Source organism: Heteronotia binoei, chromosome 17 (assembly GCF_032191835.1).
Source record: "Heteronotia binoei isolate CCM8104 ecotype False Entrance Well chromosome 17, APGP_CSIRO_Hbin_v1, whole genome shotgun sequence".
Lineage (NCBI taxonomy): Eukaryota > Metazoa > Chordata > Lepidosauria > Squamata > Gekkonidae > Heteronotia > Heteronotia binoei.
The window spans coordinates 54,585,493-54,656,320 of record NC_083239.1 but is presented as its reverse complement, the minus strand read 5'-3'; the positions used below and the strand labels follow the sequence as shown (position 1 = coordinate 54,656,320).

The following is a 70,828-nucleotide window of genomic DNA, read 5'->3' as shown; positions in this document are numbered from 1 at the left end:
GGGGGAGGAAGGGAAAGGAGATTGTGAGCCGCTCTGAGACTCTTCGGAGTGGAGGGCGGGATATAAATCCAATATCTTCATCTACCTCACAGGGTGTCTGTTGTGGGGAAGGAAGGGAAAGGAGATTGTGAGCCGCTCTGAGACTCTTTGGAGTGGAGGGCGGGATATAAATCCAATATCTTCATCTACCTCACAGGGTGTCTGTTGTGGGGGGGGAAGGGAAAGGAGATTGTGAGCCGCTCTGAGACTCTTTGGAGTGGAGGGCGGGATATAAATCCAATATCTTCATATACCTCACAGGGTGTCTGTTGTGGGGAAGGAAGGGAAAGGAGATTGTGAGCCGCTCTGAGACTCTTTGGAGTGGAGGGCGGGATATAAATCCAATATCTTCATATACCTCACAGGGTGTCTGTTGTGGGGAAGGAAGGGAAAGGAGATTGTGAGCCGCTCTGAGACTCTTTGGAGTGGAGGGCGGGATATAAATCCAATATCTTCATATACCTCACAGGGTGTCTGTTGTGGGGAAGGAAGGGAAAGGAGATTGTGAGCCGCTCTGAGAATCTTCGGAGTGGAGGGCGGGATATAAATCCAATACCTTCTTCTACCTCACAGGGTGTCTGTTGTGGGGGGGGGGAAGGGAAAGGAGATTGTGAGCCGCTCTGAGACTCTTTGGAGTGGAGGGCGGGATATAAATCCAATATCTTCATATACCTCACAGGGTGTCTGTTGTGGGGAAGGAAGGGAAAGGAGATTGTGAGCCGCTCTGAGAATCTTCGGAGTGGAGGGTGGGATATAAATCCAATACCTTCTTCTACCTCACAGGGTGTCTGTTGTGGGGGAGGAAGGTAAAGGAGATTGTGAGCCGCTCTGAGACTCTTCGGAGTGGAGGGCGGGAATCAAACCCGGTTCTCTCAGATAAGAGTCCATGTACTGAACTGCTACCCCAAACTGGCTCTCAAAAGGGCTGCACCCCTCTGGATGTAGCCAATCCTCCAAGACAGGGCTCTTCTTACAGGGCCTATTGTAAGCTCTTGGAGGATTGGCTACATTGGGGGGTGGGGGGAGTAGCCTAATATGCAAAGGAGTTCCAGCTACAAGAAAAGCCCTGGCCACAAGCAGTGCACGAAGCAGCCATTCCCAGCTGCAGTGATAGTGAGCAAAGGCATTCCTTGCAATCGGGCAGCATGGCGGGAGCACAGCTTCCCTCTTCTGGCAATCTTCAGCTACCAGTCTCTGGCCCAGTTCCTTCCCCAAGGAGGCAGGTCCTTCCGGCTGACTGTGCGTGTCTAACGAGCGTCTGCTCACTGCAGGGTGGCATCGGTGTGGGGCCAGCGCACGAGCGCACAGGGGCAGATGGAGACACGGGCCCAGCGTGACTGCCTCCTCTGACCCGCGACTGCGTTCTTCACTGCCCCACTGCTGGACGCAACATCATCGTGGCACGCTTCGACGGCTGCCGAGGCCTCGGGAAGGGAAACGGATCGTTTCAAGTGCCTTGGAAAGGTGGTGCTGGAAAGAAGGCCTGTGGGGAATTGCGACAGGCCTCTTGGTATTCCAGAAGCCGCTACTGGGCCTGATGATGTCCTGCCAAATCGCTATCAAACAGAGATGGGGGATGTCAGCGGAGGCAAAGAGGAGAAGAGAGTTTCGCAGCCACCGGCTGCTGGGATAGGGTTGCCAAGTCCAATTCAAGAAATATCTGGGGACTTTGGGGGTGGAGTCAGGAGACTTTGGGGGTGGAGCCGGGAGACATTGGGGCGGAGCCAGGAGCAAGAGTGTGACAAGCAGAACTGAACTCCAAGGGAGTTCTGGCCATCACGTTTAAAGGGACAGCACACCTTTTTAAATGTCTTCCTTCCATAGGAAATCATGAAGGATGGGGGCACCTTCTTTCGGGGCTCATAGAATTGGACCCCCTGGTCCAATCTTTTTGAAACTTGGAGGGTTCTTTGAGGAGAGGCACCAGATGCTCTGCCGAAAATTTCAGCTCCCCAATTTCAGCTCCTCAAAAAACAGCTCCCCAAGACCCAGGTACCTGTGTATTGATTCTCCATTATACCCTATGGGGACTGGTCTTCATAGAGCAGGGGTGGCCAAACTGGCTTAATGTAGGAGCTGCATAAAATAAATGTCAGATGTTTGAGAGCCACAAGACAAGGAAGGAAGGAAGGAAGGAAGGAAGGAAGGAAGGAAGGAAGGAAGGAAGGAAGGAAGGAAGGAAGGAAGGAAGGAAGGAAGGAAGGAAGGAAGGAAGATACATAGATGGGGAGGTGGAGGTGGAAAGAAAGCAACTTAACATGCATTCTCCAATGCACTTGAAGAAACAATTTAAAGAGACAAATGCCTTCTCCAAGCTGTCCAACAGGGTGAGGCAGTGGCTTTGAGAGCCACACAATATGCTGAAAAAGCCACATGTGACTGCTGAGTCACCGTTTGGCCACCCCTGCCATAGAGTATAACGGAGTGCCCAGCAGACAACCCTACATAGCCCCACTTGCCAAGTGGGGAACTGAGACTACGAGAAGGACAAAAGGCACCCTCCACCCCGGTCTGTTCAGGATTGTCACGGAAGCTGGGATACTTTTAATCTCAGAATCTGAGCGGGGAAGTCCAAATCTCTCCTGATGCCACAGGTCTCCTCTCTTACCCATCTGTGATGTGTGGATAACACTGCTGGCCTACCCCCCAGGGTTGTTGTTACCTGCCGAACGTTCAAAACTACTCTAGAAACACTGAGCGACTTTCTCCGTTTCTCCCTAATGCGCTGTTTTTGTGTCTATTTGCTCTTATTTGCGACACCAGAAGGCCAGTTCTTTTTAAGAAATAATATTACGCGTTAATAAAAAGACTGTTTATTTTTTTTAATACAAACAAAACGTTTTTTTACTATCTAATTATTCTACGGCGGCTGGATCGAGTTTGGATTTCTGTCTTCCGCTGTTTCTGCGTTCCGTTTTTTCCCCTTTTTCTTTTAAGACGCGTTATGTTATTATATTATTGCGCAAAACAGCCCTAGGAATGTTTTCAAGTGAGAAGTCTGGTGTTTTAAAGTGAATTCAATAAGAACAAAACAAATGTATAAATAAAAAACCGAGAGAGGAGCTAGACAGAGTTGGTGGGGGATGGGGGGGTGATATGGAGAAGGAATGCTTTCCTAGTCTATCTTCTGAGAGAGATGTTTCCCTTTTCCAGAGTAAATTAAGGTTCAAAGAACCCCTTCCTCTCTCCCTCTCCGTTATAATGAAAAGTCGAGGAAGATTTCCTAGCAGGAGAAGGGACCCAGGGGACTGTCTCTCTTGCAGTCCAATTGCACGCTTTCCATTTACCCACTTCTGGTGGAATCTTTGCCTGGAAACCTCAGCTGGCTTTAACGAAGGGGTGGAGATGGAGGCAGACTGGCCCCTTAAATTCCCTGGGAATCTTCCTGTTTGGTTCCTTCCCTAGAGGACCAGCGGCAGTCCCAGCGTAAACTGTCTCTCAACACTGCTACTTGCAGAGAGCCAGTTTGGTGTAGTGGTTCAATGCATGGACTCTTATCTGGGAGAACTGGGTTTGATTCCTCACTCCTCCACGTGCAGCTGCTGGAATGGCCTCGGGTCAGCCAGAGCTCTCTTATCTGGGAGAACCGGGTTTGATTCCCCACTCCTCCACTTGCAGCTGCTGGAATGGCCTTGGGTCAGCCATAGCTCTCTTATCTGGGAGAACCAGGTTTGATTCCTCACTCTTCCATTTGCAGCTGCTGGAATGGCCTTGGGTCAGCCATAGCTCTTGCAGGAGTTGTCCTTGAATGGGCAGCTGCTGTGGGAGCCCTCTCAGCCCTCACCCACCTCACAGGGGGGTGGTCTGTTGTGTGTGGGGGGGAGGAAGGGAAAGGAGATTGTGACCGCTCTGAGATTCAGAGTATAGGAAAGGAAAAGGAAAGGTCCCCTGTGCAAGCACCAGTCATTTCCGACTCTGGGGTGACGTTACTTTCACAATGTTTTCATGGCAGACTTTTTAAGGGGTGGTTTTGCCCTTGGCTTCCTCAGTCATCTATGCTTCCCCCCAGCAAGCTGGGGACTCATTTTACCGACCTCGGAAGGATGGAAGGATGGAATTTTAATGTGGAATTATTATACCATCACTATGCAAAGCTATGTTATATTCATAGCACTAAATTAATCTGTGGTTTTAAATTTTTTTATTGATGTTTTAATGCTTAACTGAGTAATAATTGTAAATTGGGGTATTTTATTTGTTTTATTATTTTGCTACTGTAATGCTGCATTTATGTTATGTGAGCCGCCCTGAGCCTGCTTCAGCGGGGAGGGCGGGGATATAAATTAAAAATAATCATTATTATTATGGAAGGGGCTGAGACAACCTTGAGCCGGCTAGCTGAGAACCCAGCTTCCACCGGGGATCGAATTCAGGTCGTGAGCAGAGCTTAGGACTGCAGTGCTGCGGCTTTAACACTCTGCGCACACGTATAGGGTGGGATATATATCCAATATCATCATTGCTCTGCAAGTTCTCTGCTTGCAGAGTCCGCCCCAAGCAAAGCGGCTGATTTCTTCCAGGAAACTGACCTTGGTAGGCTGGAGAGCAGCTGCATTGCAGGAGGTCTCTAGGCCTCACCTGAGAGCTAGGCTTGCCCAGCTTCCAGGTGGGGCCTGGAGATCTCCCGCTTTGACAATGGTCTCCAGCCTGGCGGAGGTCAGCTCCCCTGGAGAAAATGGCTGCTTTCGAGGGTGGACTCTGAGGCACTGGACCCTGCTGAGACCCCGCCCCTCCTTAAACCCCACCCTCTCCCAGATCCACCTTCAAAGCCTCCAGGTGTTTTCCGCACAGTTGTTTTCCTAGCTTCCAGCCTCCAGGTGTTTTCCTAGCTCTACCTGAGATTGGCCCTATTATCAGGAAGGTAGCAGTCAATGTACAATGGAGGGGCCATGGCTCGGCAGAAGAGCCTCTGCTTGGCATGCAGAAGGTCCCAGGTTCATTCCCCGGCATCTCCAGTTAAAAGGGACCAGGCAGGAGGTGATGGGAAAGACCTCCATGGCTCGATTGCACAGCCTCTGCTCAACATGCAGAAGGTCCCAGGTTCAATCCCAGGCATCTCCAGTTTAAAAAGGACCAGGCAGAGTTGTTGGGAAAGACCTCTCTCTGCCTGAGACCCTGGAGAGCCATAAAGTGGGGCTGTAGCTCAGCAGAAGAGCCTCTGCTTGCCATGGGGAGCCGTGAAGTGGAGCTGTGGCTCAGTGGCAGAGCCTCTGCTTGGCATGCAGAATGTCCTAGGTCCAATCCCCAGCATCTCCAGTTCAAAAGGACCAGGCAGGAGGTGGTGGGAAAGACCTCTGCCTGAGTCCCTGGAGAGCCGTGAAGTGGAGCTGTGGCTCAGTGGCAGAGCCTCTGCTTGGCATGCAGAAGGTCCCAGTTTTCAATCCCCGGCATCTCCAGTTTTGAAAGGACCAGGCCAGGAGGTGATGGGAAAAGACCTCCGCCTGAGTCCCTGGAGAGCCATGAAGTGGGGGCTGTAGCTCAGCAGAAGAGCCTCTGCTTGGCATGCAGAAGGTCCCAGCTTCAATCCCCGGCATCTCCAGTTCAAAAGGGAAAGACAGAGAGCTGTCACCAATGTGAATATACAATAGTGTACTTGATGGACCAATATTCTGATTCAGTGTCAGAAGCTTCATGTGTATTCCTGCTCAGGGAGGGCCTGTGGCTCAGAGGTAGAGCCTCTGCTTGGCATGCAGAAGGTCCTAGGTCCAATCCCCAGCATCTCCAGTTCAAAAGGGCCAGGAAGGAGGAGATGGGAAAGACCTCAGCCTGAGACCCTGGAGAACCATGAAGTGGGGCTGTGGCTCAGTGGTACAGCATCTGTTTGGCATGCAGAAGGTCCCAGGTTCAATCCCCAGCATCTCCAGTAAAAAGGAACCAGGCAGGAGGTGATGGGAAAGACCTCAGCCTGAGACCCTGGGAGAGCCAGGAAGTGGGGCTGTGGCTCAGTGGTGGAGCATCTGCTTGGCATGCAGGAGGTCCCAGGTTTCAATCCCCGACATCTCCAGTAAAAAGGACCAGGCAGGAGGTGATGGGAAAGACCTCAGCCTGAGACCCTGGAGAGCCATGAAGTGGGACTGTAGCTCAGTGGTAGAGCCTCTGTTTGACATGCAGAAGGTCCCTGGTTCAATCCCCGGCATCTCCAGGAAAAGGACCAGGCAGGAGGGGGATGATGGGAAAGACCTTGACCTGAGACCCTGGAGAGCGATGAAGTGGGGCTGTGGCTCAGTGGCAGAGGCTCTGCTTGCATGCAGAAGGTCCCCAGGTTCAATTCCTGACATCTCCAGTTAGAAGGACTAGGCAGGAGGTGATGGGAAAGACCTCAGCCTGAGACCCTGGAGAGCCATGAAGTGGGGCTGTAGCTCAGCGGAAGAGCCTCTGCTTGGCATGCAGAAGGTCCCAGGTTTAACCCCCGGCATCTCCATTTGCGAGACTTTGTGGTGTGGGCGGTGGGCGTGGCCAGCGTTTCTTTATGATTAATTTCACTTTATTTTGAGATTTGCCCACCTGGGATTGGCAACCCCCCCCCCCCCCCTTCCTCCACCTCCTTCGTAGCCTCACACCAGCCTGGAGGAGAGAAGGTAGCAAAGATGCCCTCGGGGAAGCTCTGAGCAGGATGTTGTGGCTTGGTTGTGATCAGGACGCGCTGATTCGGCTTTAGCTGCTTTAAAGAAAAGCAACAGCCACTTTGTGTTGCAGCAGTGAGTGGGGAAGGAAGGGGGAATACACCAGCTGGCCTGCTCCTTGGAAGTCGGCAGTTCCCAGTCCGTGGGTCACAGGGGGGCTGGGGATCTCCCAGAATTCCAACTCACCTCCAGAGACCACAGAGATCTGTCGCTGGAGAACATGGGTGCCATGGAGGGCGGACTTGATGCCATCACCGCTCCACTCCCTCCTCTCCCCAGTCCTGTACAGTGCATGGAATCTAATTTGGGAGAACTGGGTTGGAGTCCCCACTCCGCCTCCACACGCAGCTGCTGGAGTGACCTTGAGTCCGTCGCAGTTCTTGAAAGAGCAGCTCTCTCTAGGGTGTCTGTTGCGGGACGCATGAAGCAGCTTGACACTAAATCAGACCGGTGGTCCATCAAGTACACTATTGTCCACTCAGTGTGGCGACAGCTCTCTGGGGTCAGACGCACATAAACTGACGAGATGGGCATAGATGAAAGCCAGATGCATGTCGGATTTTACGCGGTTGTCCAAACATCAGCATCTGGCAATGGTCGTTGGCTCGTTCGTGCCACGACTGAGATGCGGACTTTTTTGATAGTAAATTAAATCCGGAATAAGAATGCTTCCGACGACTCCCGCGCGTACTTTCTATGTTTGAACGCTCCATTGTAGCCGACTCGTCGCAAGCGCACATCCGCTTCCCTGCGAGAGCCCACTCCAAATGATATCATTGCGCCAGCAATTGTTGACTCAGCCTTCCAACCTTCCGAGGTCGGTAAAATATGTACCCAGCTTGCGGGGGGGGGGGGGGAGTAGAGATGACTGGGGAAGACAATGGCAAATCACCCCCCGTAAAAGGTCTGCCATGAAAACGTTGTGAAAGCAGCGTCACCCCAGAGTCGAAAACGACTGGTGCTTGCACAGGGGACCTTTCCTAAATGGGGGTGGGGGGAGAGGCAGATCGCCCACCTTTGCCATCTCCCCACCGGCGGAGAGACAGCAAAGAGAGCTCCTGGGCTTCCCCTTCCTTTCTGGGTGTTTAAATGGGGGGGGGGGCAGATCGCCCACCTTTTCTGGCACCTTTTTTTTAAAAAAAAGCCAAGCACAATATCTCACATACTGCACTTTCAGGAAATTCGTTGTAAAAAAGCTGCGGGATATAATAGCGACGGCTTAGGGATGGATTTAATGGTGGAGTGTGACTGCGGCCTGTCTTTCCCATCTCCCCCTTCCTGATCCTTTTCAATTGGCGATGCCAGGGATTGAACCTGGAACCTTCTGCATGGCAAGCAGAGGCTCTGCCACTGCGCCGCAGCCCTCCTCCAAAACTCTCCAGGGTCTCAGGCAGAGGTCTTTCCCATCACCTCCTGCCTGGTGCTTTTGAACTGGAGATGCCGGGGGACTGAAACTGGGACCTTCTGCATGGCAAGCAGAGGCTCTGCCACTGCGCCGCAGCCCTCCTCCAAAACTCTCCAGGGTCTCAGGCAGAGGTCTTTCCCATCACCTCCTGCCTGGTGCTTTTGAACTGGAGATGCCGGGGACTGAACCTGGACCTTCTGCATGCCAAGCAGAGGTTCTTCCTGCTGAGCTACAGCCCCACTTCATGGCTCTCCAGGGACTCAGGCTGAGGTCTTTCCCATCCCCTCCTGCTTGGGTCCTTTTGAACTGGAGATGCTGGGGATTGAACCTGGGACCTTCTGCATGCAAACAGAGGCTCTGCCGCTGGGCACAGGCCCCACCCTGAGCATGAACACACATGAAGCAGCTTGGCACTGAATCAGACCATCGGTCCACCGAGTACACTATCGTCTACTCAGCGTAGGCGACAGCTTTCTGTCTTTCCCATCTCCCCCTTCCTGATCCTTTCAACTGGCCATGCGGGGGATCGAACCGGGACCTTCTGCATGCCAAGCGGAGGCTCGGCCACTGTGCCACGGCCCCTCCTTAAGTGCCTGTTAGGCAAGGCCTCCCCCAGATCTGCTTCTGCCAGTGTCCTTGATGCCGCCCGAGCCTCTTTTTCTGCCAGCTCAAGGTTACCATAAGCGATGGCGCCAGGCTTTTCTGGGGAGGGCGGGGGGGGGGGGGTGCTGCTCAGCCTCATCTGCGGGGGATCTTTCTGTTCCTGCCTCCGCATTTCACCTTTCGGAGTGATCCAGGCAGAAGGGGGCTGGGGGAGGAAAGAGGATGCTTCTCTGCTCCAGATAATCACCCAAGTCTCCGCTGGGGGGGTGGGGGGTGGGGGGAGAGAAAATTCTCTTTTGCACCTGACCTGGCTAATTAACTGTATTTAAGGAAGGGGGGGAGGCTGCCCGTGCAGGCCGGGGACTCATCCAGACAGGAAAATGAGCTGTAATAATTTCTAAATTACAGGTTTCGAGGGTCTGTGTCGAAAGAGGATTCTGGGATGTACATATATATCTCCCATCTTGCAAAGATCTCACTGACTCAGCGTTCTACTGGGGAGGAATCCCAGGGGAGCAGGGGGGGCGGGTTGTCTGTAGCGGATCCTGCGAAGAAAAGCCACCAGAGCTAAAAGGAGACCAACCCTGGGCAGCTGGGTGGCTGCGGCAGAGGGGGTGGAGGGGTCACCCCGTAGGCAAAAAGGCGGCCGGCAGGTTTCTGGGTGCTGTAGGCAGGGGGGCTCAGAAACCCAGAGGCTTTGCTGCTTTTGTCCCTTCAGCTTTCCCAGGAAGGTGTTCCAGGTAGAAGTCAGAAGCTGGCATCCACTAACGGGTTGCCAAGTCCAATGCGAGAAAATCTGGGGACGTTGGGGGTGGAGCCAGGAGCAAGGGTCGTGACAAGCATCGTTGAACTCCAAAGGGAGTGCTGGCCGTCACGTTTAGAGGGATCGCAAGCCTTTTAAATGCCTTCCCTCCATAGGAACAATGAAGGGTAGGGTGCCTTCTTTGGGGGCTCATAAAATTGGATCCCCTGATCCCTTCATTTGAAACTTGGAGGGTATTTTGGGGAGCGGCTCTGGATGCTATGCTGAAAAATTTGGTGCCTTTACCTCAAAAAACAGCCCCAATAAAGCCCCAGGTACCCGTGAATCAATCATCCATTATATCCTCTGGGAATTGGTCTCCGTAGGGAATCATGGAGTGCCCAGCAGACATTCCCCCCCCCAGCTTTTTGATGACGTTGAAGCGGGGGGAGGGCCTCCATACCAGGGATCCTGTGCCCCCCAAATGGGGATTGGCAACCTTCAGCTTTTCCCAGGAGGGCGTGCCAGCCAGAAGTCAGAAACCAGCCATCCCCTGGACCGAACCAAACCCCAATGGTAGGGGTCAAACTGGGCTTTGGCTTGCTTGTTTGCATGGAGTAATGGCAGGGTTTGGGGTTTTTTTGTAGCAGGGATTCATTTGCATATTAGGCCACACTCCCTGATGCAGCCAATCCTCCTGGAGCTTATAGTAGGCCCTGTACGAAGAGCCCTGTAAGCTCCTGGAGGATTGGCTACATCTGGGAGGTGTGGTCTAATATGCAAAGGAGTTCCCGCTACAAAAAAAAGATAGGAAAGATCTGGTTTAGTGGTTAAGTGCATGGACTTTATCTGGGAGAACTCGGTTTGATTCCCCACTCCCCACAAGCAGCTGCTGGAATGGCCTCGGGTCAGCCAGAGCTCTCTTATCTGGGAGAACCGGTTTTGATTCCCCACTCTCCAGTTGCACCTACTGGAATGGCCTTGGGTCAGCCAGAGCTCTCTTATCTGGGAGAACCGGGTTTGATTCCCCACTCCCCACAAGCAGCTGCGGAGAGCCCTCTCAGCCCCACCCACCTCACAGGGGTGTCTGTTGTAGGGGAGAAGATAAAGGAGATTGTAAGTCACTTGAGACTCTGATTCAGAGAGAAGGGTGGGGTACAAATCTACAGTCTTCTTCTCCTCCTCCTCCTCCTCTATGTCTCTTTAAAGGGACAGGAGGCCTCCTAACGTCTAGCTGCATCAGCTCAACTGTTGTGGTGACTTTTAAGATTGTCCAAGGAGTGAAAACTCCCAGGTTTGAGCTGTGCCCTTTGTCAGCAAGGCCCAGCATCTTAGCAAGGGAAGGAGCCTTTTTTGGCACTTGGCCCCGTCTTCTTTGCCGGCTCATCTCCTTGCCTAAGGGGTGCAGGGAGTAGCCAGCCCTTCCCTGGTTTTAAATTGGAAGAATTGATCTTTTCAGCCCTGGAGAAGGAGCCACGTAGTCTCGGTCACTGGGAAGCCTCATCCATCTGCTCGGTTTCGCCTTTTGCATCTGCAGCGGAGGGGGGCTCGCAAAATCCCCGAAAGGCCCCATCATGGCTGCCTTGGCTTGCTTTTGCAAAATGTAAAAATAGGATCGCACACTTACGTTCTCATCTTTATTTTTAAGACGGCCCACTCCTGCGAGCAGCTCTCCAAAAAGCCGGTTCCAAATAACACCTCAGAAGGACGATTAAGGCAGCCTAAGACATGAATCTTACAGAACGGAGCCTCTCTCTAGATCCAGAAAGCGGTGGAGGTGAGAGGGAGAGCTCTGGGATCATTTAGTGCTGCCCCTCATCTCCCAAGGCCTTCTCTCGCCCACAAAACTGTTTATGGAATAGGTGTGAGGAGGAGGAAAGGAACAAACAAGGGCAGGGAGAAATGGAGAAAAGAAGGGCTTAGTTTGCAAGAGTGGTTCCTGCAGCTGCCAGGTCTCCAGGTGGGGCCTGGAGAACGCCTGCTATTACAACTGATCTCCAAACGAAAGAGACAGGAGGACTGCTTTAGAAGATGGATTCTAATTTGGGGGTGTCAAACATGCGACCTGGGGGCCGAATCAGGCCCCTGGGCAACTGACTGTCATCTGCTTCCTTCTGCATCACGGCTGGCTTTGCCAGGTTTGCTCAATCGCACAGGAGCTATAGAGCAAAGCCTCCATTTTCTCCATTGCTGAGGCTCCTCTCTTGGGGAGGATGGATAGGGAAGGAAAACTTACTCTGCCTGGCTCTCTCAATCACATAGCAGAGCTACTGATCCAAGAGAGGGTGAGGTTTGCGGAGGGAGGGGCTTCAGCCATTTCCTCTGATCTCTGCCCGGTGGAGATCAGTTGTAAAAGCAGGAGATCTCCAGGCCCACCTGGAGGCTGGCAACCCTGCATGATGTCCCCCCCTCTCCTCCAGTCTTGCCCCACCTCTGAAATCTCCTGGTATTTCCTAACCTCTGTATTCTTGGTGCTGGGGGGGGGGGGCGCAATGTGAGCACTGATGGACCACCTGGGTTTTTTGGCCACTGTGTGACACAGAGTGTTAGACTGGATGTGCCATTGGCCTGATCCAGCATGGCTTCTCATATGTTCTTACGTCTGGGGCAGTGATGCTCTGCCTTCTTGGTGCTTGGGGGGCAACAGTGGGAGGGCTTCTAGTGTCCTGGCCCCATTGATGGACCTCCTGATGGCACCTGGTTTTTTGGCCACTGTGTGACATGGAGTGTTGGACTGGATGGGCCATTGGCCTGATCCAACATGGCTTCTCTTACGTCCTTATGTCTGGGGCAGTGATGTTCTGTATTCTTGGTGTTTGGGGGGCAAAAGTGGGAGGGCTTCTGGTGTCTTGGCCCCACTGATGGACCTCCTGATGGCACCTGGGTTTTTTGGCCATTGTGTGACACAGAGTGTTGGACTGGATGGGCCATTGGCCTGATCCAACATGGCTTCTCTTATATTCTTATGTTAACCCAGAGCTGGTAATCTTCTGCCCCTGTTCCAGTAATATTATTTCCTATAGCCCTAAAACAGAACATGATTTCTCCCCACAAGCCCCCTCTCCTCGCTCGAATCCACCCCCAACATCCCCCCCCTACACACACACCAGGGTACACCTTGCACCTGAGGAGCATAGCTAGACTTCATTCTCCCCCCCTCCCTGCTCTTCTCTCCCCCCCTCCCCCCGCCCCATCTCTTGTTTTTCTTCTTCCTTTCTGACACCATCGGCTGACTCAAAATTGAAATCCATTCAAGCCTGGGATAATTTGCAATAAATCCTCTGATTCCTCCAAGAGGAGGCGTCGGGGGAAGGAGAGATTCTGCATTTTAATTGTTGTGTCAGCCCAGCGGATCTGTCCCCAGAGTCAGTTCAAGGTATTTGGGGCGGGGGTGGGGGGGATCCAAAGACAGGCCCTCCCTCCCCGGATGACACCACAACCCCTCCTTCTCCTCCTGGGAAATTCTCCTGCCTCAGCCTCTGTTTGTAGAGATCTTCCTGGCTGATTTTGCCCAGATGGGCCCGTCCCTGTCTCTGCTGCTCCGAACGGTGCCCCAAATCTTGGGCTGTCTCCAAGGCTGTTCCTGACATTTGTTCAGCACTCAGAGGGGTATAATTTAATTGCGTTGTGCTGAGAATTCTGCTTCTGCTTCTACTTCTTCGCTTCGGTTCTGTTGTTAGATCTCTGGTTGGTTCTACAAGCCTAATCTCTGTCGCGTTGGAACAATCTCTACCTATATGTCATGCCCGAGGAAGCCTTGTTTCGATGTATCTGAAGAAGTGTGCACGTGCATGAAGCTTCTACCCAGAATTAACTGAGTTACTTGTTGGTCTAAAAGTTGGTCTAAACGTAGAGCAAGAAGTCCTTTTCTCCCTTTCTCACAATACAGGAACTCGAGTGGGCATTCAATGAAATTGCTGAGCAGTCGGGTTAAAACGGATAAAAGGAAGTCCTTCTTCAGCCAAAGGGTGATTAACGTGTGGAACTCACTGCCACAGAGGTGTGGTGGCGGCTACAAGCATAGACAGCTTCAAGAGGGGATTGGATAAGCATATGGAGCAGAGGTCCATTAGTGGCTATTATCCAAAGTATATTATTGGAACTGTCTGGGGTGGTTATGCTCTGTATTCTTGGTGCTTGTGTGTGTGTGGGGGGGCAAAGTGGAAGGGCTTCTAGACCCCACTTGTGAACCTCCTGATGGCACTTGGTTTTTTTTGTTTTGTTTTTGGGCCACTGTGTGACACAGAGTGTTGGACTGGATGGGCCACTGGCCTGATCCAACATGCTTCTCCTATGTTATTATATCTGGGGCAGTGATGCTCTGTATTCTTGGTGCTTGGTGGGGGGCACAGTGGGATGGCTTCTAGTGTCTTGGCCCCACTGGTGGACCTTCTGATGGCACTCTGGTTTTTTGGCCACTGTGTGACACAGAGTGTTGGACTAGATGGGGCCATTGACCTGAATCCAACAGGGCTTCTTTTGTGTTCTATGTGACACAGAGTGTTGGACTGGATGGGCCACTGGCCTAATCCAACATGGCCTTCTCTTATGTTCGTATGTGTGTCACAGAGTGTTGGACTGGATGGGCCATTGGCCTGATCCAACATGGCTTCTCTTATGTTTGTATGTGTGACACAGAGTGTTGGACTGGAGGGGCCACTGGCCTGATCAACAGGGCTTCTCTTGTGTTCTTATGTGACACAGAGTGTTGACTGGACTGAGGCTATTGGCCTAATCCAACATGGCTTCTCTTATGTTCGTATGTGTGACACAGAGTGTTGGACTGGATGGGCCATTGCCTGATCCAACATGGCTTCTATTATGTTCGTATGTGTGACACAGAGTGTTGGACTGGATGGGCCATTGCCTGATCCAACATGGCTTCTCTTATGTTCATATGTGTGACACAGAGTGTTGGACTGGATGGGCCCTTGGCCTGATCCAACATGGCTTCTCTTATGTTCGTATGTGTGACACAGAGTGTTGGACTGGAGGGGCCACTGGCCTGATCCAACAGGGCTTCTCTTATGTCTCTCAAAAGTTGTCCCACCTGGATTCCAAAACTTTGTTCTGCTGCTTCAGACAGCAGGGCGACCCCCCTGAACTGATCTCTGTTTTATTGTTCACTGAATGTCCCGTCCGGTCGATTGCCTTGATTCGCTCTCTATGTGAGTCCTGTGTAGGGTAGCCAAGTCCACTTCAAGAAATATCTGAGGACTTGGGGGTGGAGCCAGGAGACTTTGGGGGTGGAGCCAGGAGCAAGGTTATGACCAGCAATCATTGAACTCCAAAGTGAGTTCTGGCCATCACCTTTAAAGGGACAGCACGCCTTTTAAATGCCTTCGCTCCATTGGAAATATACTGAAGGAGAGGGGCATCTTTTGGTGGAGCTCATAGAATTGGACCCCTAGTTCACGGGTGGCCAACTGTGGCTCGGGAGCCACATATGGCTCTTTCACACACATTGTGTGGCTGTCGCAGTCTCTGCCACTCCATTGGAGAATGCATTTGTCTCTTTAAGTCACTTCTTCAAGCCAAGCCAGTTAGCGGCTTGGAGACTGCATTTAAAGTTAATTTCTTTCCACATCTCTCTTCCTCCTCCACCTATTTGCTTCTTCCTTCCTTCCTTCCTTCCTTCCTTCCTTCTTCTTCCTTCCTTCCTTCCTTCCTTCCTTCCTTCCTTCCTTCCTTCCTTCCTTCCTTCCTTCCTTCCTTCCTTCCTTGTCTTGGAGCTCTCAAGCATCTGACATTCATGTCCTGCGGCTCTCAAACATCTGATGTTTCTTCTATGTGGCTCTTACATTAAGCAAGTTTGCCCACCCCTGTCCAATATTTTTGGAACTTGGAGGGTGTTTTGGGGAGAGGCACTGGATTCTGTGCTGAAAATGTGGTGCCTCTACTTCCAAAAACAGCCCCCCACCCAGAGCCCCTGATACCCACAGATCAATTCTCCATTATACCCTATGGTAATCAGCCTCCCTAGGGAATAATGGAGTGCCGAGGAGACATTTCCCTCTCCCCATCCCCCCACACTTTCTGATAACCCTGAAGCAGGGGAGGTCTCCAAACTGGGGGATCCCTGCCCCCACCCGGGAATTGGCAACCCTAGTCCAGTGAGAAAGTAGGACTATAAGTGAGCTAAATTTTAATACAACAGGATAAAAACAGAGGGAGTTGTACTAAGAAGGAGTGTGTGTGCCAGATGCATGGCGGGCGTCTCCCCTTCCTCACTGCATTTCCAGAGCAGATTGCAAGCAGCAAAGGGGAATCAAAGGGCTTTTGGTCTCTCTGTCTTTCTCTCTTGTGCCTGTGTGATTCCAGGTCCTTTTGCACAGACTCCTGGCAGTTCTAGTTTGGTGTAGTGGTGAAGTATGCGAACTCTTATCTGGAGAACTGGGTTTGATTCCCCCTCCTCCACTTGCACCTGCTGGAATGGCCTTGGGTCAGCCATAGCCCTGGCAGAGGTTGTCCTTGAAAAGGCAGCTACTTAGGAGAGCCCTCTCAGCCCCACCCACCTCACAGGGTGTCTGTTGTGGGGGAGAAGATATAGGAGATTGTGAGCTGCTCTGAGTCTTCGTCTTCGTCTTCTCCTCTTTGGATCCAGTGCAGAAGGACCTGGCTTGGGAGCCCGAGCCGTTCAGGTGGGGACAAGCAGAACGCCTTTCCCTCAGCAATACTGTGCCCCCAGTATTAACGTGGCATTCGTGCCTGTCTGGTCCTCCCTCCTGGCTGTTTTGGCCACTGCCTTTTGGGGAGAAAGAAGGAAAGCCAGTGGGAGAGAGGGATGAGTGGGAAAGCCACGGTTGCCAGGGAAACAACTTTGAAGTCTCCCCTCCAACCTGGTGTGTTTGGAAGAACAAGAGAGGGAGAAAGTGAGGTCTTGGAGCAGAAAGACCATAATGGTAGGGGTGCCATCTCTGAGCTGGAAAATTCCTGGAGATTTGGGGCGGGGCTACAGCCTGGGCAGGGGGCCTCAGCAGGGAATACTCTGCAAAGTAGCCATTTTTTGCAGGGGAACTGATCTCTGTAGTCGAGTTGTGACTTTGAGAGATCTCCAGCCCCATCTGGAGGTTGGTGGCGCAGACGTGCCCAAAAGGACCACAGCAAGATCATAGAATCCTAGAATCATAGAGTTGGAAGGACCTCCAGGGCCATCTAGTCCAAGCCCCTGCACAAGGCAGGAAACTCACAAACCCCTCCCCCTAAATTCATAGGATCCTCATTGCTGTCAGATGACCATCTAGCCTCTGTTGAAAAACCTCCAAGGAAGGAGAGCCCACCACCTCCCGAGGAGGAAGCCTGCTCCACTGAGGAACCACTCTAACAGTCAGGAAGTTCTGGTCCACAGAAAACAATTTCACCCCATCCTCCATTGGACAGCCCTTCAAGGACTTGAAGATGGTGGTCCTTGAAAGGGGGGGGGGGCTTCAGGGAGTGTTTGCCTTGCTTACCAAAGTCTGCTCCCCCAGAACTGGGTTGCCACTTTTCCCCCTCAGGCAGGGCTCCTGTGCATATAACACTCTGCACCAGAGACAGCTTTTGGGTGCACAGAGACCCAGCATCGGTGAGGATGAGACCCCTGGAGAATGTTTGGCTTGCTGGTCATGCCCCTGCTGAGAAAGCACAGGCGCCTTGCTGGGGGAACACGGTGGCCACTTGGCTGTGGGAGTCCAGACAGCCAGCCACAACGACTGGGGCGCAAAGGGGGAGGAGATCACTCTGACCCACAAACAGGGCTTAAAGTCCAGCAAAAGAGCTCTCCCTTGCCTCCCAGCCCACCTGTGGGAGGATGGGCTGTTATCACCCTAGGAGTGGCTGTCTGCCCATGTTCAGAGGCTCATGCCTTGCCCCACAGGCTGGGGTCGCCAACCTCAGGCAGCACCTGAAATGTCCCGTAATATTGTCCAGGTGACAGAGGCCAGTTCCCGTGGGGACAATGGCTGCTTTGGAAGGTGGACTCCATGGCATTTTGCCCTGCTGAGGCCTTGCCCCTCCTGAACTCCTGCTCTCCAGGCTCCTCCCCCACCCATTTCCGGGGTTTGGAAGCTGAGGAGCCTCTCTCTGCAGTGGGGGTGGCCAAACCTGCTAAACACAGGAGCCACATAGAATCAATGTCAGGTGTCGGGGAGTCATAAGACGGAAGGAAGGAAGGAAGGAAGGAAGGAAGGAAGGAAGGAAGGAAGGAAGGAAGGAAGGAAAAAAGAAGAAAGGAAGGATAGAAAGAAGGAAGAAGGAAGAAGGAAAAAAGAAGGAAGGAAGGAAGGAAGGAAGAAAAAGGAAGGAAAGGAAAGAAAGGAGGAAGGAAGAAAGGAAGGAAAGAAGGAAGGAAGGAAGGAAGGAAGGAAAAGAAGAAAGGAAGGATAGAAAGAAGGAAGGAAAGAAGGACTGAAGGAAAGAAAGAAAAGAAGGAAGGAAGGAAAGAGGGAAGGAAGAGAAGGAAGGAAGAAAAAAGGAAGGAAGGAAGGATAGAAAGGAAAGAAGAAAGGAAGCTCCGGCGGGGGTAGGGCGGGATACAAATAAAATTTTGTTGTTGTTGTCGTTGTAGAAAGAAGGAAGGAAAGAAAGGAAAGAAGAAAGGAAAAGAAAGAGGGAAGGAAGGAAGAAAGGATGGGAAGGAAGGAAGAAAGGAAGGAAGAAGGAAGGAAGGAAAGGAAGGAAGGAAGGAAGGAAGGAAAAAGAATGAAGGAAGAAAGAAAGAAAGAAAGAAAGAAACGAAAGACAAAGAAAGAAAGAAAGAAAAGAAAGAAAGAAGAAAGAAAGAAAGGAAGGAAAGGAAGGAAGGAAGGAAGGAAGGAAGAAAGGAAGGAAGGAAAGAAAGGAGGAAGGAAGAAAGGAAGGAAGGAAGGAAGGAAGGAAGGAAGGAAGGAAGGAAGGAAGGAAGGAAGGAAGGAAGGAAGGAAGGAAGGAAGGAAGATTGGGAGGGGAGGATGGAGAGGTGGAAAGAAAGCAACTTTAACTTTAAATGCATTCTCCAAGCCGCTGGCTTGGCGAAGTAGTACCTTGATCAGTTCCGCAGGGCCTGCAAGACCACCCTTTTTAAATTAGCTTATGAATAACTGGAAATCCGCCATCAGCATCAACTAGAAGAGTGTCAAGGATAGCGTTATAATATGTTTTAGTTAATTGTTTTAATTCAGGCTTTTAAGGTTAATTTAATGTTTAATTTAATGTTTTCAATGTAACTGTTTTATTGTTGGTGCACCATGGGGCACCGTATTGTTAGCCGCCCTGAGCCTGCTTCGGCAGGGGAGGGCGGGGTACAAATAAAATTTATTATTATTATTATTATTATTCTCCAAGGCAGCCAGCGTGGTGTTGGGGGCTTCAAGAGCCACACAATATGTGTGAAAGAGCCACATGTGGCTGCATCTGGAGCTTCATCTTGTGGAGCCGAACCTGGTGCAAATGGATCCCCTTCTGCAGCCTCAGGGCTCCAACTCAGGCTCCCTCCTGAATTGATGAGCTTCCCCAGCAGCGCCCTCCCCCAAAAGCGAGTCTCATAAAATCATCATCATCATCATAACGGTAATGGTAAGAAAAGCTTGTTAGCATAATGCCTTAATTATCACGTTCCATCCTTAGCATATTAACGAGCCTCTTGCCACAACAAGCTAATTGCCATAATACAGGGAGGGGAGGGGCTCGGCTTTGCCTGCTCATTAGAATAACAATAAGGGACTTGCCACCACAATGAGTTGATGAGAGGGTCTCATTAGCCCCCCCCCCCCCCCCGGCAGCTTCTTTGCATGCCAAAGGGCAGGCTGGTTCTTACCCCCCCCCCCCCAAACCCCCCACATTTTCTTTTCCTAATGACTACAGGGCACATGGCTTTTTGTAGGGGACGTGCAGTTGAGAGCCAGTTTGGTGTAGTGGTTAAGTGTGCAGACTCTTAGCTGGGAGAACTGGGTTTGATTCCCCACTCCTCCACTTGCGCCTGCTGGGATGGCCTTGGTCAGCCAGAGCTCTCTTATCTGGGAGAACCGGGTTTGATTCCCCCCTCCTCCACTTGCACCTGCTGGAATGGCCTTGGGTCAGCCATAGCTCTCGCAGAGTTGTCCTTGAAAGGGCAGCTGCTGTGAGAGCCCTCTCAGACCCACCCCACCTCACAGGGTGTCTGTTGTGGGGGGAGAAGATACAGGAGATTGTAAGTCGCTCTGAGACTCTGATTCAGGAGAAGGGTGGGGTATAACTCTGCAATTCTTCTTCTCTAATATGCCAAGGAGTTCCTGCTACAAAAGAAGCCCTGAGTAATGAAAACGGCTCTTCTCCTTGGCCTTCTGAACCAGATGTCTTGTCCCACTTCTGCAACTAGAGGCAGTATGATCTAGTGGCTAGAATATAAGGCTAGCTCTGGGGGGAGACCCAGATTCAAATCTTCGCTTGATGATGATGACATTGGATTTATATCCCACCCTCCACTCTGAATCTCAGAGTGGCTCACAATCTCCTTTATTTCCCCCCCCCCACAACAGACACCCTGTGAGGTGGGTGGGGCTGAGAGAGCTCTCACAGAAGCTGCCCTTTCAAGGACAACTCCTGAGAAAGCTCTGGCTGACCCAAGGCCATTCAGCAGGTGCAAGTGGAGGAGCGGGGAATCAAACCCACTTCTCCCAGATACGAGTCCACACACTTCACCACTACACCAAACTGGCTCTACTTGCCAACTGGCAATTGCCAAGAAATGCTTTAGGTGACATTGTCCCTTTACTCTTAAGAGAGACAGTGTGTATAGTGGTTAAAAGTGTTGGAACTAATATCTGGGAGACCAAGTGTCAGGCGGGGGTTCATTGAAGCTCGCAAGTAAGCAGACTTGGTATTTTGAAACAAAGTTGCATTTATTGGCTACTTCAGAGTTACTCCAACATGGCAGGCATTGGAACTGATGGAGATCAGTTCGAATCATTGGCATTTAACATTCTACATCAAAGCGATTGTTTCTACCCCTCATTTCCCAAAACAAAAGGTTGCTTTTGCATGTGAGATTTTTCCCAACGCTCCCCCCTTATCTCTTCAGTTGGTGGTTACATTGCCCGGAGGCAAAGTCCTTGTTGTCTCTGAGGAGGAGGTGAGAATCTGGCACATACTGTTTACTTCAAAGAGACCTTGGCAACCTTTGATATTCCTGGGAAGCCACTCTCTACTTCTCCCCCCTCCCTCCTTGCTATCCCAGCCCCTATGTTAGTGAGCGTTTCTAGGCATTGGTTATTATGGTTAGTAACAGCGTTTGGCAATATTGTAAATGAACAGAGCCTGAAACCCAGGTCTGAATCCCCACTTGTGGTGTGGAAGCGCTCTGCGTGACCTTGGGCCAGTCGCAACCTCTCAGCCTACCCACGACAAAAATGCAGGAGGGGAAGTCGGTTTGAGAAAGACAGGGCATGAATTAACTGGATAAATAAGTTTTTTAAAAGTCACTCTCACATTCTAACCTGCCTTTCAGGGTTGTTGTGGAAAGGGCAGGAGAACCGTGTCTGCTCCCTTGTAGGAAGGGCATGGTGGGAAGGCAATAACGCAGGAATATAAGCTGTGTCCCCATTCCCTGGTACTCTTCTACGATGCGTGGATCCTTGAAAACCCGGAGTCAGTTTTTTACCCCTCACAGCTCAAGAGCTTGAAATGCATCTTAGGAACCCAGCGGCTGGCTCCGTCCAGAAGTCAGGCTAATGAACTGGCGAAGCCTCACAGTGAGATGCAAGCGTTCTGCTTGCGGCTGCATTCCTGTTTAAATTGCACCCCTGGAAACAAAAACAGCAACAAAAAATATATATACTTTGAAACATCTGCTGTACTTAACTTTTTATCTGTAGTTTGTTATATTTAATTATCCCCCATAATCACCCGATACATAGGTTTCCGAGGAATATATCGCATGCCGTCTGCAACCGTAGAACGCGGGACGTAAAATATTGTCAACAAATGCATTTAAATAAACGCTCACAAGCACGGCAAGAAGGCGGAGGTGCCTTCTCCCCCTTGACTCCTCCAGCGTCTGGTGCTGTGAGGAAGACTGCCACTAAATATGGAGGCTCCATCTGGCTATTATGGCTAATACCTATGGACGGGGGTGGCCAAACTTCCTTAACATAAGAGCCACACAGGATAAACATCAGATGTTTTAGAGTCGCAAGGCAATAACATCAGATATTTGAGAGCCACAAGAGGAAGGAAGGAAGGAAATGGACGGGAGAGGGAGGGAGAGGTAGAAAGAAAGCAACTTTAAATGCATTCTCCAAGCTGCTGGCCAACGGGTAGTAGGGGCTTCAAGAGCCACGCGATATATGTGAAAACGCCACATGCGGCTGCCGCCACAGTTTGGCCACCCCTGGCTATGGAGGTTGCTCCAAATCATTAGCTTGTCTAACCACTTTCAAAAGGCGAGGGTCATTCTCCCCGTGGTGTATCTGAGACCCAGTTTAGAGTAGTTGTTAAGAGCGCAGACTCTAATCTGGGAGAACCGGGTTTGATTCCCCACTCCTCCACTTGCAGCTGCTAGAGTGATCTTGGGTCAATGCTAACTCTCTCAGAGCTGTTCTCCCAAGAGTAGTTCTCTCAGAGCTCTCAGCCCCACCTGCCTCACAGGGTGTCTGTTGCGGGGAGGGGAAGAGAAGGAGATTGTGAGCAACCCAGAGACTTCAAGGGAAGGGCAGGATATAAATCCAATCATCTCCTCCTCCTCCTTCCTTTCCTGAGGAGACTCTTTTCCGCTCCCCCCATGGTGTGTGAATTAGATGGGCTCCTCCCGATCCAATGATGGGCATAATAATAAGAACATAAGAGAAGCCATGTTGGTTCAGGTCAATGGCCCATCCAGTCCAGTCTATGAAGAAAGGCTGAAACGCTTGGGGCTCTTTAGCTTGGAGAAACGTCGACTGCGGGGTGACATGATAGAGGTTTGCAAGATAATGCATGGGATGGAGAAAGTAGAGAAAGAAGTCCTTTTCTCCCTTTCTCACAATACAAGAACTCGTGGGCATTCGATGAAATTGCTGAGCAGACGGGTTAAAACGGATAAAAGGAAGTACTTCTTCACCCAAAGGGTGATTAACATGTGGAATTCACTGCCACAGGAGGTGGTGGCGCGGCGGCCACAAGCATAGCCACCTTCAAGAGGGGTTTAGATAAAAATATGGAGCAGAGGTCCATCAGTGGCTGTTAGCCACAGTGTGGGTGTGTGTATATATATATATAAAAAATTTTGGCCACTGTGTGACACAGAGTGTTGGACTGGATGGGCCATTGGCCTGATCTAACATGGCTTCTCTTATGTTCTTATGTTTTTCTTATGTCCAATACTCTGTTCCACACAGTGGCCAAAAAAGCCCAGGTGCCAACAGCAGGTCAATCAGTGGAGTCAAGACACTAGAAGCCCTCCTACTGTTGCCCCCCCCCCCCAAGCACCAACTATACAGAGCATCACTGCCCCAGACAGAAAGTTCCAACAATACCCTGTGGCTAGTAGCCAAGGATGGACCTCTGCTCCAGATGTTTCTCCAATCCCCTCTTGAAGCTGGCTATGCTTGCAGCCGCCGCCACCTCCTGTGGCAGTGAATTCCACGTGTTAATCACCCTTTGGGTGAAGAAGGACTTCCTTTTATCCATTCTAACCCGACTGCTCATGCTGTGGGACGCCCTTACATCTGGTAGCAGTGAGTTCCACAAGCTAATTGTGTACATTTAGCCTGGAGAGGAGATGATGGAGAGGTGATCTGATAGCCGTCTTTCAGGATCTGAAGGCTTGTTGTATAGAGGATGGAGTGGAGTCAGGTTGCACCAGAACTGATGGACTGGAACAAAATCAACAGGACTTTTGACTCAATGTTGAGAAGAACTTCCTGACCGTTAGAGCGGTTCCACAGTGGAACAGGCTTCCTCAGGAGGTGGTGGGCTCTTCCTTCCTTGGGGGTTTTCAAGCAGAGGCTCAATGGCCATCTGACAGCAACACAGATCCTGGGAATTCGGCAGATCCTGAGAAGGAGGGCAGGAAGGGCTGCATCACTGCTAAGTTCTCGTAGCCCTTTCTTGTATGCCCAGGGAAATGCATATTTGGGGTTAGGAAGGAATGATCCTCCAGGCCAGGTTGACCAGGGAGCATGCAGGGGGTTTTACCTTCCTCTTGGCATGCAGCAGGGGTCACTGGGGAAGTGGTGGTGGGAGAGCAGTTATGAATTTCCTGCATTGTACAGGAGTTGGGCTAGATGACCCTTGGGGGCTCCCTTCCAGTTCTCTGTTTCCATGTGCTCTTCCTGTCGTGGCCAGTCGGCTGCCCTGCCCACGCACCACAGGGTTGGTTCAGTAACTTCGATAAGTTTTACAAAGCAGGAGTCAAGTTGCACCTTTAAGACCAACCAGTTTTTATTTACAACTTCAGCTTTCGTGTGCTCTTAAGCACACTTCATCAGACGAGGAATCCGGCACAGTTAGCAAAGCCGTACATAGCTAAGCAGAGCCATACATAGCTGGTAGGCAGTGGCCCAGAATGCAACATGGTACAGATTTAAGAACCAATGGCAGTGAAGTAAAATTATCTGGTAGGCAGTGGTTTAGAATGTAAAATCTGTGAATGTCCCACTGGTTTCTTCGGATGTCAATCAGCACTCCACGCCCCTCCCAAGGTGGAAGCAAAGCGTTTTCAATTAACCTTCACGTTTCCTATGTGTGCCAGAGATCTCGCCTCCAGCCTCCCAGAAATCTTCATAACAACCCTAAAAGGTAGCCCGCAGGCTACAATGTCAGAATAGTAAAATTAACAAATTGAGCAAACCTTTGATCTGAGTAGCATGAGCATGCGAAAGCAACAAAACAGCAATATGCAGTAAAATTAACAAACTGAGCAAACCTTTGATCTGAGTAGCATGAGCAGCGAAAGCAACAAAACAGCAGTATGTGGTAAAATTAACAAACTGAGCAAACCTTTGATCTGAGTAGCATGAGCATGCGAAAACAACAAAACAGCAGTATGCGGTAAAATTAACAAACTGAGCAAACCTTTGATCTGAGTAGCATGAGCAGCGAAAGCAACAAAACAGCAGTATGCGGTAAAATTAACAAACTGAGCAAACCTTTGATCTGAGTAGCATGAGCATGCGAAAGCAACAAAACAGCAGTATGCGGTAAAATTAACAAACTGAGCAAGCCTTTGATCTGAGTAGCATGAGCAGTGAAAGCAACAAAACAGCAGTGTGTGGTAAAGTTAACAAACTGAGCAAACCTTTGATCTGAGTAGCATGAGCAGCGAAAGCAACAAAACAGCAGTATGTGGTAAAGTTAACAAACTGAGCAAGCCTTTGATCTGAGTAGCATGAGCAGTGAAAGCAACAAAACAGCAGTATGAGGTAAAATTAACAAACTGAGCAAGCCTTTGATCTGAGTAGCATGAGCAGCGAAAGCAACAAAACAGCAGTGTGTGGTAAAGTTAACAAACTGAGCAAACCTTTGATCTGAGTAGCATGAGCAGCGAAAGCAACAAAACAGCAGTATGTGGTAAAATTAACAAACTGAGCAAGCCTTTGATCTGAGTAGCATGAGCAGCGAAAGCAACAAAACAGCAGTATGCCGTAAAATTAACAAATTGAGCAAACCTTTGATCTGAGTAGCATGAGCAGCGAAAGCAACAAAACAGCAGTATGCGGTAAAATTAACAAACTGAGCAAGCCTTTGATCTGAGTAGCATGAGCAGCGAAAGCAACAAAACATCAGTATGCGGTAAAATTAACAAACTGAGCAAGCCTTTGATCTGAGTAGCATGAGCAGCGAAAGCAACAAAACAGCAGTATGCAGTAAAATTAACAAATTGAGCAAACCTTTGATCTGAGTAGCATGAGCAGCGAAAGCAACAAAACAGCAGTATGTGGTAAAGTTAACAAACTGAGCAAGCCTTTGATCTGAGTAGCATGAGCAGTGAAAGCAACAAAACAGCAGTGTGTGGTAAAGTTAACAAACTGAGCAAACCTTTGATCTGAGTAGCATGAGCAGCGAAAGCAACAAAACAGCAGTATGCAGTAAAATTAACAAATTGAGCAAACCTTTGATCTGAGTAGCATGAGCAGCGAAAGCAACAAAACAGCAGTATGCGGTAAAATTAACAAACTGAGCAAGCCTTTGATCTGAGTAGCATGAGCAGCGAAAGCAACAAAACAGCAGTATGCGGTAAAATTAACAAACTGAGCAAGCCTTTGATCTGAGTAGCATGAGCAGCGAAAGCAACAAAACAGCAGTATGCAGTAAAATTAACAAATTGAGCAAACCTTTGATCTGAGTAGCATGAGCAGCGAAAGCAACAAAACAGCAGTATGTGGTAAAATTAACAAACTGAGCAAACCTTTGATCTGAGTAGCATGAGCATGCAAAAGCAACAAAACAGTAGTATGTCAAAATGTGAGATTGTCTATCAATGACAATGGGAGATGGGTTCAATATATGTAATGGGATAAGCAACCAAAGTCCCTGTCTGAGTGTGTCAATGCAGCTAAAAGAGAAATACATCGGATAGTGATGTTCTTGTCCACCTAATTTACTTTTTAACATGTAAACATCATTCTAGTTTGCCATAGGAAAAAGGAATACAATAAAATATAGTGAAAATGGGTAAAGCATATGTAATGAGATATACAGCCAAAATCCTTATTTTGAGTATGTCAGTACAAATAATTATACTGGTACACAATTCTAAAAGAGAAACACATCGAAATACTGTGGATGCATAGCTATACCCGCTGACAAATCTCACATATTGACATACTGCTGTTTTGTTGCTTTCGTATCGTCATGCTACTTAGATCAAAGGTTTGCTCAATTTGTTAAATTTTATTATTCTATCATTGTACCATTTTACATTCTCAACCCCTGCCTACCAGATAATTTTACTCCACCATTGGTTCTTAAATCTGTACCATGTTGCATTCTTGGCCACTGCCTACCAGCTCTGTATGGCTCTGCTCAGCTCTGTATGGCTTTGCTCACTGTGCTGGATTCCTCGTCTTATGAAGTGTGCATAAGAGCACACGAAAACTTGCGTTCCCAATAAAACTTGGTTGGTCTTAAAGGTGCCACTTGACTCCTGCTTTGTTCAACTGCTTCAGACCAACACAGCTGCCCGCTTGGATCCCTCTCAGCCCCATCCGCCTTACAGGGTGTCTGTTGTGGGGGGAGAAGATAGAGGAGATTGTAAGCCGCTCTGAGTCTCTGATTCAGGGAGAAGGACGGGGTATAAATCTGCAGTCGTCGTCTTCTTCTTTTTCTTCTTCTTCTTCTTCTGAGCCAGTTCTGAGCCAGTTTGGCGTAGTGGTTAAGTGTGTGGACTCTTATCTGGGAGAACCGGGTTTAATTCCCCACTCCTCCACTTGTAGCTACTGGAATGGCCTTGGGTCAGCCATAGCTCTGGCAGAGGTTGTCCCTGAAAAGGCAGCTTCTGTCAGAGCCCTCTCAGCCCCTTCTGCCTCACAGGGTGTCTGTTGTGGGGGGAGAAGATATGGGAGATTGTAAGCCACTCTGAGTCTCTGATTCAGGGAGAAGGGCGGGGTATAAATCTGCAATTCTTCTATTCTTCTAACTAATTCTGGAGGAGAGGATCAGCAAAGAGGGCACGTACCTGTAAGCCCGGCATGTCATTTTACAACCTGTCGAAATGCAAGAGAAATGGATGGGCCTGCTCGTGCCGCATGTGTGTCTGACAGAGAAAGATTCACCGGAGCATCTTGCAGAACAAAGTGACAGGGGAAATCAGACGGTAGGTGACAAGAGGCGGAAAGGGAGGATGATAAATTCAACCCATGCGGAGCCAGCTTCTGGGGAAAGCTGCAGCTAGGGCCGGAGAGCGCTAGCCGCCCTCGTGGAGAGGCCAGGGGCAAAGATCCACCTACTCCGCTCCCAGGGCCAAGGGGATAACGGGAGTTTATTTTATTCATAGAATCCTAGGGTTGAAAGGGACCTCCAGGGTCATCTAGTCCACCCCCCGGCACAATGCAGGGAACTCACAAATGTGTTGCTGTTCAGTTGCACAGTCGCGTCCAGCTTTTTGTGACCTGGTGGACCAAGTCACACGCCAGGCCCGCCTGTCTTCCAGCATCCTCTGCAGTCTGCTCAAATTTGTGTTAGTAACATCAACTCACAAATACGTCCTTCTACATTCACAGGATCTTCGTTGCTGTCGGAAGGCCGCCTAGCCTCTGTCGAAAAACCTCCAAGGAAGGAAAGTCCATTCGTTTTGTTCATTATTCACCTTTCTCCCCCGTGGAGCTCCGAAGTGGCTTAAATGGTTCGCCTCTCCTCCGTTTTGTCCTCGCAGCAACCCCGTGAGGAAGGCTGGGCTGAGAGAGTGCGGGACTGGCCCGGCGTCACCCAGCGAGCTTCCATGGCCCGGGCAGGGGTTCAAACCTGGATCTGCCAGTTCCTAGCCTGACACTCTTGACCATCACACCATATTGGAGGTTGGAAATAATACCATTTCACAGCGGCAGAGATCTGTAGCTTCCCAGGGCTTTGGATACTGAATTCAGACTTTGGAAGCAACATGGCTTGAACTGGAGCCAGCCGTATCTGCTCAGGTCTCTGCCGTCTAGCGCAAAGTGATTTCACGTCTTCCTTCCTCCTACTCCCTGCTATAACTTGGTCTCCATTCCCTCCTCCTCCTAGAGAGCCAGTTTGGTGTAGCGGTGAAGTGTGAGCGGACTCTTATCTGGGAGAACCGGGTTTGATTCTCCACTCCTCCACTTGCAGCTGCTGGAATGGCCTTGGGTCAGCGAGAGCTCTCGCAGAGTTGTCCTTGAAGGGGGGCAGCTTCTGTCAGAGCTCTCTCAGCGCCACCCACCTCACAGGGTGTCTGTTGTAAGGGGGAGAAGATATAGGAGATTGTAAGCCACTCTGAGTCTCTGATTCAAAAAGAAGGAAAGGTCCCCTGTGCAAGCACCAGTCGTTTCCGACTCTGGGGTTACGTTGCTTTCACAACGTTTTCACGGCAGACTTTTTACGGGGTGGTTTGCCATTGCCTTCCCCTGTCTTTTACACTTCCCCCCCAGCAAGCTGGGTACTCATTTGACCGACCTTGGAAGGATGGAAGGCTGAGTCAACCTTGGGCTGGCTACCTGAATCCAGCTTCCGCCAGAATCGAACTCAGGTCGTGAGCAGAGAGCTCAGACCACAGTGCTGCAGTACTGCTGCTTTACCACTCTGCGCCACGGGGCCGCTTCAAAGAGAAGGGCAGGGTATAAATCTGCAGTCTTCTTCTTAGAACCTCCACATTCAAGAGCAGTGAATCTATGAATCGCACTCCCATAGGGGAAGCCACTGGGTAAGTTTCCTGGCAAGACAGTTCAAAGGCTTGTGTTACTACAGGAAAGACAGATCCAGCCCCTTTTGGGCCGGGACAGCTGTATGGGGAACCTGAGGGTGGGTGGTCAATAGAGTCTCTTTGGGGCGTTGGACTCTCTCACAGAAATGGCCAAGCCACAGCTGATGTTTCCCCTTAACCCAACAAGTGAAACACATGGATCTTTCTCATTTGAAGTTCAACATTCATTTGGAAATAAATGCACAGCCCAAATAACTTCAGGCGGGTTGCTGTGCTGGTCGGAAGCAGCTAGGGTGGCCAAGTCCAATTCAAGAAATATCTGGGGACTTTGGGGGTGGAGCCAAGAGACTTTGGGGGTGGAGCCAGGAACAAGGGTGTGACAAGCATGATTGAACTCCAAAGGGAGCTCTGGCCATCACATTTCAAGGGACCGGATACCTTTTAAATGCCTTCCCTCCATTGGAAACAATGAATAGGGGCACCTTCTTTGGGGGCTCATAGAATTGGACCCCCTGGTCCAATCCTTTTGAAACTTGGAGGGTCTTTTGAGGAGAGGCACTGTTGCAAATCTGGTGCCTCTATCTCAAAAAACAGCCCCCAAAACCCCAGATACCCACAGATCAATTCTCCATTATACCCTATGGCAGGGGTGGCCAACGGTAGCTCTCCAGATGTTTTTTGCTTACAACTCCCATCAGCCTCCGCCATTGGCCATGCTGGCTGGGGCTGATGGGAGTTGCAGGCAAAAAACATCTGGAGAACTACTGTTGGCCACCCCTGCCCAATGGGACTTGGTCTCCATAGGGAATAATGGAGTGCCCAGCTGACATTTCTTTTTCTCCCTCCCCCTGGTTTCTGATGATCCTGAGCGGGCAGAGGGCCTCCAACCTCAAAGACCAACCAAGTTTAATTCCATGTAGAAGCCTCACCTGTGGAAGCACACGCTGAAAGATAACCTGCACACAAAAGCGTATACCTTAAATAAGAACATAGGAACATAAGAGAAGCCATGTTGGATCAGGCCAATGGCCCATCCAGTCCAACACTCTGTGTCACACAGTGGTCAGAAAAACCAAGTGCCATCAAGAGGTCCACCAGTGGGGCTAGAAGCCCTTCCACTGTGCCCCCCACCCCAAACACAAGAATACAGAGCATCGCTGCCCCAGACAGAGAGTTCCAACAATTCTCTGTGGCTAATAGCCACTAATGGACCTCTGCTCCAGATGTTTATCCATTCCCTTCTTGAAGCTGGCTATGCTTGTAGTCGCCACCACCTCCTGTGGCAGTGAATTCCACATGTTAATCACCCTTTGGGTGAATAAATAAAACTTCGTTGGTCTTAAAGGCGCCTCTGTAGCCCAAATAACTGACTGGTTCAGCATGTTAATTCAAGAGCCAGTCACGAACACGGGGAACACTCAAAACAGAATTATTTCTGAAGTTCAGACGCAGTTGGAATCCTTCTGGTTTGTCTTGCTGTCTAGCTTTCAATTCCTGGGAAGAAAAAGCAGTACGGGAAGGGAGAGGGGATACACACACACACACACCTGACAGGTAAACTGTCCAACCAGAACAGTTAACCTTCCTGCTGAACAGGATTGCTATTTCCATGCACAGCGTTTTCCTTTCCTGCCCCTCACTGCGCTGTCAGAACAGTGTTAGAAGGCCTTTCTTATTTTCTTGCAACGCCGTTCCTGGGTTGGCACACGCTGCTTTGCCTTTTTGCTTGCTGGGCAGGGGCAAAGGTTCTGTTTGGACACGCAGGAACCCAGGAGAGCCGCTGCCTGTCGGATGAGGCTGCGGTGTGCCAGGCGGACCAGTAGTTCAAGTCGGCGTAATGCGTCTTGAAAGAACCACACTGCTGTCCATTAAACGTCTTCCAAAGGCAGAAGCCGTACTGACTGCTCCGGTCACTGTCCCAGGGCTGGGACACGACCCAGAGAACCATTCTGAGTGGACGTACCTCTGATGCCACAGCAGCACAGGACTGAAAAATAAAACGGCCAGTATTATAGCGCCCCCGCATACATCTATGGTGCAGCCTTTTGGAATCCTGGGTGCAGTTTGTTAAAAGAACAGACTGCCAATCGCTCTTGCTGAGTCCTCCAAGACTGCAAACACCACAGAGCAAATTAGACAGCTAGGACAATATCAGCACTTCTTTCTGTCTGCTGGGCTTTCACTCACCCTCTCTAATTGGTAGAATGTAATCTCAGGGATTATCACGCGAGTATCAGAAAAACGTCTACTTCTGCTTCATTGACTGTGCAAAAGTCTTTGATTGTGTGGATCACAAAAAACTGTGGCAAGTCCTTAAAGAGATGGGAGTAACAGACCACCTCAGGTCTCCTGAGAAACCTGTATAAGGGTCAAGAAGAAACTGTCAGAACGGGATATGGAACAACTGATTGGTTTAGAATAGGAAAAGGAGTTCGACAAGGATGTATATTGTCACCCTGCTTATTTAATTTATATGCAGAGCACATCATGCGGAATGCTGGCCTAGAAGAAGCACAAGCCGGAATTAAGATTGCCGGGAAAAACATCAACAACTTCAGATATGCAGATGACACCACTCTAATGGCAGAAAGTGAAGAGGACCTAAAGAACCGCTTGTTGAGGGTGAAAGAAGAGAGCACAAAAGTAGGCTTGAAACTCAACATCAAAAAAACTTAGATCATGGCATCCAGCCCCATTACACCTTGGCAAACAGAAGGGAAAAACATAGAAGTAGTGACAGATTTCACATTTCTGGGATCCAAGATCACTGCAGATGGTGACTGAAGCCATGAAATTAAAAGACGTTTGCTCCTTGGGAGGTCAGCTATGGTCAGTATAATAAAAAGTAGAGACATCACCCTGCCAACAAAAGTCCATATAGTCAAAGCGATGGTATTCCCAGTAGTCATGTATGGCTGTGAGAGCTGGACCATAAGGAAGGCCAAGCACAGAAGAATAGATGCTTTTAAGATGTGGTGCTGGAGAAGACTCTGGAGAGTCCCTTGGACTGCAAGAAGATCCAATCAGTCATTCCTAAGGGAAATCAACCCAGACTGTTCCCTGGAAGGTCAGATGCTGAAGCTGGAGCTCAAATCCTTTGGCCACCCAATGAGAAGGGAGCCCTCCCTGGAGAAGACCCTGATGCTGGGAAAGACAGAAGGCCAAAGAAGAAGGGGACGGCAGAAGATGAGATGGCTGGACAGCGTTACTGATGTAACAAGCACAAATTTGAGCAGATTTCGGAGGATGGTGGAAGACAGGAGGGCCTGGCGTGACTTTGTCCATTGGGTCACAAAGAGTTGGACTCGACTGCATGACTGAACAACAAAAACGTCAGCAATGCTTTCCCACTAGGGTTGCCAAGTCCAATTCAAGAAATATCTGGGGACTTTGGGGGTGGAGCCAGGAGACGTTGGGGGTGGAGCCAGAAGGCTTTGGGGGTGGAGCCAGGAGCAAGGTTGTGACAAGCATGATTGAACTTCAAAGGGAGTTCTGGCCATCACATTTCAAGGGACCGCCCACCTGTTAAATGCCTTCCCGCCACTAGAAATAAGAAAGGCTAGGGGCACCTTCTTTGGGGGCTCATAGAACTGGAACCCCTGGTCCAATCTTTTTGAAACTTGGAGGGTGTTTTGAAGAGAGGCACCGGATGCTATGCTGAAAATGTGATGCTGCTATCTCAAAATACAGCCACCCCAGAGCCCCAGATACCCGCAGATCAATTCACCATTATACCCCATGGGAAACAGTCCCCATAGGGAATAATGGAGTGCCCAGCAGACATTTCCCTCCCCTCTGGCTTTCTGATGACCCTGAAGCGGGGGGAGGGCCTCCAAACCAGGGGATCCCCTGCCCCCGGATTGGTAGCCCTATTTCCCACCCTCTACATTGGACAAATAGGCCAGTCACTTCAACAAAGACTCAATGGACATAAAGCCTGATATAAGAAATCACAACAATTTAAAAAAAAAAAACACACACACACACAACAGGGAAACATTTTAACTTTCCAGGACATTCAGTTGCTGACCTAAGAGTAGCAGTTCTCTTACAAAGGAATTTCAAAGAAAGATTACTGAGACAGCTAAGAACATAAGAGAAGCCATGTTGGATCAGGCCAGTGGCCCATCCAGTCCAACACTCTGGGTCACAGAAGTACATAAGAGAAGCCATGTTGGATCAGGCCAGTGGCCCATCCAGTCCAACACTCTGGGTCACACAGTAACCCCCAAATTGCTGAATCGCAACTAATAATGAAGCTCAAGATAGCACATTCACCTGGACTGAATCAAGACTTTGGTTTTCCTGTCTTATTACCCATGAAGAAGAAGAAGACTGCAGATTTCTACCCCGCCCTTCTCTCTGAATCAGAGACTCAGAGCAGCTTACAATTTCCTATATCTTCTCCCCCCACAACAGGCACCCTGTGAGGTGGGTGGGGCTGAGAGAACTCTCACAGCAGCTGCCCTTTCAAGGACAACTCCCGTGAGAGTGATGGCTGTCCCAAGGCCATTCCAGCAGCTGCGAGTGGAGGAGTGGGGAATCAAGCCCGGCTCTCCCGGATAAGAGTCCGCGCACTTCACCATTACGCCAAACATGCTGATTTCTCCATGCCTAACAGGGCTTTTTTTTGAGCAGGAATGCACCAGTTTTGGCTGGCCTGGCACGAGGGGGTGTGGCCTAATATGCAAACGAGCCCTGCTGCTATCCCTCTGCAAAGCACACCTAATCCAATCACGACTGCCGTTGTCATTTTGGCACCTGAAATCAGTCCACTCTGCAAGATATGAGGACAGACGGACTCTCACATCCTAGCTGTATCTGAAGAAGCTGCTTCCGTGCTACAAATTGTGTGATTCTTGAAGGTGCTGCTAGACTCTTGCTCTGATCTCTCGATTGGGCACTGCTACTTGGGCAGCTCGAGGCCTGCACAACGACCGACCGCGGCCCCCTCATTCCAAACCCACCCCTGGAGAGCATCCACAGCTGTCCCTCAGCAGGCAACTGGGCAGCGAGGGCAAATCCAGCGAGGGGTCGTTTTGTAGAAAAATAGGTGGTGGAGCTCATTAGCACAACTCGTTAGCATATGCTGCCCCCACCCCCAGCCAAAAGCAAACTGATGCAAGAAAGGAGAGCCCCGGGCAAGCGAGGCCTGCTCGGGCTGGCTAGAGATCCAGCCAGCCCAAGCAGGCCTCGCTCACCTGGGGCTCTCCTGCCCCCCCCCCGCCAGTCAAAGTGGCAGCAAACCACCCCCAACTAAAATCACATCAGAAGTGGGAAAAGGGTGGTGCGAGCTTCTCCAGGGGTTCATGAGGGCTGCTGGGGGTGTGGCAAAGCCCCTGGTGGCTGGCTGGCTGCCTGCTCTCCTAATACAGGGATTGTTATGCAGCTGCACCTGCTATTCAATGGACAAGGTAGGTGGGGGGGAGGAGGAGGAACCCTCATAAAGGTTCAGGAGCTGCACTCCTGTGAGCTCCTGCTGAATCCGAGGCCTGAGGATTCCCCTTGCGCGACAGTTCCCCTACCCAAAAGGGCCAGATGTGCAAGGTGAGGTGAGCCCCGCCTGATGTTCTACGCCAGACACGCGCAGCGGGAGTTGAGCTGGGAAGCGTTGACTGACGGTTTCCACAGACGAGGCTGGCTAGCTCAGCTCTCCAGGGAGCGGCTCTGATTTCAGCACTCAGCTGTCTCCACCTGGCCTGGCCTTGGAGTTTGAAGGAATAATGCAGCTGATTGGGGGTGGGGGGGGGGTGGAGAGCGGCGATAGCCAAGAGGCCTCTCTGGACGTGGCATCTTTCCCGGAGACGCACTACAGTACAACCCACCCCACCCAAAGAAGAAACCCGGGCCACCATCTCGAAGGAGCAGAGGGTGCGGTTCCCAAAATGTGCCTCATACTGATTCTGGGGTTGTCAAGTCCACTTTAAGAAATATCTGAGGACTTTGGAGGTTTGGCCAGTAAATTCTAAGAGGTTTTGGATTCAGGAGAGGTGCAGTACTGGCCTGGTTAAAATCACGCACGTAAGTCTTCTGAGCTGCAATTGCTGCATAAAGAAGGGCTTGCTCGACATTAAAATTAATTATAAAGAAAATAAGAGCTAATGGCTATCTAAAGAACAGCTCGCTGAATATATTCATAGAGGGCTACTGGCCAGCAAACTCCAGAAGGCTTGAGCATCTGGTTAGATGAACCAGTTCGAACTGGCTCTAGCTCCTATATAAAACATACACACTTAAGTGTCTTGGAGTGAATGAGGGAAAAGACGTGGTAAGAAGAATATGAAGATTGGTTGGTACTAGTGGCTGTTAAACCTGAAAAAAACATAAAAAGGCATTACACTTGAGGAAGTCTACTGATGAAATGGGCCTATATCCGGGCGCTCACAGACTTTTTTTTTGCAATATGGGAATGTCAATATTGGACCTCTGTTACAACGTGAAGTATGCAAAATTTATAATATGAAGTACTAAAATACACGAATGGATATTTAAATTGGACCTTCATTACAACATGGACTGTGCCAAATTTTAAATGTGGAGCATTAAAATATATGAAGATTTTTAAATGGTTATAATAAATTTCGTTATTTATCACAGTCGTCGTTTAACTTCCCTTGTTTGTCCCGTCTGGGGATTGGCAACCCCAACTGATTCTGGGGCTGAACCTCTTCTGCAGTGTTGTGGGAGGCAAAGAAACCGAGACCTGGAAGGGATACCCAAGGCTCATCTAGTCCACCCCCCCCTGCACAGCACAGGGAATTCGCCGTTCCCTCTCTCTTGGTGAAGGCCCCTCAGCAACCTCAGGATTACCGTTTTGGGCGGGGAGGAGGGTCTTGGATCCAAGGCTGAGGAAGGTGGGCTACGAAGGCCCTGCTTGCATTCATGAAGATCATCCCCAGGTGCCCCCGCTCCACCAGCAGCAGATGCCCTGACCATGCTGGTTTTTAAAACAAAATGCACTGATGCAGTCTAGAGACAGTGTGGGGTAGTGCTTAGGGTATCAGACTAGGAAATGGGAGACCCAGGTTTGAATTCTGGGATTTCCAGGTCTCGCCCGGAGGCTGGGATCCCTGCTCTGTAGCCACTGTCTGGAATTACTCAGAATTCTTCCAAGTCCCCCCCCCCCCCTCCCGTCACCTTCCTTGGTGGAACAGAAGGCTGGGCTATGGGAAAGGCAGGCCAGACCCCTTCTACCAAATGATTTTTCTCAGTGTTGTGGGCAGCCAGAGGAGTGTCTAAAACAGGGGTGTTGGACACATTTATTATTTAGGGCCAGACTGAACATAAATGAGACCTTGTCGGGCCCGGCCATGTCGAGCTGGGCTACATGTGTATCTATTTAAGATTCTTCTCAGGGGAAGACCTCAGCTTCTCTGCCCTCTTCTTGGTCATCCAGAGGAACTGGTTGGCCCCTGTGTGAGACAGGAGGCTGGACTAGCTGGACCCTCACTGGTTTGATCCAGCAGGGCTCTTCTGATGTCCTTCTCAGGGGAAGGCCTCAGCCTCTCTGCCCTGCTGTTGGCCCTCCAGAGGAGCAGGCTGGCCACTGTGTGAGACAGGAGGCTGGACCAGATGGACCTTCACTGGTCTGATCCAGCAGGGCTCTTCTGATGCTCTTCTCAGGGGAAGGCCTCAGCCTCTCTGCCCTGTTGTTGGCCCTCCAGAGGAACTGGCTGGCCACCAGGTGAGACAGGAGGCTGGACTAGATGGACCCTCCCTGGTCTGACCCAGCTAGGGTTGCCAAGTCCAATTTAAGAAATATCTGGGGACTTTGGGGGTGGAGCCAGGAGACATTGGGGTGGAGCCAAGATAATGGCTATGATAAGCATAATTGAACTCCAAAGGGAGTTCTGGCCATCACATTTAAAGGGACGGCACATCTTTTCAATTCCTTCCTTCCATAGGAAATAATGAAGGATAGGGGCACCTTCTTTTGGGGCTCACAGAATTGGACCCCCTGGTCCAATCTTTTTGAAACTTGGGGGTTATTTTGGGGAGAGGCACTAGATGCTATACTGAAAATTTGGTGCCTCTACCCCGAACAACAGCCCCCCCCCGAGCCCCAGATACCCGTGGATCAATTCTCCATGATTTTCTAAGGGAATAAATCTCCATAGGGAATAACAGAGTTCCCAGCAGACATTTCCCTCCCCTCCCCCCGCTTTCTGACGACCCTGAAGCGGGGGGAGGGTCTCCAAATGGGGGGATCCCCTGCCCCCTCCTGGGGATTGGCAACCCTAGACCCAGCTGGGCTCTTCTGATGCTCTTCTCAGGGAAAGGCCTCGGCCTCTCTGCCCTTGGCCCTCCAGAGAAACTGGTTGGCCACTGTGTGAGACAGAAGGCTGGACTAGCTGGACTCTCACTGGTCTGATCCACCAGGGCTCTTCTGATGTTCTTCCAAGGAAAGGCCTCAGCCTCTCTGCCCTATTGCTGGCTCTCCAGAGGAACTGGCTGGCCAGTGAGACAGAAGGCTGGAATAGATGGACCCTCCCTGGTCTGATCGATCAGGGCTTATATGTTATGTTAGAGAGCCAGTTTGGTGTAGTGCTTAAGTGCGCGGACTCTTATCTGGGAGCACCGGGTTTGTTTCCCCACTCCTCCACTTGCAGCTGCTGGAATGGCCTTGGGTCAGCCATAGCTCTGGCAGAGGTTGTCCTTGAAAGGGCAGCTGCTGAGAGACCTCTCTGAGCCCCACCCACCTCACAGGGTGTCTGTTGTGGGGGAGGAAGATAAAGGAGATTGTGAGCCACTCTGAGATTTAGAGTCTAGGGCGGGATATAAATCCAATATCATCTTCTTATTATTATTGAGGGATATGGGAGCATAGAAAAGGAGACTTACTTGGTCCCATAGTGCTTCCCATCTCTGCAAATCCGTTTTCATGCCAATGGATACAGGATGGATGCCTCTGTGGGTGAGCTAAGGGCGGAAAGGGGTAGGATCCCAAAAACGCGCATCATCCGCGGTGAAGCTGCTTGGCAGGAGACTCAGGACTGACAAAAGGAAAAGCTTCACAAAAGAATGAAAGGTTCATTGGGGACCCTTCTTCTGGCCCCCAGCTGGGCTGAGAGCAGCCCAAATTTCCAAGGATGCAGAGTTTGGCCACCTGCCTGCCGTCTGGTCGCACTGATAAGGGGAAAAGGCATTTGGAGGGACTTGCAGCCGGCCAGGGAAATGGGGGTAATTAACAGCCCATCTGATGAATAAATGCCAGCTATGCAGATGCTGTGTGTGTGTAAATACGCTAAGGTTGCCAGCCTCCAGGTGGGGCCTGGAGATCTGGCAGAGATCAGCTCCCCTGGAGAAAATGGCCGCTTTAAAGGGTGGACGCTAGGGCCTTGGACTCTGCTGAAGCCCCTCCTTTGCCCAAACCCCGTCCTCTCCCTGACCCACCCCCAAAGTCTCCAGATATTTTCCAACACAGACCTGGCACAACCCTATCTTTAACGGGGAAGGGGGGGAGTGCAGGAAAGGTACTTTTCTCCCTTTCTCACAATACGAGAACTCGTAGGCATTCAATGAAATTGCTGAGCAATTGGGTTAGAGCCGATAAAAGGAAGTCCTTCTTCACCCAAAGGGTGACTAACACATGGAATTCACTGCCACAGGAGGTGGCAGAGGCTATAAGAATAGCCAGCTTCAAGAGGGGATTGGATAAATGTATGGAGCAGAGGTCCCTCAGTGGCTATGAGCCACAGTGTATTGTTGGAACTCTTTGTCTGGGGAAGGGATGCTCTGTATTCTTGGTGCTTGTGGGGGCAACAGTGGGAGAGCTTCTCGTGTCCTGGCCCCACTGATGGACCTCCTGATGGCACCTGGCATTTTGGCCACTGTGTGACACAGAGTGTTGGACTGAATGGGCCATTGGCCTGATCCAACACGGCTTCTCTTATGTCTGGGGCAGTGATGCTCTGTATACTTGGCGGCAGAGGGGGCACAGTGGGAGGGCTTCTAGTGTCCTGGCCCCACTGATGGACCTCCTGATGGCACCTGGCATTTTGGCCACTGTGTGACACAGAGTGTTGGACTGGATGGGCCATTGGCCTGATCCAACAGGGCTTCTCTTATGTCTGGGGCAGTGATGCTCTGTATTCTTGGTGCTTGGGGGGGGGCACAGTGGGAGGGCTTCTAGTGTCCTGGTCCCACTGATGTACCTCCTAATGGCACCTGGGTTTTCTGGCCACTGTGTGACACAGAGTGTTGGACTGGATGGGCCATTGGCCTGATCCAACATGGCTTCTCTTATGTTCTTATGATGGAACTCTCTGTCTGGGGCAGGAATGCTCTGTATTCTTGGTGCTTGGGGGGGCAGTGGGAGGGCTTCTAGTGTCCTGGCCTCACTGATGGACCTCCTGATGGCACCTGGGTTTTTTGGCCACTGTGTGACACAGAGTGTTGGACTGGATGGGCCATTGGCCTGATCCAACATGGCTTCTCTTCTGTTCTTATGATGGAACTCTCTGTCTGGGGCAGGAATGCTCTGTATTCTTGGTGCTTGGGGGGGGCAGTGGGAGGGCTTCTAGTGTCCTGGCCCCACTGATGGACCTCCTGATGGCACCTGGGTTTTCTGGCCACTGTGTGACACAGAGTGTTGGACTGGATGGGCCATTGGCCTGATCCAACATGGCTTCTCTTATGTTCTTATGATGGAACTCTCTGTCTGGGGCAGGAATGCTCTGTATTCTTGGTGCTTGGGGGGGCAGTGGGAGGGCTTCTAGTGTCCTGGCCCCACTGATGGACCTCCTGATGGCACCTGGGTTTTTTGGCCACTGTGTGACACAGAGTGTTGGACTGGATGGGCCATTGGCCTGATCCAACATGGCTTCTCTTCTGTTCTTATGTAAAGATGTCTTGAATGGGTTTGTGTATTGGGGAGAAAGAAGAACTGCACCCCCGCCCCCCCTCACCCAGAGAAAGAACTCAGATGAGGACATGGTTCCCATTTCACAGATAGCAAACTGAGGGTCGAAGAAGATGGCTTCTCAACACCCACATGGAAGTGAACAAAGACTAAAGTTTTTCCCACCCTCCTATGACTCATTCACATTCCCTTCCTGCTGTTGAAAACGCCCTCACCACAGCCAGTCTCATCTGTCCTGTCCCCCAAGTCTAGCTTTGGTTGTCCTTCATTCTCTTCTTTTTGAAACCTCAAGCTTCTAATCCTCCTTGTTTCCACGCCTCCTGTCTTTAAATGTGTCTTCTTGTTCTTGTCGTCTTGTCATTTCCCGTTCTCCCAGAGATCTCAAAAGGGCAGTATCAACCGCCGTCCATTGGATTGCTAGAGATGCCAATCAGTTGCTATGATTCTATTTTTAAACAGAGGCTGGATGGCCACCTGACAGCAATGAAGATCCTGTGAATTTAGGGGGAGGTGTTTGTGAGTTTCCTGCATTGTGCAGGGGGTTGGACTACATGACCCTAGAGGTCCCTTCCAACTCTATGATTCTAGGTGGTATCTGGAGATCTCCTGGAATTACAACTGATATCCAAGCAACAGAGAAAACGACTGCTATGGAAGGCGGATTCTATGGCTTTACCCCCAAAACTCCAACCTCCTCAGGGTCCACACACCCAAGTCTCCCGATTTCCAGAGCTGGAACTGTCAACCCTATAGCTCATCCAGTACCAGAAAGACTTCAACCCTAGGAGGACATTGCTTAGAAGAAGTCAAGATTCTGTGCCTAGGAAAGAGAGGGAGAGGGCAATCCCCAATCCAAAGCATTTTTCGATCCTTGCGTGTTTCATCCTAGAGTTGGGTCTAGTTGTACTTACCAAGAACTGTCCCCCTGCCCCCCCCCCCCCCTCTAATCACCACTTGGGCTTCACTGGGTACAGAGAGGAAAAGATCCGCATGAGACAGCATTGCCGGCTATGTGCTTCCTGATTGGTTGGGACTGAAGCATCTGTATACCCAGGGATTTTTGTTTTTTTAGCAGGAACGTTGTTGTTCAGTCGCGCAGTCAAGTCCGACTCTTTGAGACCCCATGAACAAAGTCATGCCAGGCCCTCCTGTCTTCCACCATCCTCCGAAGTCTGCTCAAATTTGTGTTTGTTACATCAGTAACGCTGTCCAGCCGTCTCATCTTTTGCCGTCCCCTTCTTCTTTTGTCTTCTGCCTTTCCCAGCATCAGGATCTTCTCCAGGGAGTGCTCCCTTCTCATTTGGTGGCCAAAGGATTTGAGCTTCAGCTTCAGCATCTGACCTTCCAGGGAACAGTCTGGGTTGAGCTCTCTTAGGACTGACTGATTTGATCTTCTTGCAGTCCAAGGGACTCTCAAGATTCTTCTCCAGCACTATAACTCGAAAGCATCTATTCTTCTGTGCTTGGCCTTCCTTATGGTCCAGCTCTCACAGCCATACGTTACTACTGGGAATACCATTGCTTTGACTATGCGGACTTTTGTTGGCAGGGTGATGTCTGCTTTTTATTCTACTGCCCAGGTTCGCCATAGCTATCCTCCTAAGGATCAAATGTCTTTTAATTTCATGGCTACAGTCACCATCTGCAGTGATCTTGGATCCCAGAAATGTGAAGTCTGTCACTACTTCCATGTCTTCCCCTTCTATTTGCCAAGGTGTGATGGGACACCTTTGCATAATAGGCCACACCCCTCTTATGGAGCCAATCCTCCTGGAGCTTACAGTAGGCCCTGCACTAAGGGCCCTGTCTTGCAGGATTGGCTTCATAAGAGGGATGTGGCCTATTATGCAAAGGAGTTCCTGCTACAAGAAAAAGTTCTGCATATAGCAACATTTTTCGCATACAACCTCTGTGGGACCTGGGGATCCCCTGGAATTACATCTCCAGCCTACAGGGCTCAGTTCTCCTGGAGAAAATGGATGCTTTGAAAGGTGGACTCTCTGGCATTGTGCCCCTTTGAGCTCTCTGTCCCCCCCAGGCTCCACCCCCAAAGCTCCAGGAGATCTCCAACCTGGATCTGGCAACCTCACCCCACCATCCCCTATTTGTGGGCGGGGGGGGGGCGGGACTTGGTAGGGTTGTACCATAGAGCTTCCCCTCCCAAATGGATAGAGCATCTGGGGAAGCCATAGAGTTTTCCCGGAAACGTGTAGAGCAGCCTGCATGGGCGCTGCCATTTTGATGACGTCACTTCCTGGTGACGTCATCATGCCAACTATGTAGGGGGAGGTTCCCCCTTCCGGCCCAATGTGGATTGGTGGGTTGGAAACATTACAAAAAAGGGTTTGCTCATGAACATTCGGTGTAGTCCTAATTGGAAACTCCTTTGGGCAGAGACCCTGTTAATGTAGCATCTAGTACACCTCAGACATTAAGTGACGAAGGGAAGCCGGCAGTTGGTAAAGCAGTTGGAATTAAAGGGCTTCTCAATTGCAAAATGATTGTGCAAAAGAGTTGGAACTTTTAATTGCTTTAATCTGCCATTTTTTAAATCCTGCATTGTGCAGGGGGTTGGACTAGATGACCCTAGAGGTCCCTTCCAACTCTATAATTCTAGGATTGATTATTTGATTCTATGATAATGTAAATGTTAGTTGATTCATCACCAAGAAGCCATTTTTTACGAGGACCTCTGTGTTTGGAGGGCTACTTTGATTCTGGTATGTTACTGTAAAAGGGAATAAAGCAATTTCAGGAATCAGTTTTCCTTTCAACATGGAGTGGAATTTTTTTTCGCTGTTCAAATTGTAAGCTATCTCCGTTCCCTTCAACATCTCCCCACCCCACCCCTTTTTTTTTTAAAAAAAAAATAAGAACACCTCTGTTGAGGTTCTGCTAACATGCAAATTGATTTGAATCAATCAGTCACTTAAAAGGTGGATGATTAATCCATGCAAAGCGGCTTGATTGATTGACAGCCTTAATGAATACTAATCAAATTAACATCACTTCGCCTTTTGAAGGGTCCGTCCGACAGCACTCTGAATGCCTGCCACTTTTGAAAGCCCAGCTGAAACCAGCAATGGAATGTATAAATCTTGATAAATAAATCAATTGAAATAAAATGAAATAATGGAGCCCCCAGATACAACGCAGGCACAGAATGGAGGGGGGGGGGGTTCCGCTGAGGAAGTGATGTTCTGCATTCTTGGTGAACATAAGAGAAGCCATGTTAGATCAGGCCAATATATACACACACACACATACACACACACACACACACACTGTGGCTAATAGCCACTGATGGACCTCTGCTCCATATTTTTATCTAACCCCCTCTTGAAGGTGGCTATGCTTGTGGCCGCCACCACCTCCTGTGGCAGTGAATTCCACATGTTAATCACCCTTTGGGTGAAGAAGTACTTCCTTTTATCAGTTTTAACCTGTCTGCTCAGCAATTTCATCGAATGCCCAAGAGTTCTTGTATTGTGAGAAAGGGAGAAAAGTACTCTACTTTCTACTTCTCTACTTTCTCTACTTTGGGGGGTGGGCAACAGTGTGAGGACTTCTAGTGTCCTGGCCCACTGGTGGATTTCCTGATGGTGTCTGGGTTTTTTTGATCACTGTGTGACACAGAATGAGAGACTGGATGGGCCATTGGCCTGATCCAGCATGGCTTCTCTTACATCCTTATGTCTGGAGCAGGGATGCTCTGTATTCTTGGTGCTTGGGGGGGGGGCAGTGGGAGGGCTTCTAGTGTCCTGGCCCCACTGGTGGATCTCCTGATGGCACTTGGGTTTTTGGCCACTGTATGGCACAGAGTGTTGGACTGGATGGGCCATTGGCCTGATCCAACATGGCTTCTTTTATGTTCTTATGTCTGGGGCAGTGATGTTCTGTATTCTTGATGTTTGGGGGGGGGCACAGTGGGAGGGCTTCTAGTGTCTTGGCCCTACTGATGGACCTCCTGATGGCACCTGGGTTTTTTGGCCACTGTGCGGCACAGAGTGTTGGGCTGGATGCGCCATTGGGCTGATCCAACATGGCTTCTCTTACATTCTTATGTGTGGGGCAGTGATGCTCTGTATTCTTGGTGCTTTTTTGGGGGGGGGGCACGGTGGGTGGGCTTCTGGGGTCCTGGCCCCATGATGGACCTCCTGATGGCACCTGGTGTTTTTGGTCACTGTGTGGCGCAGAGTGTTGGACTGGATGGGCCATTGGGCTGATCCGACATGGCTTCTCTTATGTTCTTATGCTTCTAGTTGCTTCTCTCCAAGTTCGATAATTCCACTCCAGGGCTTCCTGAATTCCACCCTCCTCCCATTTTAGCTCTGCTACCCGGTACCACCCATTAGGAAAAACATCAGCCAGATCCAACTGTAGTTCACACACAAAAGATTTAATCACCTCCTGAAAGCGGGCCGTACCCTGTTATGGAAGAGGAGGGAGTGGGCTGGGCTGGACTCGGAGAGGAAGGGATGGGACCGAGGGTGGGGTGGGTGTAGGTGGGTGGGTGTTAATGTGTGGGCACGGCAGGCACAGGTTTTTAATGTAAAAACTTGTGGTCAACACTCAAACATTGGGAGGGGGGAACTGACCTTTTATAAAGTCATGATTTGTGTAGGAAACAGGCATGGAATCGTATGTATGGGTTTTTAGGGCCAGGTTTTTCTTTTGGGGGGGCGCAGGGGGGGGTTGGGCAGGGGGAGGGTACAAAGGAGTGGAGAAGGACACAGTTGTTGCAGCCTGGCTGGTTTGCGGGGGCGGGTGGGGGGACAGAACTAGGGGGGGGAGGTGAGTCTATTCCAAAGGATTCGAGGACTGGATTGGGGGAGGGGCAGCGATGTGAAGGGCAGGGCAGCAGAAATGGGGAGGGGGTCTTAGATTTCCGTGGGTGGGAAAACAGGATCAGGGACAAGCAGCGCAAGGGGAAGTTAAGGGGGGGGTGTCCATGGGGGTGGGGGTCAAATGACTTCTCCAACTCCAATAATGAACACACCGAACACAGAAATTTTTATCTAGACCAGCCAGATACAATAAATAGAGTAACTGAACCGTCTCGCTGGGTCCCAGGATGGGGGTGTAGGATGGGACCCCCCCCCCTTTGGTCCCATCACCCCAACTCCGACCGGGCATTTTTTGTTTTGTTTCTTTGCTCGGTTCTCTCCTGAAATAACTCCGCACGCGTCTCCTTTTTTTTATTGGAACAGTTATTAATGCATAAAGAGGAAAAGAAAAAAAGGATCTTTGTTTAATTTCGTGTCATCTGTGCATATGTGTCTCTTCCTTGGCCTCCCCGCCCTCGAGCCCCCACCCCAAGCAGCACAACCCCAGCACCTCTTGGCACTGCGTTGCCACCGCAACCACTTCCGTCCTCCCTTCTCCCCCCCCCTCCCACTGGAACCCCAGTTGCTTCTTTCTTTCCAAAAAAAGTCCCAGTTCTGTCCTGTCCCTCTCGGTCTCTCATTTTGTGTGGCTTGCCTAAGGCACCGCTGCAGAAAATCCTGGAAACAAGCGGTATTTTGGAAAGAGATCAGGGGACCTGCCGGATCCACCCCCGTCCTCTCAAGCAAGTTGGCTTGCTCCCCCTACCCCCACATTCTTGCCATCCTTCTAGCCCCCCCCCTCTTTGTTCTGCCCCAAACTGGTTGTGCATCCGGCAGTTCGGTTGCCGTCCCGTCCCACCCTCCCTTCCTCCCTCCCTCCCAGCCCCACATTTCACACTGTGCTTTCCAGCATCCATTCCGTGCTGCTAAAAATGACGCGCCTCTGACTGAGGGGACACTCTTCTGAGTTCAACTGGGAGGTGGACAAGTGTCTTTTTGTCCGCGCTCGACGGGGATAGCTGTGACTCTGGAAGAGAGAGTAATCCCCGTCGAAGGAGTGACGGTGGTGGTGAGTCCTGGACAGCTCGCGGGGGAAGACCCCCGGGCCGCTGCCGCTCAACTTGGCACGGAGCTGGGCCCCCGCGCCAGTGTCCTTGAGGAGGCACAAGGAAACCGAAGAACCGCTCATGCTGTTTTCTGTTTGTCCTTCCTCGGAAGTCAAGATGGCCACCGTCTGTAGGTCAGAAGCCTTCTTGGTGGCTCTCTTCTCCAGTTCCGCCAAGGCAACGTCTTGACTGTTACCGGCATCTTCCTTGATCTCTCCGGCAAGCACGGTTGTCTCCTTGGAGCTGACCTCTTGGAGGATTTCATATTTGTCCTCCCCGGCCTTGGAGGCTGAAAGGGGCAAAGGGGTGGCGGCGGCGGGCTGGTTCCCGTTGGTCTGCGAGTAGACGTTGCTGACTTTGGCTTTCTTGTGCTCGTCCTGGCCGCTGTAGACCTTGTAGCGGATCATGAGGATGATGATGAAGACCAGCACGGAGGCCACGATGATGCCCCCGATGATGATGATCATGGTCCCCCCCAGGAACTGGGTGTGGAGGGAGTGGCACTGGGTGCTCTCCCCCTCGGTGGTGAACTGGACGCAGCCCACCACCCGGGTGGCCGTGAGAGACGTCACCCCGTCGTCATAAACGGCCAGGACGCACAGATCGTAGTCTCTACCTGCCGCGAGGTCGTTGACCAGAAAAGTCTTGCTTGACGAGGGTATCATCCTAGCAAACGAGACACACATGAACATGCATGAAGCTGCCTGATATGTATGCAGTAGATACAACGAAGGGGAGTTGTGCACTAATGGCGGGCTGGTTCCCGTTGGTAACCCAGCAAAGCCCTAAGGCAAACAACCCACAAAAAAGCTGCACAGTGTTGCATGCACTTATTGACACATGATGTCATTATCACAAACACTTGAAATTTATTGACATGGCGACTCACTAGCTACCTTCAATTGAGCACCGTATATGGAGCCTAAGCTTCCAATGTTTCGAAAAGCTCAATGAAGACGTATAAAGTCCTTCAGCTTCTCCACGTGGAGTGTGTGTTGTTTCCACAAAGTCCACAAGAAGTCCCGAGTCCGGCTTTGGACGTACCAGCGCAACGGTACACCGGTAGGTATCTGTTTCTCAAAAGCTTCGTCAGGCGCATACATACTACAGGGACTGATAAACCAGATATCTCGATCGTACAACTTGCAAAGAGTCAGTCATCAATGGCTGGCATTCCTTGATGCTCAGATACCTACCGGTGTACTGTTGCGCTGGTGCGTCCAAAGCAGGACTCAGGACTTCTTGTGGACTTCGTGGAAACAACACACACTCCACTTGAAGAAGCTGAAGAACTTTATACATTGGAAGCATATACGGTGCTCAATTGAAGGTGGCTAGTGAGTCGTCATATGTCAATACATTTCTAGTTTTTGTAATAATGATATCATGTGTCAATAAGTGCATGTGCAGCTTTTTTGTGGGTTGATATGAATTCAGACCATCAGTCCTTCGTAGAGGTGGAATTCTAGCGGGAGCTTCTTTGCATATTAGGCCACACACCCCTGATGTAGCCAATCCTCCAAGAGCTTACAAAAAAAAAGCCTTGTAAGCTCTTGGAGGATTGGTTGCATCAGGAGGGTGTGGCCTAATATGCAAAGAAGCTCCCGCTAGAATTCCACCCCAGTTCTTTGAGGTCAGTATTATCTACTCAGACTGGCAGCCGCTCTCCAGGTCTTAGGCAGAGGCCTTCCACATCACCTGCTGCCTGGTCCCATTAACTGGAGATGCTGGGAATTGAACCTGGGACCTTCTGTGTGCAAAGCAGATATGCTGCCACTGAGCCACAGTCCCTCCTCTTAAAGCTTACATTTGACTTATACTGAATCAGACCCTCAGTCCACCAGGGGCAGTATTGTCTGCTCGGACTGGCAGCCGCTCTCCAGGGTCTCAGGCTGAGGTCTTTCACATCACCCACTACCTGGTCTTTTTCAACTGGAGATGGTGGGGATTGAACCTGGGACCTTCTGCCTGCCAAGCAGAGGCTCTACCACTGAGCCATGGCCCCTCCCCAATTAAACTGCAATTAAATTTGGTTGTTGGTTTGAAACCCATGGTAGGTCACTGGGCTTCTTGCCTTCTTGCAGGCAGGGTGGGGTCATGGGCGAACAAGAGGTCTTACTGTCGTATGCAAACAGCCGACCAGGATGAATTAAATTCTCTAAGAATTAATCTGTTCATTTAGCCTCAGTGATCTCCAGAATCCATCCGATAAGGGGTATCTTGCAACCTTTAATTTCTGATAGTACAGATGAAATTAATTCCGAGTTCTATTCTTTGAACTAAGGACTGGCTAGCCAGACAGAAAAACCTTCACAGACTTTTCTTTTATTAAAAAAAAGAAAGAAATAATCCTCTTTATGAGGCAAGACATTAGGAAATGCAAGCAAGACAAGATTAACCCTTTATTAGCTGCAGAAACAAGGGTCAGATCAGAACTCCTAACTTTTCTCAACCATATCAACATAAGTAAAATTTAAAACAAATCAGCTTACAGGTTATTGTCTTATGTCACGTTTAGGGTTTTTTCTATAAAACCAAGTCACTCTCTCACACAGAGAGAAATCTCACCTAACCTCTCCCGAGAGTTCCACCCGGAGAAAACTGGTTTGCTTATCACATCGCTGCATTTTTAATAGAAAAACAACACCCTTCTCTTATGCTAAATCTCTCCTTACTTAAACATGTGATTATCATCTAGATAAATGATCGGTTCTTATCTATTGATGAGATAATCAAACGGGGGGAATCTAAGAGTACATCTGATAAGCGTTCAGTATCTTTTCTACAGCAAGATGAGACTGCCAGTCATAATCTCTAGGCAAAGGCAGTAAAGCTAATATTTCTGTAACTGTTGTAATTCGTAGTCATAATTGGAGTTCATCAAGAGTTGAATCTGACATGAGATCACACTACAGGAAAATGATCATATAATCAAAATATTGCTGCAATGGAATGGATTTCATGCAGGGAGTCTTTTTTGGCAAAGAACATTTCCCCTGGAAGCAAAAGTTGGCACTGAGCAGTAGGGGTGTTCAAAAAAGAGAAGGTCAAATCCAGATTTGGAATTATTCAAGGGCAAGATATTCAGGAGGGCCGAATATCCCTGAATACCTCATTCAGCTATTCCCGAATATATGGGAGATATTCAGCTATTCCCAGATATACAGCCCCATTATACCCTATGGGCCATTGAAGTCAATGGCAAAACAGGGCATAATAAATTACGGCTGAAGGGGAGGAGGTTCGAGGTAGAGGTCCCCAAATAGTAGGGTAGCTGCAGGAACCTCTCCCCAACAGAATTCCAAAGTTTCAAAAACATTGGACCACGGGGTCCAATTCTAGGGGCACCCAAGGGAGGGTGCCCCCATCTCACCATTATTCCCTATGGGCTATTGGAGTCACTTGCAAAAGAGGATATAATGACTGGCAGTTGGGGAGCAGAGGGTTTGAGGAAGAGGCCCCAAAATTACAGGTCAGCTGCAGGGACATCTGCCCCACAGAACTCCCAAGTTTCAAAAAGATTGGACCAGGGGATCCAATTCTAGGGGCACCCAAATTTGGCCCTTTTCCCCTATGGTGGGAAAAATGCAACCAGTCACTTCCCCCACTTTAATTAGCGCGGGAAAAGTGGCTGTGAGGGCAAGGGGTTTGAGGGAGAGGCACCAAATTTGCAGGGCTGCTTCAGGTGCCTCTCCCCCACAGAACTCCAAAGTTCCAACAGGATTGGAACAAGGGGCTCAGGTCTAGGGGCACCCAAAATTGGCCCTTTCCCCCAAATGGTGGGAAAAGCCATTAGTCACTGTCTGTTCTCTAAGTGGAGAAAATGACTCTGGTGAGGAGGGGGGGTTGAGGGAGAAGCACCAAATTGGGGGGGGGGGCTGCTTTGGGTGCCTCTCCCCACTAGAATCCCCATGCTCCAGAAAGATTGAATCACAGGTTCCTATTCTAGGGGCACTCAAAGAGGGTCATTGTTCCCTATGGTGGGAAAAACTACCGCAGGCAGATTCTTCTAGAGAAGTCCCGAAAGTGAAAAGTCAACTGTGATGAGGGTGCTTGCTTGCAAGGAGCATAACAGAGCTATGTGCCCAGCAGAACAAAGGCCACTGTGGCAGAGGCAGTGCAATACATAGGACCTTAGTTCGAATTAGAAAATCTCTTTGATTCACAAACTGGGGTGGGGGCTTTATGCAGGGACTGCAGCACAGAACCAGTGCATTGAATGCTCTAGTGCCAAGCAGCATAGATGGGGCATGCACAGCCCTACAGAACAAACACCTGCGGGCAATCCTTTAATGCTGACCCAGCCTCATGACAGCTATAGAACTTTCCCAGCAGAACAAGGTCAATCCTTTAAGGTCAGCCCTCTACCTCAAATCCCTCCCCTACAGCTGCAATTCATTATACCCTATTTTGCCATTGACTTAAATGGCCCATAGGGTATAATGGGGCTGTATATTTGGGAATAGCCGAATCCGGCATTCAGGAATATTCGGCCCTCCTGAATATCTTGCCCCCAAATAATTCCGAATCCAGATTTTACTGGATTTTTTTTGCACATCAGTAATGCACACCCCTACTGACCACGTCAAAGAGCTGGTTAGTTGTTTGCATCTTTCTTTGGATGTGGTAATTACCAGTCATTGCCGCTTGGGGGCAGCTCTGTAAGAAATCTGCCCCATGGGAAAGAGGCGAGAAGGGACCCTAAACCCAAATAATAAAAACATAAGAGAAGCCATGTTGGATCAGGCCAATGGCCCATCCAGTCCAACACACTGTATCACACAGTGGCCAAAAAAAGCCAGGTGCCATCAGAAAGTCCATCTATAGGGCCAGGACACTAGAAGCCCTCCCACTGTGCCCCCTCCAAGTACCAAGAATACAGAGTATCACTTGCCCCAGACAGAGAGTTCCAATCCTGTCTCTCCGTGATACTGGGGTGAAGTGCAATTCTCAGTCAGAGCCAAGGTGGAGCCCCTTAACCCGTTTAATGCCGCAAGTCATCCCTGGGTATGCACAGAGGGATGATGGAGAAAAGAGTGCTGCTGAGCAAAGCAAAAAGGTCACTCCGAGCATGTGCAGAGTGCCCCTTCTCTCCCTCATTGAGCAAACGATCCCGGTCTCTTCCAAATGCTCGTGGTCACCTAGATGGCAAGCTGGACTCCCTTGAGCAGAATTCTCAACATGTTTTGTGCTCCCCAAAAGCAACATCGGGGCTGTTGGGGCCCCACTGCCCCAGACACAGTACTGGGAAAGAGGAGATTTAATTTTATCCTTGAGGGGAGATGAAGGGGCATCATAAAGGAATCTCAGTTAATTTCCCGCGATTAGAAAAGATTATCTTACACACTTATCTCCTATTTTGACGTATTTATTGCTTCAACCTTTGTTCCTCCTTAATTGGATTCCTACAGCAGATGACCCTGTGCGCTTGGCCTGTTGTTCCTGTTTGGTTTCGAAACGTCTTCATCATGTTATATGCTAATTTGCTGTTCAGCGCTGTCTATAAATTTGGATGTTTTTCTTCCATTTCATTTGAGCTGAAAAAGTGTTTCTTGCACACAAACTCCTTGAGTAAAACTTTGTGAGTCTAAAGGCCATCACTGGGCTCCTACTTTATTCTACTGCTTTGGACCAACACAGCTGCCCACCTGGATCTAGTTTTATCCTCTGCGCTGTTTCCCAGATTAAAATCCCCTCCCCCGGCTGCTTTTAGAACCAGTTTGGTGTAGCAGGCCATGTGGCAGATTAGGATCCTGAGTGACCCGTGTCTGGATCCTCATTTCTACTACGGAAGCTCACTAGGGTTGCCAAGTCCAATTCAAGAAATATCTGGGGACTTTGGGGTTGGAGCCAGGAGACTTTGGGGGCGGAGCCAGGAACAAGGGTGTGACAAGCATCATTGAACTCCAAGAGAGTTCTGGCCATCACATTTAAAGGGACAGCACATCTTTTAAAATGTCTTCCTTCCATAGGAAATAATGAAGGATAGGGGCACTTTCTTTTGGGGCTCATAGAATTGGACCCCCTGGTCCAATCGTTTTGAAACTTGGGGGGTACTTTGGGGAGAGACACTATATACTATACAGAAAATTTGGTGCCTCTACTTCAAAATACAGCCCCCCCCCAGAGCCCCCAAAACCTCTGGATCAATTCCCCATTATACCCTATGATCTGCACATAGGGAATAATTAAGTGCTCAGCAGACGTCCGTCCCCCCCCTTTCTGGCAGCTCTGAAGGGAGGGATTGGCCTCTCTACTCACGAGTTGCAGCCAATTTCTTCCAAGTAACACAGACACCCCATCCCAAGAGGAAGCCTTTCCAATTGGAGACTGGAGCCTCCGGAGGGGGAAAGTCACATGGTGGCTTTGGGGGCGGGGCTTTTCCCCGCCGGCCAGCTGACTTGGGGTGGGAAGGAGCCTGGGAAAGCAGAAGAACCCCCGCTGGGACCTGGGGATTGGCAAGCCTACAACTGGGGGGGGGGGCGATAAATATAAATAAATGCATATACTAAATGCATAGTATAAATAAATGCACAGTCAATGCAATGGATGCATAAGGGGAAACGACAGCTTCCTTTCTCATTGTAATGATCAGGGCTTGAATTCAGCAGGAGTTCACAGGAGAACCTCCAGCCAGCGTCTGCATGCAGTGGGGAGTTCTCTCCCTGCTGCACACAGATCCTGGGGCATATGCAAATGAGATATGCTACTGAGCTCCTGCACCTTTTTTCCTACAAAACAACCCCTGGCAATGATCGTTTTCCTAAAGGTAAAAAGGCAGTCCCCTGTGCAAGCACCAGTCGTTTTTGACGCTGGGGTGACATTGCTTTCACAACGTTTTCACGGCAGACTTTTTACGGGGTGGTTTGCCACTGCCTTCCCCAGCCATCTACACTTTCCCGCCCCCCCCCCCCAACAATCTGGGTACTCCTTTTACCGACCTCGGAAGGATGGAAGGCTGAGTCAACCTTGAGCCGGCTACCTGAACCGGGCTTCCTCCGGGATCGAACTCAGGTCGTGAGCAGAGAGCTCGGACTGCAGCACTGCAGCTTTACCACTCTGTGCCACTGGGCTTCCATTATTTTCCTACAGGGTCTTAAAGCATGCTGGGTGGGGATTATTGACCAGTCTCTCTTCTCCTCCCCATCTTCTCCTTCTCCCTCCAAGGCCAAACATTCCCATCCAAGGATTCCAAAGTGATGCTCTGCTTGGCCCCCACTAAAGAAATACGGTGCAAGGCCACAATTCCTGGCTGGGGTGGGGGGAGCCCAAGGCCTGTCTTTACTACCGGCATTCTCAACACCCAGGCCAAGTGTGTGTGTTTTAGTCACAACATTTATACCCTCCGTTTCCCCCCAAAGTGGCTGACGTCCTTCCCCTCTTCTCCATTCTGTCCTAGTCACACCAACCCTGTGAGGTAGGTGAGGCTGAAGGAGGGTGATGGTCCCTAAGGGACCCAGCAATCTTCCATGGCAGAGCAGGTATTTGAACCTGGGGCTCGCACATACTAGCCCAGGGTGCCCAGACTTGCTTAACGTAAGAGCCACACAAAATAAATGTCAGACGTTTTAGAGTCATTAGACAAGGAAGGAAGGGAGGGAGGGAGGAAGGAAGGAAGGAAAATAGATGGGGTGAGGGAAAAGGAAAGGAGAGGTAGAAAGAAAGCAACTTTAACTTTAAATGCCTTCTCCAAACCAGCTGATGGAGTGGTGGGGGCGTCAGGAGCCACACAAAATGTGTGAAAGAGCCACACGTGGCTCCTGAGCCATAATTTGGCCACCCCTGTACTAGCCCATTAGGAGAGGAAAGGTCCCCTGCGCAAGCACCAGTCGTTTCCGACTCTGGGGTGACGCTGCTTTCACAACGTTTTCCTGGCAGACTTTTTACAGGGTGGTTTGCCATTGCCTTCCCCACTCATCTACACTTTCCCCCCAGCAAGCTGGGGACTCATTTGACTGACCTCAGAAGGATGGAAGGCTGAGTCAACCTCGAGCTGGCTACCTGAAAACCCAGCTTCCACCGGGGATCGAACTCAGGTCATGAGCAGAGCTTAGGATTGCAGTATGGCTGCTTTAACACTCTACACCATGGGGCTCTTATTAGCCCAATAACCACTACCCAATTGTTGCTTCTGATTTTTTTAAAAAATTAGAAGTATTTTGTGTATTTGTGTGTGTGTGCTTGCGTGCCTGGAAGCCACTGTGATGTCTGGTGACCCCTAGTAGGGCTAGGACATTTTCCAAAATGGTGGCTTCTTATTGCTTGCCTCTACATCCCAGCCCTGGTATTCCTTGGAGGTCTCCCATCAGAGTAATTGCCAGGGTTGGCCCTGTTTAGCTTCTGAGATCTGAGGAGATTGGGCTTGCCTGGGCTATCCAGTTCATGGCGTTGCGCATGATGTTTTGGGATGGGCGTCTTCTGGCCACCAGGGTGACCAAAGGCAGCCTGATCGGGGGACAGTAACTGGCATTGCCACACGCTCTGCTCCTGGATGGGGCTTCTTCAAGCCCTCTCCCCAAAGAGCGAAAGCGCAGGGGGCTTTTGTGCATAGATTTATTTGGGTCGCTTTGAATCCTGCAGAACTAAAATAAAGAGAAAACAGCCCAATGGCTTCCAGTCAACACAAGTCGTCCGTGAAACAACGTCACCATCGGCAGCGTAGCGTCCAATAAAACATCATGACAGAGCACAGAAATATTACGTTAGGTGTAACAACTAAAAGTAGGGTTGCCAATCCCCAGGTGGGGGCAGGGGATCCCCCGGTTTGGAGGCCCTCCCCCCGCTTCAGGGTCATCAGGAAGCGGGAGGGGGGAGGGAAATGTCTGCCGGGAGATGTATTCCCATAGGAAATTATGGAGAATGGATCTGCGGGTATCTGGGGCTCGGGGGGGGGGGCTGTTGTTTGAGGTAGAGGCATCTGGTGCCTCTCTCCAAAATACCCTCCAAGTTTCAAAAAGATTGGACCAGGGGGTCCAATTCTATGTGCCCCAAAAGAAGGTGCCCCTATCCTTCATTATTTCCTATGGAAGGAAGGCATTTAAAAAGGTGTGTGGTCGCTTTAACTGTTATGCCCAGAACTCACTTTGGAGTTCAATTATGCTTGTCGCAACCTTGTTCCTGGCTCCACCCCCAATGTCTGCTGGCTCCACCCCCAATGTCTGCTGGCTCCACCCCCAATGTCTCCACCCCCAAAGTCCCCAGATATTTCTTGAATTGGACTTGGCAACCCTAACTAAAAGGCAAATAATCACCTGGGGAGTCAACAAGCAAATATGCTAAATGAGGTGGGGAGGGGGAGGATTTGAGGCTAGAATGTGGTTGAGCCGAAAAGTCTCCCCCCCCCCCCCCCGGGGTTGATGCTAGGTCTGTAGGGTTGCCAAGTCCAATTCAAGAAATATCTGGGGACTTTGGGGGTGGAGCCAGGAGACTTTGGGGCTGGAGCCAGGAGACAATGGGGGCAGAGCCAGGAGCAAGGGTGTGATAAGCAGAACGGAGTTCTGGCCATCACATTTAAAGGGACAGCACACCTTTTAAAATGCCTTCCTTCCATAGAAAATAATGAAAGATAGCGGCACCTTCTTTTGGGGCTTGTAGAATTGGACCCCCTGGTCCAATCCTTTTGAAACTTGGGGGGTATTTTGGGGAGAGGCACTAGATGCTATACTGAAAATTTGGCACCTCTACCTAAAAAAACAGCCCCCCCAGAGCCCCTGATACCCGCAGATCAATTCCCCATCATTCCCTATGGGAATTGTTCATGGAGGTGCATAATGGCTGTGGGGGTGGGGCTTCCCCCGCCGGCCAGCTGGCTGGGGGAGGGGGGAAGCCTGTAAAACCGGGGGATCCCCCGCTGGGACCTGGGGATTGGGAAGCCTATAGGTCTGGTTGGTGGCCGGTGAACAGCGGTGGGGAAAGGTGTCCAATATAATCTTCTAGAGAGCCAGTTTGGTGTCGTGGTGAAGTGTGCGGACTCTTATCTGGGAGAACTGGATTTGATTCCCCACTCCTCCACTCACAGCTGCTGGAAAGGCCTTGGGTCAGCCATGGCTCTTGTAGGGAATTATTAGGAAGGGAATTATTAGGAATGCTGGGAATTATTAGGAAGGGAACTGAAAACAAATCAGCCAGTATCATAATGCCCCTGTATAAATCCATGGTGCGGTCTCATTTGGAGTACTGTGTGCAATTCTGGTCACCGCACCTCAAAAAGGATATTATAGCATTGGAAAAAGTCCAGAAAAGGGCAACTGGAATGATTAAAGGGCTGGAACACTTTCCCTATAAAGAAAGTTTAAAACGCTTGGGGCTCTTTAGCTTGGAGAAAGTCGACTGCGGGGTGACATGATAGAGATTTACAAGATTATGCATGGGATGGAGAAAGCAGAGAAGTCCTTTTCTCCCTTTCTCACAATACAAGAACTCGTGGGCATTCAATGAAATTGCTGAGCAGTCAGGTTAAAACGGATAAAAGGAAGTACTTCTTCAGCCAAAGGGTGATTAACATGTGGAACTCATTGCCACAGGAGGTGGTGGCGGCTACAAGCATAGCCAGCTTCAAGAGGGGGTTAAATAAAAATATGGAGCAGAGGTCTATCAGTGGCTATTAGCCACAGTGTGCATGTGTGTGTGTGTGTATATTGGCCACTGTGTGACACTGAATATTGGATTGGATGGGCCATTGGACTGATCCAACATGGCTTCTCTTATATTCTTATGAGCTGTCCTTGAAAGGGCAGCTGTTGTAAGAGCTCTCTCATCCCCGTCTACCTCACAGAGTGTCTGTTGTGGGGGGGGAGAAGATATAGGAGACTGTGACCACTCTGAGACTCTGAGATTCAGCGTATAGGATGGGATACAGATCCAACGTCTCTTTCTTCTTCAGCGTGCCCTGGCTGCATCAGCGTATCCTTGCGCTTCTGTGGAGCTCTCACTGAGCTCCTGTTTATTAGAGAGGCCAGAGGCAATTAGCCGAGACTTTGAGGGCCGAATCGCAAGCAGCTGCATATTCCTGGGTAGTGGTGGGGATTATTTATTTCTTTAAAACATTGATTATCCCCCTTTCTGCTAGGCAGAACTCAAGGTACCCTGCAATATAAATGAAATATGACTAAAATAATAATAAAAAAAACCCCACAGTAAAAACAGCAATTACAAAAGGAGGGGAAGAGCGCCCCCGCCTTGCTCGTTTTTTCTAGACAGGAAGCAGGGCTGCCATGAGGGTTTCCGGCACTCCAGGCCCACCCCTTGCCTGTGGGGAGGCCACATGCAGGGGTAGTGGCGCAGCAAGGGGGGCAGGCTCTGGGCTGCGGGTGAGAGGGGCATGCGCAGTGTGCGCTCAGAGGCACTCAGCGACTGCCCTAAGACAGGGATTGCCAAGGGTAGCTCTCCAGATGTTTTTTTTGCCTACAACTCCCATCAGCCCCAGCCAGCATGGCCAATGGCTGGGGCTGATGGGAGTTGTAGGCAAAAAACATCTGGAGAGCTACTGTTGGCCACCCCTGCCCTAAGACTAGGGTTGCCAAGTCCAATTCAAGAAACATCTGGAGACTTTGGGGGTGGAGCCAGGAGCAAGGGTGTGACAAGCATCGTTGGACTCCAAAGGGAGTTCTAGCCATCACATTTAAAGGGACCGCACACTTTTTAAATGCCTTCCCTCCATTGGAAATACTGAAATATAGATTATAGTTAAAAATGAGACTATGGGAATATATATTTCTTCAATCTTATTTTCGTGATAAGGACTGAGGACTAAAGGATTATAATGAAGATGGATGACAATCATAGTAAATGGTTTTTTCCTTATTTTTATTTTACTATAGTTATAAGGTTTTTTTATGAAGAGTCTTAAAATGTTAAAACTACCTTTTTTTCCTTTTTAGTATTTTAAGTAAAATGCACCGGTGGTGGTCACGAAAAGGGGGGGGGGGGAGGGAGGTGGAAAACGTGATGTGATGTACTGGTACTAAATTTTTAATAATTGTTGAATATCAATATAATATGTTGCAGAATAATAAAATTGTTTTTTTTAAAAAAGGAAATAATGAAATATAGGGTCACCTTCTTTTGGGGCTCATAAAATTGGACTCCCTGGTCCAATCTTTTAGAAAATTGGAGGGTGCTAGAAAATCAGTCTCCATAGGCCAGGGGTGGCCAACGGTAGCTCTCCAGATGTTTTTTGCCTACAACTCCCATCAGTCCCAGCCATTGGCCATGCTGGCCGGGGCTGATGGAAGTTGTAGGCAAAAAAACATCTGGAGAGCTACCATTGGCCACCCCTGCCATAGGGAATGGAGTGTGCAGCAGACATTTCCCTACCCTCCTATCACTTTCTGGGGACCCCAGGAGATCCCCTGCCTCCCCCTGGGGTTTTCAGCAACGCAAAGAGTAACATGGAAAGGAAAAGAGAAAACAAGCCCGAAGGCATCCACGAAAAACCAGCCTCAATTATGAAAATATTAAAGTTTATCAAACAATTTAAGCAAAGGTGCAAACAAAAAATCACCCGGAAACCCAATGTCCTTTCAATTCATAATAGAAGTTCATAGTCTTTACGGTGGAGATCCGGGAAAGAAGTTGGCAAAGCCGTGAATGGAGAAGAAGAAGAAGATATTGGATTTATATCCCGCCCTCCACTCCGAAGAGTCTCAGAGCAGCTCACAATCTCCTTTACCTTCTTCCCCCACAACAGACACCCTGTGAGGTAGATGAAGATATTGGATTTATATCCCGCCCTCCACTCCGAAGAGTCTCAGAGTGGCTCACAATCTCCTTTCCCTTCCTCCCCCACAACAGACACCTTGTGAGGTAGATGAAGATATTGGATTTATATCCCGCCCTCCACTCCGAAGAGTCTCAGAGCGGCTCACAATCTCCTTTCCCTTCCTCCCCCACAACAGACACCCTGTGAGGTAGATGAAGATATTGGATTTATATCCCGCCCTCCACTCCGAAGAGTCTCAGAGCAGCTCACAATCTCCTTTACCTTCTTCCCCCACAACAGACACCCTGTGAGGTAGATGAAGATATTGGATTTATATCCCGCCCTCCACTCAGGAGTCTCAGAGCGGCTCACAAACTCTTTTACCTTCCTCCCCCACAACAGACACCCTGTGAGGTGGGTGGGGCTGAGAGGGCTTTCCCAGAAGCTGCCCTTTCAAGGACAACCTCTGCCAGAGCTATGGCTGACCCAAGGCCATGCTAGCAGCTGAAAGTGGAGGAGTGGGGAATCAAACCCGGTTCTCTCAAATAAGACTCCGCGCACTTAACCACTACACCAAACTGGCTCTCCAGTTTAAGAGTCTGATGAATTGAGAGTCCGATGCTTGAAAGATTTCTTTCAACACATGCCGGAGTAGGGACTTACACCTGCAAGTATTAAAAGAAATCTCTGGACATTTGGTTTCCGGGTGATTTTTTGCACCTTTGCTTAAATTGTTTGATCAACTTTATATTTTCATAATTGAGGCTGGTTTTTCGTGGATGCCTTCGGTAGGGTTGCCAAGTCCAATTCAAGAAATATCTGGGGACTTTGGGGGTGGAGCCAGGAGACTTTAGGGGTGGAGCCAAGATCAAGGCTGTGACAAGCATCATTGAACTCCAAAGGGAATTCTGGCCATCACATTTAAAGGGACGGCACACCTTTTCAATTCCTTCCTTCCATAGGAAATAATGAAGGATAGGGGCACGTTATTTTGGGGCTCATAGAATTGGACCCCCTGGTCCAATCCTTTTGAAACTTGGGGGGTATTTTGGGGAGAGGCACTAGATACTATACTGAAAATTTGGTGCATCTACCTCAAAAAACAGACCCCACAGAGCCCCAGATACCTGCGGATCCATTCTCCATGATTTTCTATGGGAATAAATCTCCACAGGGAATAATAGAGTTTCCAGCAGACATTTCCCTCCCCTCGCCCGCTTTCTGATGACCCTGAAGCGGGGGGAGGGCCTCCAAACCGGGGGATCCCCTGCCCCCACCTGGGGATTGGCAACCCTAGCCTTCGGGCTTGTTTGATCTCCACCTGGAGACTGGCAACCCTGCCTAAGAAGTCCAAGCTCTCTCCACAGAAGGAGGCAACAGCAAACCATCTCTGTTCACCTCTTGCCTTGGAAACCCAACGAAGTAGCCACGGTCATGGCATTTCCCCCCTCCCCCACCCCCCACAACCCAAAACTCCAGGCTGGCAGCAGCCAAGCTAAACGGATCTCGCAGCGGGATCCGGCCAGGGGGCAGGCAGGCCTCTGCAAACGTTGGGAATTAAGACAACAGAAGGGAACGAAAGTGCTCCAATCCCTGGGTGAATGACAGGCGGGATGGCAAAGGCGGGAGATGTGGACAGAGTGGGGGGGGGGGGGACCAGGGATTGTAGGGATGGGGGAGTGAGCTAGAGGCGGCGCAGGCACCGCTGAGCACAAGAGCAGGGGAGCGGTGGAGACGCCAACAGCAGTTTGCCACGCCCAGCGGAGCGCAAAGAGAAGGACGGCATCGGTTCGCTCCTGAGCAGCTTGGAAAGTGTGCGTGTGATATTGGGTGCCATTGTGTGGTCATCACTTCCTGGTAGGGTTGCCAATCCCCAGGTGGGGGCAGGGGATCCCCCGGTTTGGAGGCCCTCCCCCCGCTTCAGGGTCGTCAGAAAGCGGGGGGAGGGGAGGGAAATGTCTGCTGGGATCTCTGTTATTCCCTATAGCGATTTATTCCCATAGAAAATCATGGAGAATTGATCCGCGGGTATCTGGGGCTCTGGGGGGGCTGCCTTTGGGGGTAGAGGCACCAAATTTTCAGTATAGCATCTAGTGCCTCTCCCCAAGATACCCCCAAGTTTCAAAAGGATTGGACCAGGGGGTCCAATTCTATGAGCCCCAAAATAAGGTGCCCCTATCCTTCATGATTTCCTATGGAAGGAAGGCATTGAAAAGGTGTGCGGTCCCTTTAAATGTGATGGCCAGAACTCCCTTTGGAGTTCAATGATGCTTGTCACAGCCTTGATCTTGGCTCCACCCCCAAAGTCTCCTGGCTCCACCCCCAAAGTCCCCAGATATTTCTTGAATTGGACTTGGCAACCCTACTTCCTGGTAGGGTTGCCAATCCCCAGGTGGGGGCAGGGGATGCCCCGGTTTGGAGGTCCTCCCCCAGCTTCAGAGTCATCTAGAATGTGGGGTGGGGGGGGGAGGGAAATGTCTACTGGACACTCTATTATTCCCTATGGATATCAATTCCCACAGGGTGTAATGGAGAATTGATTTGTGGATATCTGGGGCTCTGTGGGGGCTGTCTTTTGAAATAGAGGCACCAGATTTGCAGCATGGCATCCAGTACCTCTCCCCAAAAGATCCTCCAAGCTTTGAAAAGATTGGAGTAGGGGGTCCAATTCTATCAGCCCCCAAAGAAGGCGCCCCTATCCTTCATTATTTCCAATGGAGGGAAGGCATTTAAAAGGTGTGCAGTTCCTTTAAATGTGATGGCCAGAACACCCTTTGGAGTTCAACGATGCTTGTCACAACCTTGCTCCTTGCTCCACCCCCAAAGTCTCCCGGCCCCACCCCCAGAGTCTCCCCCCCCCCCCAAGTCCCCAGATATTTATTGAATTGGACTTGGCAACCCTATTTCATGGGGAGCAGGCAGGGCCTAGAGGAGGGTGTGGCCGCTGAGCCTTCACCCCTCCTTGGCACCTGTGACAGGATTCCACTCTGACCATTAAAAACTGGGCCAGAACGGATTAACTGTCCTGTGTTCCACAGCCACTGGCCAGATGCTCTGCAAGGGCACAGAAGCCAAATTCTTCACTGAAGAAGAAGATTGAAGAAGAAGACATTGGATTTATATCCTGAACTATACTCTGAATCTCAGAGCGGTCACAATCTCCCTTAGGTGGGGCTGAGGGAGCTCTCTCAGCAGCTGCCCTTTCAAGGACAACTCCTGCAAGAGCTATGGCTGACCCGAGGCCATTCCAGCAGGTGCAAGTGGAGGAGTGGGGAATCGAAACCGGTTCTCCCAGATAAGAGTCTGCACACTTCATCAATACACCAAACTGGCTCAGAAGAAGAAGAAAAAGAAGAAGAAGATGACAAGTGCAGATTAATACCCCACCCTTATTTCTGAATCAGCTGCCCTTTCAAGGACAACTCCTGCGAGAGCTCTGGCCGACCCGAGGCCATTCCAGCAGGTGCAAGTGGAGGAGTGAGGAATCAAAACCAGTTTCGGTATTCAGAGGTCCACTGCCCCTGAACATGGAAGTTCCACCTAGTTACAAAGTCAACAGTGATTTATCCTTTCTTTTAAATGCCTTTTTAAAGCTATTCAAAGTGGTGGCCAATGCTGTGCCCAGTAGCAGGGAGTTCCACAAGACAACTAACTGTATTCCATTTTTATTTCTGTTTTCATATATTCACTTAATTTTTTTACTCTGCTTTTCTCCCCAGCGGGGGCCTAAAGCAACGTACATTGCTCTTCTCTCCTCCATTTTATGGGAGGGGGCTTAGGCTGAGAGAGTGGGGATTCACCCCCTCCCATCTCTTCCCCTGGCAACCACCGTTTCCTCCTAAACTTTCTGATACACCCGTCCCTCCTTCACTCTTCTTCTTCTTCATTACCTGTTTCTCCCTCTCCAGTTTTACTCTTCCAATTCCATCCCACCTTATCCCTTTCAAATTATTCCCCCCCCCCCAGTATTGTTATTAACTGAGGCTGAGAATTCTCAGCAAAGTTGGAAATAAGATCTGTGTTGTTTTAACCTTAAACAAATATGTCCTTAATCTACTAGTATGCATGTCTCAACAAATATTATTTCCTTCTCTGTTTTCACTGTTGAGCAATAATCAAATTGAGTTGGATGGGCGTATCGGCATAGGGAAGAAACAAAGTAGTAAACAAGATCTTTTTTTTTTTTGTCTATCCTTGATTTTATCCCAAATTTAGATGTTTATACTTTTAAATGGCCTTTTCTATTATCATATAATTGTATTGCCTCCTGCTTCCTACTACCTGGATTCCTATGTACAAATGCCTAAGGAGAGCCAGTTTGGTTGTAGTGGTTAAGTCTGCAGACTTTTATCTCGGAGAACCAGGTTTGATTCCCCCACTCCTTCACTTGCACCTGCTAGCATGGCCTTGGGTCAGCCATAGCTCTGGCAGAGGTTGTCCAGCTGCTGTGAGAGCCCCTCTCCAGCCCCACCCACCTCACAGGGTTTCTGTTGTGGGGGAGAAGGGAAAGGAGATTGTGAGCCGCTCTGAGACTCTTTGGAGTGGAGGGCGGGATATAAATCCAATATCTTCGTCTTCTTCTAATAAAGGTTTCAGTAAGAGTGCGGATTCGAACCCAGCTCTCCCAGATCCTAATCCAGAACTCCCATCACTACACTACCCTGCTTCTTCCTTTGGTCTGTCTTGAATCGACAGCCTATTTTTGGATCCAACGCCTTTGCTGGAAGTAGCCAGCCCTGTTCCGTCAATCAACTCCCCCTCCCACGAGCCTCCCCAAATCTCTGCCTTCTTCCCCCAAAACTTAGCCTCTTTTCATTCATCTATTCAATGTTTTCCTTTGCTGTGCTTCGGTGGATCCCACGGCCCCCAAACAGCCGTCAACAACAGACATGATTTAATTAAGTCCAAGTTATTCCTACAATCGTAAATAAACCTAATTATCACTAATATCGTTAACACTGTTAGAAATGTTAACGACAGCAGCTACAAATAACCTCTCACTGCCTGCAAACCCAAATTTGAGAAGCCTGGTTGTAAAACAGCTGCCGGATGGCTGAGGGTAACGGCGGCTTCATAGAATCATAGAGTTGGAAGGGCCATACCGGCCATCTCAAGGGCCAAATGCAGGACCGGCCTAGACCATCTCTGATCAGTGTTTGTCCAGCTGCTGCTTAAAGATGGCCAGTGAGGAGGAGAAGAAGAAGAAGAAGGATATGATATTGGATTTATATTCCGCTCTACTGGATTTATATCCCGCTCTATACTCTGAAACTTAAGAGTCTCAGAGTGGTCACAATCTCCTTTACCCCAGCCCCCAAATAGACACCTTGTGAGGTAGATGGGGCTGAGAGCTCTCTCCCAGCAGCTGCCCTTTTAAGGACAACTCATGCGAGAGCTCTGGCTGACCCAAGGCCATTCCAGCAGTTGCAAGTGGAGGAGTGGGGAATCAAACTCAGTCTTCTCAGATAAGAGTCCACAGGCTTAACCACTACACCAAACTGAGGGGACATTCCCCGCCTTCCTTGGTAGCTGATCCCACTGTTGAACAAGCAGAGATCCAACCGTGGCTATGAGCCACAGCGTATTGTTGGACCTCTCTGTCTGGGGCAGTGATGCTCTATATTCTTGGTGCTTGGGGGGGAGCACAACAGTGGGAGGGCTTCTAATGTCCTGGCCCCATTGGTGGACCTCCTGATGGCACCTGGTTTTTTGGCCACTGTGTGACACAGAGTGTTGGACTGGATGGGCCATTGGCCTGATCCAACATGGCTTCTCTTATGCTCTTCTGTCCGCGTCAAGTGATGCTCTGTATTCTTGGTGCTTGGGGGGGGGGCAACAGTGGGAGGGCTTCTAGTGTCCTGGCCCCACTGATGGACCTCCTGATGGCACCTGGGTTTTTTAGCCACTGTGTGACGCAGAGTGTTGGACTGGAGGGGCCTTTGGCCTGATCCAACATGGCTTCTCTTATGTTCTTCTGTGACGCAGAGTGTTGGACTGGATGGGCCACTGGCCTGATCCAACATGGCTTCTCTTATGTTCTTCTGTGACACAGAGTGTTGGACTGGATGGGCCACTGGCCTGATCCAACATGGCTTCTCTTATGTTCTTCTGTGACGCAGAGTGTTGGACTGGATGGGCCACTGGCCTGATCCAACATGGCTTCTCTTATGTTCTTCTGTGACACAGAGTGTTGGACTGGAGGGGCCTTTGGCCTGATCCAACATGGCTTCTCTTATGTTCTTCTGTGACGCAGAGTGTTGGTCTGGATGGGCCACTGGCCTGATCCAACATGGCTTCTCTTATGTTCTTCTGTGACACAGAGTGTTGGACTGGAGGGGCCTTGGCCTGATCCAACAGGGCTTCTCTTATGTTCTTCTGTGACACAGAGTGTTGGACTGGAGGGGCCACTGGCCTGATCCAACAGGGCTTCTCTTATGTTCTTCTGTGACACAGAGTATTGGACTGGAGGGGCCACTGGCCTGATCCAACAGGGCTTCTCTTATGTTCTTCTGTGACACAGAGTGTTGGACTGGAGGGGCCATTGGCCTGATCCAACAGGGCTTCTCTTATGTTCTTCTGTGACACAGAGTGTTGGACTGGAGGGGCCTTTGGCCTGATCCAACATGGCTTCTCTTATGTTCTTCTGTGACACAGAGTATTGGACTGGAGGGGCCACTGGCCTGATCCAACAGGGCTTCTCTTATGTTCTTCTGTGACACAGAGTATTGGACTGGAGGGGCCACTGGCCTGATCCAACATGGCTTCTCTTATGTTCTTCTGTGACACAGAGTGTTGGACTGGAGGGGCCACTGGCCTGATCCAACAGGGCTTCTCTTATGTTCTTCTGTGACACAGAGTATTGGACTGGAGGGGCCACTGGCCTGATCCAACAGGGCTTCTCTTATGTTCTTCTGTGACACAGAGTGTTGGACTGGAGGGGCCATTGGCCTGATCCAACAGGGCTTCTCTTATGTTCTTATCTAACTCTTACTGTAAAGAAGTTTCCCCTAATATCCAGCCGGCACCTTCCCACTATTAATTTAAACCCGTTATTGAGAGTCCTCTCCTCTGTTGCCAACAGGAGCAGCTCCCTGCCCTCCTCCTCTAAGGGGACAGCCCTTCAAATCCTTCAAAAAAAGCAAGCATGTCCTCCCTCAGCTCCTCTTCTCCAAAGTGAATTTTCCCAAGTCCTTCTGCAGAGGACAATAATGGCAAACCACCTCTGCTTCTCCCTTGCCTTGGAAGCCCCTTGCTGGTTGGCCATAAGTTGGAAGCTCAGAAGGGTCAGTAGTTGGAAGGGAGACCACCAAGGAAGGCTCTGCAGAGGAAGGCAAGGGCCAACCACCTCTGCTTCTCTTTGCCTTGAAAGCTCCTTGCTGGGGAGGCCATAAGTCAGAAGCTCAGCATGGACGTTACTTGGAATGGAGACCACCAGGGAAGGTTTTGCAGAGGAAGGGAATGGCAGACCACTTCTGCTTCTCCCTTGCCTTGGAAGCCCCTTGCTGGGGTGCCCATAAGTTGGAAGTTCAGCAGGGTCAGTATTTGGAAGGGGAGACCGCCAAGGAAGGCTCTGCAGAGGAAGGCAAGGGCCAACCACCTTAGCTTCTCACTGCCTTGGAAGCCCCTCGCTGGGCTCACCTTAAGTCAGCGGCTAAGCAAGGTCGTTACTTGGAAGGGAGACCACCAAGGAAGACTCTGCAGAGGAAGGCGAAGGCAAACCACCTGGGCTGCTCTCTGGCCTTGGAAGGCTCATGCTGTCAGCTGCAACAAACTGTCAACTGAGGCTGCTGAAGGCTGCAGCTGCTGTGCGTGGTCCCCTTTGGCTAGGATCCGCACCGAGGAGGGAAACAGGTGTGATGAGAGACGTCCTAATGGACAGCTCTAATCCACAGAGCAGCTTTATCGGAGAGGTGGGGCTCCGGCTGCCCCCAACTTCTGCCTGGAGACAGAAGGGCTCAGAAGAGCTGCGGATCATTACCGTATCGGCATCTGCCTTCCCACCTGCTATTCAAAAAGTGCCCATCCACATGAAACAAGGGGCCTTTCACCTGTCCTCCTTCCGCCACTGGATTCCCCACCTCTCCCTCCAAAGGACTCAGGCCCTTCATCTCGAGCACAAAACTCTCGCAACTGAACAGTGCAGGCGAGAGCCTTGAGCCAGGAGAGGGGGAGGAATCAAGAGCCGCCGCGGGGGGGGGGTGGTGGAATCAGCTCCTCGCCACCCAGATTGGAGACGAGCGTTCAGCTGCCCACAGATGGCTTCAACGCACGCACACAAGCTTGGGAAGGACAACACAGGCGACGGCAGACCGCGCAACGCCCGACTGGCAGAATTGGCAACAGACGCGGCTCACTCGCCGGGGTCAAATTATGCACCAAAGTCTGCGCCAGGCTCACTGCGGGCCAAGAGGACTCGCCACCCCGCCCACAAGTTCCAAAGCCGCCTTCCACAGTCATGAGGTCTAGCAACAGCTTTCTGCTCAAACGAAGGGACACTCCCAGGGACAGCTGGTAGCGCCGACACCCGCAAATGCTTAAATGCCAGGAAACTGCTCCTCTCTCCTCAAAGGTTCTCATGCGCTGATCTCGTGAGGGGTGCCCACCTGGCCTCAACAGCCCTGCTGCCTCCCAAACATGCACAGCTTCATACATCACCACCATTCCAGAGGGTAAGATGTGTTGGACAACGCTAGAACAAGTGGAATTGAATCCAGAAGCACCTGATAGACCAGGGGTGGCCAGATTGGCTCAGGAGTCACGTGTGCCCTCTGTCACACATCTTGCGTGGCTTCTTGAAGCTCCCGCTGCCCCATTGGCCAGCTCGGAGATAGCATTTCTCTCTTTAAACCATTTTCACCAAGCCAAGCCAGCTGGCAGCTGGGGAGAATGCATTTTAAGTTGCTTTCTTTCCACCCACCCTCTCTCCCTCCCTCCCTTCTTTTTTCTCATTCTTTCTCTCTTTTCTTTCTTTCTTTCTTTTCTTTCTTTCTTTCTTTCTTTCTTTCTTTCTTTCTTTCTTTCTTTCTTTCTTTCTTTCTTTCTTTCTTTCTTTCTTTCTTTCTTTCTTTCTTTCTCTTTCTTTCTTTCTTCCTTCCTTCCTTCCTTCCTTCCTTCCTTCCTTCCTTCCTTCTTCCTTCCTTCCTTCCTTCCTTCCTTCCTTGCAGCTCTCAAACATTTGACGTTTCTTCTATGTGGCTCTTACATTCGTGGTGCAGAGTGGTAAAGCAGCAGTACTGCAGTGCTGTGATCTGAACTCTCTGCTCACGACCTGAGTTCTATCCCAGCGGAAGCTGGTTCAGGTCCGTGGCCCAAGGTTGACTCAGCCTTCCATCCTTCCGAGGTCGGTCAAATGAGTCCCCAGCTTCAGGGGGGAAAGTGTAATGACCAGGAAGGCAATGGCAAACCACCCCATAAAAAGTCTGCCGCGGAAACGTCGTGAAAGCAACGTCACCCCAGAGTCGGAAACGACTGGTGCTTGCGCAGGGGACCTTTCCTTTCTTTCCTTTCCTTTCCTTTCCTTTCCTTTCCTTTCCTTTCTTTCCTTTCCTTTCCTTTCCTTTCCTTTCCTTTCCTTTCCTTTCCTTTCTTTCCTTTCTTTCCTTTCCTTACATTAAGCAAGTTTGGCCACCCCTTTGATAGACCATCAAGAATTTCAGGGGATCTGCCGAAGGGGAACTTTAATGAAAGCTCATGACTGAAAGATCTTGTTGGTTTCTAAGGTGTTAGCAGGACTCGAAAGGAGTGAAATGGGGCCTCCAGGTGGGGCCTGGGAATATCCCAGAATTGCAAGTAGCCTCCAAACTACCAAGGTCAGTTCTCCTGGAGGAAACGGCGGCACTGGAAAAGGGCAGTTTTGGAAGGTGGACTCTATGGCACTGTAGCCCACTGTGGTCCCTCCCCTCCCCTTTGCATATTAGGCCACACACCCCTGTTGTAGCCAATCCTCCAAGAGCTTACAAAAAAGAGGCTTGTAAGCTCTTGGAGGACTGGCTACATCAGGGGCGTGTGGCCTAATACGCAAAGGAGCTCCTGCAAGAATCCCACCCCTGGCTGTAGTGCAAATTCCCTCCCTCTCTCCTCACCTGTAAACCAGGGAGTCATCCAGGCTGCTGTTATACTGGATCTGGTACATACGGATGCCGGGGATGTGCCGCTCAGAGGGCCAGTGGATGACCACCGAGGTGGACGTCAGATCGGCTGCGACGATCTTCTTGTCCAGGTGGTTCTTCGTGTCGTTGGCGCCAGATTTGGTGGAGGTGGTGATGTCCGACGAGCCGGGGTCGGGTTCCTTCATGTGGCCGGTGTTGTTGATGAGCAGCGGCAAAGGCACGATGTAGATCTCCACGGGGGCCGTGGCCTCCCCGGCGGCGTTGGAGGCGATGCAGGTGAAGATGCCGTTGTCCTTTAAGGTGGTGATCAGGACCTCCAGCGTGCCGTTGTCGTAGGCCGTCGTGCGGGTGGTGTTGTGGATCAGCTTGCCGTCGGGGGCGATCCAGTGGATGGAGGGCTCCGGGTCGCCCACGGCTTTACACTTGAGGCTCACCCCTTGGCCTTCCATGATGAAGGCTTTGGAGGAGTACTGGCGGGTGATGAGGGGCGGCTCGCAGATGAACTCTTCCTCGGGGATCGACCAGAAGTACTTGTCCATCAAGTGCTCCGGGGAGGCGCACGTCTCCAAGTCGTCTTCCCTCGTGAGCCGCCGGAGCCAGAGCAGCTCGCAGTTGCAGTGCAGCGGGTTGCCGCCAAAACTGATGGTCAAGGTGGACGGGTGGGTCCCCCGAGCGTTGGCCAGGACTTGAGCCCTCAAGAAGAGGTTGTCCGGGGGCAGCTTCTGCAGCCGGTTGGATGTCATGTCCAGCCTCACCAGCTTGTGGAGTTGGGAGAAGGTGCCCTCGGCGATGTGGTCGATGAGGTTGTGGTCCAGCGTCAGCGTGTTCAGGCTCACCATCTGGCCGATGGCCTCCCAGGGCAGTGTCTCCAGGTTGTTGTAGGAGAGATCCAGGTCTTCTACGGTGGCGAGGAACTCGTTGAAGGAGGAAGACTCGATGTGGCTGATCTGGTTGTTCCCGAGGATGAGGTGCCGGAGGTTACTGAGTCCTCTGAAGTGCTCGCTTTTGAGGACCGCCAAACGGTTGCTGTTCATGTGCAGGGCTCGTAAGGCACGCAGGTCGGAGAAGGCGAAGGGCAGGATCTGGCTGATGGTGTTGCGCGAGAGGGTGAGGTGCACCAGGTTGGTCATGTTGGAGAAGTCCTTGCGGCGGATGATGGTGATGAAGTTGTCGGTCAGGCGCAGCTCCACCGTGCGCCGGTCGATGGAGGGCGGGACGAAGAGGAGGCCTGTCTTGGCGCACAGCATGGTCAGCGTCGGGGAGATGTTCTGGCAGATGCAACGGCCGGGGCAGTGCTGCGCTTTCGCCATGGTGCCAAGCATCAAGAGAGGCAGGAAGAGTTTTTCCATGGTACTGACACACGCCGTCCCCACCCAGGCCCTGAGGAGAGAAGAGGAGAGAGTCAGCCAGAAAGTGATTGGCCGGGGACCACCTCCCTTCTCAATTGCCATATTGCCTGAGAGGTCTCTCAATATTTGGACACGTGAACCCTCTCCTATGGTGGAGGGTGAGCAAAATCATAGGATGAGAATTAGATAGGCAGTAAACACTTCCCCGCCATTTCTCTAATAGACAAGCACTTGGCAGTCTCAGCCACCTGTACCCACAAGGGAGGAAAAGGAAATTCAACAGGGAAAGACTCAGGTAAGAGAACGGTTGGACATGGTCCTGTCCCATTACAGTATTGAACATATGAAGCTGCCTTCTGCTGAATCAGACCCTCCTCGGTCCATCAAAGTCAGTCTTGTCTACTCAGATTGGCAGCGGCTCTCCAGGGTCTTCAGCGGAGGTTTTTCACGCCTCTTTGCCTGGACCCCTTTGAGTTGGAGATGCTGGGATTGAACCTGGGACCTTCTGCTTACCAAGCAGATGCTCTACCACGGAGCCACAGCCCCATTCACGGCTCTCCAGGGTCTCAAGCGGAGGTTTTTCATGCCTACTTGCCTGGACCCTTTTGAGTTGGAGATGCCAGGGGTTGAACCTGGGACTTTCTGCTTACCAAGCAGATGCTCTACCACTGAGCCACCATCCCACCCCTTGCCATAAACTCAAAATCCCCATCACATATCTCTTCCATCAGGGCAGAAGCCTCCCTAAGGCATTTTTATCCTGTCCTTCCCCCAAGATGCTCAAGGGGGCATCCTCTTACCCTCCGTCTTATCCTCGCAGCAACCCTATGAGGTAGGTGAGACTCAAAGAGCACGGTTGGCCCGTGAGTTTCAAGGGAAGTGGGGAATTCCCTTCCCTTGGATCCTAGTCTGTAGCGCTAAACATATACCATCTGGGTCCTTGCAGGAGCTCCACTGCATTCCCCTCCCCCGCCCCCACAATAGGAGGACCCTTTCTACCATATTTCCACTCAGCAAGGGCACAGAGAATTCTTCAAGCAAGGAAAGGCTACCTTAAGTACTGTATCTTAAGAGCAACTCGACACTCTCCCTTGGGACCTCTAGGAGCCCCCTTAGAGACTATGATTCGGGGATATCAGTTTCCAAGAGTCAGCCCTCCATCAGAGGATCTTAGCTTGTC

At 50.3% G+C, this 70,828-nt stretch overlaps 1 protein-coding gene across 1 annotated transcript; it reads right to left on the bottom strand.

Annotated features, from left to right (window-relative positions):
* Positions 1-45,272: 45,272 nt before the first annotated feature.
* Positions 45,273-69,680, bottom strand: LRFN1 (leucine rich repeat and fibronectin type III domain containing 1). Its single transcript, XM_060258222.1, has 2 exons — positions 68,273-69,680; positions 45,273-46,156 (listed from the first exon to the last, which is right to left on the bottom strand). Exons 1-2 carry the CDS (start codon positions 69,646-69,648, stop codon positions 45,277-45,279), a joined length of 2,256 nt encoding a protein of 751 aa, XP_060114205.1. The 5' UTR covers positions 69,649-69,680; the 3' UTR covers positions 45,273-45,276.
* Positions 69,681-70,828: the final 1,148 nt, after the last annotated feature.

What these genes read in the sequence shown, in the direction of transcription:
- LRFN1 (XM_060258222.1), bottom strand. Translation starts at nt 69,648, where the DNA reads ATGGAAAAACTCTTCCTGCCTCTCTTGATGCTTGGCACCATGGCGAAA. An exon ending in GATGACTCCCTGGTTTACAG is followed by an intron (nt 46,157 to 68,272) that starts GTGAGGAGAGAG and finishes CTCGTTTGCTAG; the next exon opens with GATGATACCCTCGTCAAGCA.